At 39.5% G+C, this 72,089-nt stretch overlaps 2 protein-coding genes across 2 annotated transcripts; one reads left to right on the top strand and one right to left on the bottom strand.

The window, feature by feature from the left end:
* The first annotated feature begins 7,641 nt into the window (after positions 1-7,641).
* Positions 7,642-10,881, top strand: LOC139726560 (uncharacterized). The gene is made up of 3 exons (XM_071637552.1): positions 7,642-7,900; positions 8,357-8,769; positions 9,313-10,881. The coding sequence occupies exons 1-3, from the start codon at positions 7,642-7,644 to the stop codon at positions 10,822-10,824; spliced, it is 2,184 nt and encodes a 727-aa protein (XP_071493653.1). The 3' UTR covers positions 10,825-10,881.
* Positions 10,882-21,463: 10,582 nt separating this feature from the next.
* LOC139726533 (nuclear pore complex protein Nup205-like) lies at positions 21,464-59,420 on the bottom strand. Its single transcript, XM_071637516.1, has 37 exons — positions 59,384-59,420; positions 57,333-57,475; positions 56,191-56,362; positions 55,225-55,532; positions 54,252-54,489; positions 53,501-53,671; positions 52,223-52,335; positions 51,576-51,638; positions 50,824-50,940; positions 50,062-50,202; positions 48,901-49,051; positions 47,634-47,848; positions 46,449-46,631; positions 45,443-45,700; positions 44,078-44,260; positions 42,567-42,814; positions 41,565-41,685; positions 40,785-40,878; positions 39,875-40,036; positions 38,843-39,088; positions 38,196-38,354; positions 36,715-36,822; positions 35,945-36,195; positions 35,352-35,543; positions 33,718-33,991; positions 32,989-33,224; positions 32,090-32,281; positions 31,578-31,693; positions 30,442-30,598; positions 29,685-29,817; positions 28,687-28,989; positions 27,980-28,060; positions 26,994-27,160; positions 24,871-24,991; positions 23,490-23,624; positions 22,243-22,346; positions 21,464-21,694 (listed from the first exon to the last, which is right to left on the bottom strand). The coding sequence occupies exons 1-37, from the start codon at positions 59,409-59,411 to the stop codon at positions 21,533-21,535; spliced, it is 6,246 nt and encodes a 2,081-aa protein (XP_071493617.1). The 5' UTR covers positions 59,412-59,420; the 3' UTR covers positions 21,464-21,532.
* Between the last annotated feature and the right edge of the window lie 12,669 nt (positions 59,421-72,089).

Raw genomic sequence — 72,089 nt, 5'->3', positions numbered from 1 at the left:
AGAATGCAGTTTTTATCGGTGTCTTGTCATGTGAAAGTGTTCAGGAACGTCAGGGAGATCCACCATGAAAGAGGGAATCCAGAGAGAGACTGAGAAAAAAAAAATGCAGCGATAGTCAGAAAAACAGCAACAGACAGAGAAGAGAAGATACGAGTATAGAGAGAAAAAAAGAGATGGGAGTATAGGTGAAGATAGTAAGAGAGCAGAAGACATGAGAGAGAGAGAGAGAGAGAGAGAGATAGAGGGAGAAACATAGTGAGAGAGACAAAGGGAGTGAGGGTAAAAAGGTATTGGCACACCGGGGAAGAAAACTGGGGGAAAAAAAATGCAGCGCTCACGTCACATAGCGACGTAAATTGTGACGTGACTTAGAGAAATGCCAGTAATTGTTCTCCTCAGTCCGCCCGAGGATTACAACTTTTTTTTTTATGACTTTCTCTCAACTTACGCTCTTTCGCGTTCCGTCTGCTTCTCCATCCCTCTTGCTGGGTGTTTACCTCGCTACGCTGCCACCGACGAGGTTGCTACACTAGTGAGAAATTCATTCCCTGTGTTGCCGTGGAGAGAGAGAGAGCATGCCCCTGTGTATGGCTTCTTGCACTTTTTTGCATCTTGGAAAGTGTACTTTCGCGAGTATCTCTCACAGCAAGATTTGGGAAGGCAGAGAGAAGATGTGTGTTTACTCTTAGGCTTGCTCTCTGATGTGGAATTAAACTTCTCGCGACAATAGTTTGGCCATTATCTCCCCAGTGTATCCATCAACTTGTTTTGATTTGATTACTGATGGTAAGTGATGCTTTCTTCAAACATCTTTTTTCTTCCTTTTTTTGATGGTGGTGGTGATGGTGGTTTTCCAGAGACTCTGTCACCCATTTTACAGTTGCGGATATTTTGCTCTTTTAATTGTTAGAGTTTATATTCTATACACATTGTTCTAAGCAATCAACGGTGGACTGTGAAGTCAAAGTTTCCATTGCTGCTCACTGCATTGCCAAGGGGTTCATCTCGAGCCCTGTACATACTGTGCGGACATCTTAAAATCATGCTAGGGGAACAGGCTTTATGTGTTATCAATTTGTTGTTTATTTTGTTGCATACCATCTTTCTCTTTGCTCCCTCATGGAATTCTCATCTGTTGCCTTCTGGCTTTATCATTTTTGTATGCGGTCCTCATCCCTCTTCAGAGAAACACTAAACTCTTTAACATTTGCCTTTGACATTACAGCAGTTTCATACCAAACCACAGGGATGTACATCACCCACTATGTACATGCGCAAGAGTTGTGGCTTTTGGCTGGGACACACATCTCATCAAATACTATGAGTCAGTATGGCAAGACTCCGCACAGAGTTAGGGAAGAAGAGAGAGAGTGTCCACCACGCGAGTGCCTGATCGCCATCAATCAATGTGGCAAACTGGATATTGATTAAAAGTGGCAAAATTCATTCCCCAAGGGAAATTTGCTTGTATGTCGCGGTTTTCTAGTACACCATGGCTGCATATTATCCTCGAGAGTTCTTTTTCCAAAATATTGCACAAAATGCACTATTATTGCCAAGATCCATCAGAATCCTGTCTTGTTCGTGAGGATGAAGTTTTCAAGTTGTTGTTTGCTTCAGAACACTGGGTTAATCATAATACTTTCATTTTAACCATTACAGTATTTTGAGTTATCTTTTAACAGTTTCTTCGGTCGTATCATTTGAAGTATGTCATATTAGGTTTTTGAATCACTTTTGTTGTACTTGAATGTAAAATTGGTGTTGCCATTTTACCTCATAGCGCTGTAAATGTTGCATGTTTATTTGAGCGAAGACTGTTAATTATTCTTGTAATGCACGTACCCATCAATATCCCATGTATGTACAGTGCACAGAGAGAGAGAGAAGGAGAGAGAGAGGGAGGGAGGGAGAGAGACCAACAGAGAGATGGACAAGGAGATGTTGAATTCTTTAACCCGTTGAGGACGAGTCCCGAGTATACTCGGTAAATGCGTGTTGTAGCAAAATCAAACCATCCTCAACGGGTTAAGCAGCCTGACCTCACAGTGCTATCAGCAGTAGATTTGAATGTACCCAGCAGATTTGGTCCAAGTGGCAAAGGGATGTTTGTGTCCCTGTGTTGAAGGCTCCTTTTCATCTGTAATATCTAGAACTCTTTGTAGCTGACCCATGTAAAAACTTTTAAAAGCTATTTATGTCCATGTATGTCTTATATACTGATTTTCTACAGGTTTTACAGCATATTTGATAAAGATATGCTGTCCATTTTTGCTAGATGTGGAATATGGAAACTATATATAATCTCTGTTCCTCCATGATTTTCACAGACAACATGTGTCCGTATTTTGAGTCAAATTGCTCAGCCACTTACCCCGCTAGCTCACTGTAAACACTGCCGCGTTACTGTTGTTTGCTTTATGAACCACAAAACCACTCAAACTGTGGTGATCCACAGGCTTAGAAAACAATAAGATGATAGAAGTATGCTCCCAGAATCAACATTGTCCTGCTCAGTGACCAACAGGAGGACTGATTGACTGAAGAGATGGAATAAATTTCTGTTGCTATCTTCTTCTTTTTTTGGCCATCTGTATATGATAATTTTTCTCCTACTCTCCCTATTTTTTTTAATCAAGGGAGATGCAGATAGCTAATGTTGTTAAGTAGTTCATGAGATATCCTGATATCTTTCACCTGCAGTCAGTATTCTATAATCAAATTTCTGCTGATGCTCATTGATAGCAGGAATGAAGAATAATATCAAGGTCAAATAGAAACAGACTGACAAAGAGAGACAAAGGGAAACATATAAGGGGAGACATAGATAGATAGAAAGATAGATAGATAGAGAGATAGATATAAAGATGGACAGATGAATAGATATATAGATGGATAGATAGATAGGTGGATAGATGGATGGATAGATAGATAGATAGATAGATAGATGGATTAATATATAGATACATGGATAGATGGGAAAGACAAAAAGAGACAGATATAAGAGATAGATGGCGAGAGAAAGATATATATATATATATATATATATATATATATATATATATATATATATATAGAGAGAGAGAGAGAGAGAGAGAGAGAGAGAGAGAGAGAGAGAGAGATGAAATAGGGAGACCGTAGAGAGAGATAATAAGATTAGTGGGTTTTGCCTCTCATCTCCTGACTACTGGGGAACATTACATGGCTTAGTGTAGTTAAGCCGTCCTGCCTGCAGCAATCATTTCAGATTCAGCAAGACTCATAGGAGCACTAATCTCATTTGGCAGGTGTGTGCCTTCTCCAGAAAACTATACATTACTAATTTTTTGCACCGGGCAGAGAAGGGGGTGGGGGTGGGGAAGGGGGTTACAAAGTGTTGCCAATAAATAACACCTGTTTTCAATACTCGCCAATGGTAGTGTAATCACAACATTGATATCCCTGGGCATACCTTTCCTTTAATCCATGTGGATGGATCAGACCTATACCCCTTCCACTTTATGCGTAGGCACCAATCCAATTAGTCTGAATCAGGGTGACTTACAGTGTAATTATGATAAAGTTGTTTACACCTGTGCAGATGTGTATGCTTGTGATAATATTCATAAATAATGTTTGATTTAAAAAAAAAAGATCCTTAAAAGTTCAGGTTCGCCATCTTTTTCACTTCTCTCTGTTGTTAACTACATATCGATAAGAATGAAAAAACAATGACACAGCTATTGGATTTCAAGTACGCATGTTAACAGCTTCCCTTGCAATCCTGCATGCTGATAACAAGATGAACAGACGGTTATTTCTGCCTTATCAAATGTGTTAATCTCTGTCTCTACTCTGCTTGAATGTGCAAGGAGCTGAAATGCAGGGCGGGTCAAGACATAGAAAAAGGAAATGAATGAAAAGTGAAAAAAAAGAAGAAGACAAAAACAAACAAACAAAACAAAGCAAAACAAAACAGAAAGATAAAGCTATAAGCAATGGAAACTGAAAAATGTAGTCAATATCAATCTTTTTGTTTATCGAAATTCAGTGCTTTTCTATGTATTGTATCAGTGCCTCCAGTATGTGTTTCCATCCTAGCAAGTACACATTGGTTGAAAAACACCTGGTCTGCTATCATACTTCCCTGGACAAATGCCTCTGAAGAGGAATAAGAGTAAGCTACGAGAGGGGGGGGGGGGGGGGGGAGGGGAAAGACTGAGAGGGAGAAGTAAGAAAGGGAGGAAAGAAGAAAATGATTTAGGATTTGGCATATATTATATATCAAAGCCAGAGCATCTGTTGCACGGGGGACCTGGAATCTAAAGATGTCATCAACAAGGAATAGTTGATGACAAGCTCTCACTAACAGGCTCTCAAGAGTGATACTTTTTTCTTTCTCCTCTTTCCCCTCCCCCTCCCCTACACCCCCCCCCTTCTTCTCTCTTGCTCTTTCCCTCACTCTAGAGAGGCTTTAGGAGTCTTAGGATCCAGGCTTTTAGTTTTTCTCCTGTCATCCTCGTTTTCTGCTCCCTGTCATTTTCCCTGCATCTCTCAGATGCTCTCGATGCTTCTCGTACCACAACACAAAAAGACGCGGTGCCTGGATCAATTCTCAGGCATGATGAACTCATTCTCATCTTTTAGTCCAGGCTTGGCGGTAGCTTGACTAAATTCTCATTCTCACGAGTACAACTTATTTTTAGTACGCATGGAAGTGACATTGCAATGCATTTGAAAGATTTGAATGTCCGGCTACAAGTGGCATTACGATATTTCCATCTGACATAGCCAACTGATCGAAGGAGACTGGTTTTCCTGTATCGATAGAATAACTTGATATAGCATACACCAGTAAGCTAGGGTTGAAATGCATCTCGCCCATCAGCCGCTCCGGGCGAAAGGGAGGTGGAGAATTAGCGGCGCACTTCCCTCATCAACTCGAGAAACACGCCCCCTTCTTTAGTGATGCAGCAGTGCTTGAAGGGCTGCCCTGGCGAGATATTTGATGTGATAAAGAGGCTAAATTGTATCACTTTTGGTCAGACTGTCGTTTTCAAATAGGGCAAGTCGGCTTTCCACACGGAGATGTAGAACTAGGGTGCTGCAGACCCTCTCAATAGCAAAGTGCCTCTTTCCCTCAGAGCAATTTTCATTTTTCCCCTTTTCTTTCTATCCTCATTGAAAAGCACATGATGCATTGTATATTAAGGTCACAGCGAGTCAAAGTGAGGATATTAAATTTGAATGTCAGGTTTTTAAAGCCCTTTTCTCATGAAGATAGCCCACCCTTTTGTGTTGTAGCCAGATTTACTCGACCGTTTGCCAGGAATTGTTGTGTGTCAGAGATGTGCATGGCAGAGGTAAAAGACGCCAGAGCTGTGATTTCTCTCAGTTAAGTGATGGAAGTGGTTTGGACTGATGGCCTGATAAAACTGCATGTTGCCTGCAAAACACTTCCACATGCTCTGCCACAAGTGGCGATATCTTTAACTCAAAAAGTCAGTAACTGCAAATGGCATTTTGCACATGAAATGTGAGTCAACTGTTGACTTTACTTGCTGATGCTGCTTGTCTGTACTCAGTAATGGCTTCACTACTGGTGTGTAGGAAGATTGAAAAAAAAGTGTTCTATTTGTTGCATCATTTGTTTTTCTTTTATATCATGATGCAGAAAGATACAATTTAGTACTACATAGCCTATCTACACTTTCTGTCTTGACACAATTCTCCTTTCAATGTATTGTTGAGGCTGCTCTCACAATACCTTAATGCCAATGAGCAAGTGCAACAACAACAAGCACTATTCCAAGAACCTTTTGTTTTCAGCGATTTCTTGATATTGTCGGTCTATTTAGAGCTTAGACGTCACTCCGCCGAGAAGTTTGAGTTCATGTTTTTCACCGCCGTTTACGTTGCTGCAAAATTTGAGAAGAGAGGAGAAGGAGAAGGCACAGGAAATGGCGTACTTAGCGGCTTGATTGCAAAACACAAACAAGTTTGCCGTGGCTTGTGGTAAACAGCTCAGCATTTATGTACGCCATCAGTCCCCTGTAGTATTCAATATGCAGCGGTGTGAAGTGTTAGCTGACTCAAGCACAGCTGAGCGTTGAATCTCTACAGGGCAGAGGTACTTAACTGACCCATGCTCGTATGGCCTTCATTGTAGTCTAACTAATACTTCACACACTCACAATAACTGCTGCCTGCCCTGGGGAAAGGGCAAACGTGATTGTAGGGGGTTAGGCTTTGCTCGCCGGCCTGTCAGTATGACTCTCCGCAGATTAATTTAGCAGAACCCGAGCCCTGAGAAACGTCGGGGATATTGAGCGCTGCGAGCTTGTATCCAGGCAATGAGCCACATGGAGGGACAGGGTAGCGGAGCATGAGCAGACTGCACGCAGGTGCTATTTATAGACATTAATACTTGGCTGTACAATTCCATTACCATGGGAAAATGCTGGGTGATTATATGTGCATGCGTGTCTCTGTGTGTATGTGTGTAGGTGTGTCTACTGGTGTGTGTAGGTGCGCATGTGTTTGGTTGTTGGTTGTATAATATTGTGTGGGTGCACATACCTGTTTAAATTTGTGCCCGTTTACAAAATGTCTTTAAAGTGTACCCGTGTTCACCCGTCTGTATGTCAGTATTCCGCCTCTGCCTCCCCCCCCCCCCCAAAAAAAAAAAAAAATGGTAGGAAGAAAATAAAGTAATGTCTGTACTTTTTTCTTTTACATATATTCACTTCTTCATGGTTCTTTGATATTGTTCTTTTCAATGGACAGTTTGTAGCGTGCATAAAAAATAATATGGAAAGGATTGATGTATTTACATCTACCTAAGATGTAAATAATTATTTGATATGAAATGCTAAAGCAGTGTAAATCTAAAATGTGTATCACATTAGTCAAATTGATTGTTTTTTTTTATGTATATAATTGTCTAGTGTGTGAGCTATACAACACTGCACAGAGCTGTACTACTGGGGATGATGTGATGAGTCAAGGCAACATTGTGCAAATTGTCATCAGATTGTTTTGAATCAAATTTCCTGTCACACCCACTTATGGAAAGCAATTTAGTGAGTATTTTCAAAGGAACACCACTCCGAGAACCCCTGATTGTGACTCAGGATGACAAGAGAGGAAGCATTATAGTGCCAAATGTCGCTCAAGTTGTGTGTACATGAATTTTCATTGTATCTGAGTGCACTGAGCCTGTCCAGTATCAGCGAATCTTACAACCAGTGTACTACGCACATTACCAGTTGCCTCTCATCAGTGTAGTACTCAAAACAAACTTATCTTTTCACTCTAATTGGTGAAGCATATTGCAAATATTTTAGGAAACACTCTTTCGTCTTTACTGCATGAAGGTACAACACTTTCATACGAATAAAGAAAAATGGGCCTGTGCCCAGTGTATTCTAATGTAAAGTCTGATCAATATTTGCTCTGTGAATACATAACAAGGCAAATGTTTGTATGTTGTCGTTTTTCATCACTCTTGTGTCTGTATGGCATATCAGGAGTTTCCTTTGCACAGTGTCTAAATCACACAAAACTTTATATCCTCTTTCATGCTATTGTACAGATTCACATGAATGATTGACAACTGTCAGTGACCGAGCCTATGCCCCAGCACCACACTACTCGGTTACCATGGGCAACAAGCTTCAGTGCGTCCGCCCGTCTCCGGAGAAACCCTCCAGGACTATGCCCAACCGGTTCAAGGTACACAATGTCAACGAGTCGGGGCAAGTGGTCAAGAAGGGTCAGCTGGAGGTGACCAATGTGGACCTCATCCTGCACGTGATCAATTCTGAGCCGGTCAAGTGGCCACTTCGTTGCCTCCGTCGCTATGGTTACGATGCCAAAATCTTCTCCTTCGAGAGTGGCAGAAGATGTGCAACTGGACCAGGTAAAGATTATGAAATAGACATTGCACATTCCATAGCAAAGTTTGGTGAAGTAAGAAAAGGTAGAGTGTAAAATACAAGAAAACAACCCAAATTATGTAGGTTATATTTATATTTCTTTAAATGTCGTAAGAGTGCAAATTTTTCTAAGAAATAAATTGTTTTTTTAACAGTATGAAGGCTTTATAAAATGCTATATTTTTGTTGCCAGGTCACCATATCTTGAAGGGGACCTTCTAGATTAACCATTCCAAGCAGAAATTGGAAAACTTTATACTTGGACAAAAATGAAAACATTCTTGTTGCTGAAATTGATTAGGGGCTGGAAGAAGCTAGCCACCAATTTTAATGAATTAATTTCATGTAGTGTTTCTGATATGACAAGTTGTTGTCTTGCCTATTGTGAACCACTAGCTTGAATGATATCCATGCATTAATTTTTGTTGTTGTTTCTCCAGGAATATATGCCTTCAAGAGCAAACATGCAAGTCAGATCTTCCAACTTGTACAAGAAAATGCCCAGCGCACCCAGGAAAACGGAGCTGCAGCCATCAGTGCCAATGGGACTAGCGCAATGAGACAGCGAAGTCTGAGCAGCGATGCTGCCCCAACTTCCTTCTCGCCCACCTCGGCCGGTGCAGTGGTCAGCCGGTCGAGCTCCCATGCATCCGGGATCAACGGTAACCTCTCAGCGCACCCGAGCATGTCCTCGAATGTTTCCTACCCACCAACGAGCCCGAGCCCGCTCTACTTCAACCAGAGCAGCGGTAGCCTTGGCAATGGAAGTCTACGTCTTTCTCCTGTCTCACCCACCATTCAGTATGTGAATGCCAGCGCCTTTGGTGACATTCCAGAGTCTCCTCTAGAAGATGTGAGTATTTTTAGTGAAGAACCTGTTGCTAATATCGAAATGATTGCTAGTAGGAAGTTTCAGGTAGGTTTAAACCATCATGCTGTGCTGGTTTTTTTTTCCACTGGCCCACAATGACAAACATTACAGACAGTGCTAGATACTGTATCTATCTATCCACATCTCTCAATCTATTCATCCATGTAGCTATCTATCTATGTGTCTATCAGCCTATCTATCTATCTGTCTGTCTGTCTACAATGTTTTATAAGCCACTTTGCTGTACCTGTTGCAATAGGATGTGGGCATTTGCACTGCCAGCTTCCCTCCTTTGTCCTCTTCATAACATTTCCAACAGCTTATTCATACTAACTCATCACAATATTATCCCCCCCCCCCCACAGCTCACTTTGATCTAGCGATTGAATTAGCATTAAGAAAAATGACTTTGCTTCTGTTTCTATGAGGCATTCTTGAAAATGACATAGCATATAGAAGACCAGGTCTTGTCAGTTAGAGCATGGATATTTGATGGTGTGCATGTCTTCTACTTCTTTGATTCAGGTTGCATTCTCAACCGGAGATGTAACGGAGGAAGTCGGCTCTCACGATGCCAGTCGAGACAGTTTTGGCGATCCTGCGCTGAACTATGCCCGCCTCAAACTTCCCTCCGATGAGGACAATAACACTGAGGAGGAGGAAGGTAGAGGGAATGCTCACACCTCCACCAGAGATGATGAGGACAGTAACCATGGTGATGGAGATGATGATGGTGATGCTAAGGATGATGGACAAATGGATGTGGAAGAAGAGGATGAAGGGGAGGAAGGCAATGAAAGAAAGAGTGAGAAAGAGGAAGGAAGCTCTGATAATGGTGAGAATGAGTCGAGTGATCGCGGGAATGTTGATCTGAAAGACAGCGAGGATCAAGTGAAGGAAGGAAAAAAGGAAGATGGAGGAAAAGAGGCATGTGAAGAGGACAGCCAGGGGTCAGGTTCTGTTCTGACCGACAAGGAATCTGATGGACCGGAGCAAGATGGGGATACCTCGGATCACAGTGATACAAATGGGTCCAAAAAAACACTGTCTGAGGAAAGTGACTCCAATCTCGATGCAGCCAGAAGAGAATTGTTTGAGGATTCATCACTCATCAGCGATAAGGCTGCTCATGATATGGCAGCAGCTGTAGGAGGACAGAGAGAGGTCAAAGTCAAGCCAAAGGACAGCAAAAAGAAAAGAGGTAAAGTGAGCGATGTTGAACGGACAGCTTTGTTACAGGATGTTGTGAATGGGAACATCAAACCAGACAAGCTGAAGGAGCGGAACAGTGAGATGGACTCCAAGTACAATATTCTGATGAGTTATGCAAACCTTACTGAACAGCAGGTCCAAGACGTGCTGCAAAAACTGGAGTCCAATCGCAACGACAACATGTCGCCATGCACTGTGTGTTCAACCTCCTCCAGCAATGCTAGCCAGCGTGTGTCGCCGCTCTCATACTATGCAAATCTGGACACAGCGGGGGAACTCCCACCAAACTGGCAAGCTAACGGCTTCCAGTTTTACCCGGAGCTGCGGACACCTCGCAGCACCTCGAGCAAAGGCAGCAGCACCTCGGAGTTCACCTTTGATGTCAACAGAGGGAGCTGTTCCCCCGTTGACCACAATTATGCCAATCTGGACACCCTTCCCGAGGTGCAGCCGCTGCGCCATAGTCTTTCAAGCAGTGCCAATAGTGGGATGAACGGCTGGATGATCCTCCAGCCACCACCAAAGGGCAAGATGAACTACATCCAGCTGGACTTTGATGAGAATGACCAGCCGGCGGTGAGCAGTGTCAAGCCACTCCGGCGCTCGCTGAGTTCGAGCGCCAGCAGCACCCCGCCCAAGACCCCAGTCTCACCGCAGCAGGAGTTCTGCCTCGGCACTTCGGCATCAAAAGGTGATATCTACGCCAGAATTGATATTGAGAAGACGGTTGCCTTGGCGAACTCACACCGTCAGGTAGATGGGGACACTGACATTTCAACTCGCAGGACTCGACATGACGTGTGGACCAGTAACAAGTCCCGGTAATCCTCTCCTCGCTGGTTGCTAAAGTCCCTGCATTCACATGTCACAGTTTTTACAACTTTTTGCACATATTCTTGTCAACAACAAAAAAATCAGTTATTATTTGACACTTTACATAATGCAACAGTATGGTTACCATTGATGCAGCAGTACATGTAGAACAAACACGTTGAAATATGAAATGACTGTAATGTGTGTGTGTGTTAGAAAATGCTACTAACTGGTCACTGAGCGGTCTTGCTTGGAAACATCGGGATTGGTCTTGCTTGATTAGATACATAATTTGTGGGAAAAAAATCATTAATTTTCTATCTCTTCAATATTCCATTATGAAAGCAACTGTTTAAAAGTGCACAACAAATCAAAATAAAACTTTGAATTTAATAGTCATTGATGCCTTTGCTGATGTACACAACCTTATCAAATGAATTTGCCAGCATGTATAAACATGAGAATTATAGGATGAAGAAGGTACAGTCTTGCTGTATTGAAGCATTCTTATCCCACAGACCTGTGGATCAGAAACCATAAATCAAAGAAACACATGTTATTTTGAAGTGACTACAGGCCATCATGTGAACATTTCTTCTTACAACTCAGCTGGTTTTTGAACTTCATTAATGTCCATATAGTCACAGACTGTGTGCCCTTTGGATACCTCTGATTTGAAATATACTTCATATCATCGGGTACACTCTTCCTTTAGTATTAAAAGGTATTTGAACTTCATTCTCAACAGAGAGAAAAACAACTCTAACAAAGGAAAAAGCCATTTTTATTTTATCACATTCCATTAAATGCCATTCGTAGGATCTTTGAGATCCATTGGTTGTAATTTGACGTAGAAAATTTGAGGTGGAAAAGTTTTGAACTACTATATGTTTTAAAGTGTCCTCTGCTTTTTGTATGGCTGATTTGTAAAATCACATGACAATTGAATTAGAAAAAAAAACATTGAGTGAAAAATTGATGTGGAGATATCAATATCAAAAGTCATAGTATATCACATGAACTTGTCATGAATATTCATAGCATGATGTAGAATGTTTTATGATGCTGCTGTTTGCTATTCCTAATCATAAGGGACCACTTCATGGACCATTGTTTGTTTGTCAAATTGTTGTAATATCACAGTTGAATGTCCTCTCTGTGAAATGTGTACTGGCTATTACTGGAAAGAAACAATTCACCAACTTTACACAACAATTGTACATTCACTGACCTCAATGTCAAAGCTGGCAAATTGCCACCGCATACCAGAAAACATTGTGTATATGAAAGTAATGAAAACTATTTAGTGACATAATCATTGTCCTGGTGCATTGAGTGGGAAGGTCAGTTTCTAGAGAAGGAAAGCAATCGGTGGTATAGGTATTCATGTCACTCACTGTGCAAACGTCTTACTTTGAGCTCACACTTTCTGCCATGTGTGGGACCTTGCATTGTGTAACTGAGACTTGCAATGAAATTTAATTTCCTACCTGTAGTCCTTGGTGGGCCATCTACGTTTTAGCTGGGCCAAGCATTGCTTCGGGAAAGAAATGATATGAATATTCAATGAGAATGGAAAGCTCAGTGCAGGAGATAAAGCAGCCTCATTGCGTGAGATGTGACTTGTTTCCAGTCGACATGGGAATGTGTGTGCCATTGGGAGTGTATTATGGGACCAACAAGTTGTTGATGTTTACTCAGCAATGCAAAGACGAAAGATCAGCAAGGAAACTTTTTATTTGCGGGGATGGGGGGGGGGGGGGGGATGGGGGAGGGAGGTTAGGTCAATCGTTCTATTACCTTCAGAAAAGATGTAAGGGCACACCTGATGTGTGTGCATTTACATTTCTTGTCTGTACAGGTTGATTTGCACTATACAGTATCTATATTTCTCTGGACATATTACAATGATAACATTTTGATCCTGGTATTGCCTCTGCAAAAGCAGTGAATGAATATATCGGGTTACTACTTTCTATGAATTTGAATCATGTGATACAATTCTAGTGACTTGATGTCTATTTTGTATATTATGTCATCGTCTTGTCAGTATGTGGCTATATACATGTATGTAAGTTTGAAACAAATTTTGTAAGAGTTTGTGGACATGCTGTGTGGTGGGCTGGTACCACCAGTATTTTGTGGAATGAACTTTTTTGTAACTGATACCTCAAATGTGAAGTTAGCATCCAAAATGGAGAGAAGAGTGGTGTGTGTGTGTGTGTGTGTCTTGCCAATCACTGGCTTTTTGTACTCCTATATTCCTCACTGTGTCTGGGTATATGTATCTAGCTGTCACCTATTGCAATTTTGGGTATACATCATTCTGAGCTCTTGATATGCAGAGTTGTACCATTTAGTGAGTGATATCTTTACCTATGATAGGAAGCTGTAGTGTTATCAAGGTGGTTTGTTTTGCTCTATTTGGATTTTTCTGATGCATAATCATGCCAGAAAGTGGTAGTAGAACATTGTGTGTAATGCTTGGTCACTCCTCGTTTGGTAAACATACTATACACATAAGATTGTTACAACATATTTTGACAGATTTATGTTGGTTATAACTATGTAAAGTTTGTAGACTTGTTCCAGGTAGGAAGCAGTGGAATGTGCATTGTGATTTGTGTCTGTGTATTTTAGGGGGTTCCTCAATTATCTCTTGATAGATTTTTACCCATATAACACACCCCCAAAAAAGTAATTTCTTGACTTATTTTTCTTTCTTTTTTCCAGAACAGCTTTCCTGGAATTGCTCTGGTTTTGCTCATGTGTACTTCTTCTGCATGTTAACGTCCTATGCAGTTCACTCAAGTTCCCAGATAAAGGTCACATCCTGTATGGATACACACATATTGTTTTGACTATCAAGTTCAAAATTTGCAACACAATCATTATCATGACTATTCAATTTATTTTGATAAAGATGTCAAAGACATAATGCAAACTTTTGTTATTTGTGCACAGATTTTCTTTATGTATGTATGTGTTTGAATGGATGCCGTTTGTTATGTTGTTAGGTCCTACATGAAAACTCAAGGTTAACCCTTTGAGGACGAGCTGATTTTTGCTATGACATGCATTTCTTATAGAAACCTGCCGGAGTATACTTGCAGCTAGTCTTCTACGGGTTAAGATACTGCAGTATCACCTGGAATACTGAAGGGGATTTTGTGACAAACTAGATCATCACTTGTCACTTACTGTGCCCTCTAAATGACAAGGAGGGTGCAATGATGTGATACATGTGAAAGGTAACAGGCTACATCCAGAGCAGAGGCATATATTACAGGTTTAGTGTGTGATATAATTTTTAACAACATGTAGTCATGATAAAATTTTATTTATGATTATGTCTGAAGATTTTTTGGTGGTAGGGGAGCATTTTTTGCCCCTATCCCCCATTATTTGTTAATCTTGCAGTGGGGTAATTGTCTAGCGAGTAGGATCATTTTTCACGGCACTAAGTGATTTCTACCCCTTTCATGGACAAAAGCTGACATTGGCAGTTGACACAGTTGTTACCTTATCAATTTAGACAGTGGGTGCTGTACACACGGTATAGAGCGAAGTGCATGTTTGATTAGATTTGGTCTTTAAGTGTTTGTTTATTGGTTTTTTCTTGTCTTTTGGTGCAAGATTTCATTAAGGAGTGGGATATGATTTCTAGTGATCCATCAAATTTTTAATGGCAGTTTGGGGCTTGCAATAGATTGTCATTACAAGTGTTCTGGATTCAATTCAATTCAATTCAATTCAATTTAATTCAATTCAATTCAATCTATTTCACATCTTTCAAAAAACCCACAAAAAAAGAACTATGTAAAAAATGTACAGAACAGAACACAGAAATATACACAAAACAAAGCACAAGCAGTACAAGGACAGCTACAGTGAAGTATAAACACAGTAAAAACAGTAAGAGCTGCAGCAGATGTGTGGGAATGACAAAAGGCCATTGGCCTGTCAAAGGTCAAACCCTATGGATGTGGCTGATATCACACCGGTCTTCATGCACCTAAGTTGTCACTAGTCTAATATGATTTTAATTCATGTTCCATTAGATCTCCGTCTGTTTGAGGATTAGCTGTTGTCCAACTCAGATTCATTTTAGTCCCACTGAAATGAATTTCAGTTCAATTAAAGTTAGTTTTAGTCAAATTTTAATTGATACTAATGAATTTTAATGGTTTTAGTTAATTTTACATGTATTATTATTTTAAGTAAATTTGATTTGATGACGGTATTAAAGTTCAACTTGAATTTTTGATAGTGAAGTTGCAATTCATGTTTTAGTCAAGACTACATTTATGTCATCCCACTTTCAATTTGTTTTAACCCATCAAGGACAAGCTGATGTTGCTATAACAAGGATTCCTGATCATACATAAGTGTAGACCCCTGCCCAAGTATACTCAGTACTACAATATTTGTAGTCTTCATCAGGTTACATGTCAAACTATGGTTTTGATACCTGCTAGATGTGTTGACATTTGCTATATGTCCTTCCCGCGTCAAAGGTGGTTTCGCTGTGAAAATTGTGATTTTTGACATTCAGCCTAATTCATTCCAGTTTTTGTTTTAAGATGATGTGTCCAATCAGAAAGGCTTGTGATTCCAGGTCTGTACTATTTGTAATACATCAATAATGATTTGAATGTTACTTCATAATGATTATGAACATGAAGCCTAGAGGCAGCACTGTAAATTAATTGCTAGGTTATTTTGTTTCAATGCATTTCTTTTCGTGGGTGTATGTGTGTGCGTGCATGTGTGTATCATGTTTATAATGGCCAGGTTACTGATGTTATACAGGGATCTATCACCATTTGATTTTCTATAGAGACTTGTAGATATCAGTATTAGATTACTGATTTATTTATTTATTGTAAAAAAATATATATATTAATAGTATTGTAATATGCAATGAGGGCCAATCCCATAATTCAATGCAAGAAGTGTTTGCAATTTGATATTTTTAGAGTAGAGCTAAATTGTTGAGAGGAAAATGATAGAGAAGAAATGATATTGGTCATCAACCCTCTTATGTTGCCACAAGAAATACAAAGTGAATGTATAATTGCCAGCTCTTGATATGTGTATCGTGAATATCTCTTGCTTGTATTTCCTTTACAAATACCATGTCTTTTCAAAATATTTGCGTAGACATTGAGATTCATGCATGCAAGTTGGATGACATTATTACATATCATAGTGGGTAAAATTTGATGCCTTGGAATGGCACTGTTCCCTCCCATACTCTGAAATCTCCATAGACTGTGTACAGGACTAGCCAGGTTCACATAGTTGTAAAAGGGTTAACCTATTTTTACAGTGGTAGGATTAATCTGTTCCACATTCTCCCATGTCAGATTTAATTGTGACAAAAATGAAGAGGTGATGATCAAGATTGCAGTGATATATTTGCCTTCTGTTTTGATAATCATGTGTGACAGATTTGAGACTTTAATCCAGTTTTGTGTAGATTCATTTTTTTTTTTAATCACAGAGAAAGAGTATTAAAGTGAAGATATACAATGAAAGTACACTGCCCATTCTGTTACATTCACTGTATGGGAAGCCACCTTTTTTAGAGCAGCTGTGTATTTAGTGGTCACAAAAGAAAATGTCCCTTACCTGCTAAAACCAATGTGATTAACACTTAGTCTGCAGTGGTCACTTGTGTACTGTTTGCTCCGAGTGACCGGTGTGGAAATGATTGAGCACAAATTAACAAAAATTAACTCCCTGTCATACTTGTGTATATTCAAGAGGAGTGTTTTGTGAAATTGTGCGGGAAAAGTCCCTAATTAATGTAAATTATATCATTGACATACACTGTATTACACATTTCTCCGGGAGTTTTCCTGGTAGTGTGCAAATGTTGGATTGCCCGACAGTGGATTTACAACTCCTGAAACTTTCTCTGACCCTTTAAAAAAAGTCCAACATGATTTTCCATCCGATTACAAGATGTATCTGAATGGTGTTTTCTTCACCACTGCTATCAAAGTACCATACCCCATGCTGCCCAACAATTGTTCATACACTTTATGTAGGGAGATGTTGGGTATTTGTATGGGTTAAACATATTTTTCATACTTGTATTGGGTGCTATCAAAACTGGGTCTGGTGGATTGATCTTGCTCATACTAATGGGGGCGTGGAGATGAAGAAAGGGTGAAGATTTCCAACAGCTGCTCCCTTCCACGTGCCTCAACCTCTGTGAATAGCAAGATACAAAACTAAATTGATGTAGTGCCCTCGCTTGGTGCGAATTAGCACCTTGAGACCTTCGGAGAATGGGCCCATCTCCAGACCTGAATTCCTCCCCTTCGAATGTGAAATTCCATGCATGCATTGTCTCTGGCAAGTTTCTCTGCTGTCATCCAGTAGGCTGCTTGATTGCACTTGCAGCAACAACTGTACTGTTATACACGTACTGTTATACACGTACTGGCATTTCTAGTACAATTTGTAAATGCAGATCGTAATGTTTATTATTTAATGGTCATGTTCTTTACTTTTTTGGTATTAAATTGTAACATGCACTGGACCAAATATCCATTTGCTCTTTCCTGTCATACTATACATTCATTACAAAAAAAAAGAGATGTTCTATATATTTCGTTACATACTAATTATTGCTCTTGTGTCCTGTAAGGATACTGCCATTCAAACATTAATTGTGATGAGTTCATGTTTCATGAACACTTTTCATTACATTTTTGTGTCAGTTGGTACAGGTGTAAGTACTTAGACATCAAGTTGCTTGAGTAATGTCATTTTTACATCTCTACACCAAGGGTGCCAGGGGCATTGTGATTTGTCTTGTATTAAAGAATTGTGATTATTTGTGCATAGATTCACAGTGTACCTGTTACAGGACAGTGATGTGTGTGGTTATAAAAAAAAGAAAAAAAAAGAAAAAAAAAAGGTACAAAACAGATGTACAGAATTGTAAATCTTTCCTCACGAGAGTGGCACAGTCAACTTATACGGGGTAAATAAATTGTGGAATTTGTACCAAAGCTAATCTACTTCCATCCTCTGTGTGATTTTTTTTTTTTTAATCCACTGATAAATGTCTGGAATTCCATTTTCTGTATGCAGGGTGAGTTGCACAAAGGCAGAATGGAGGTGTGTGAAATATTGATGTGTAGTGTTTCAGATTTGCCAGTGCCAGTGGATTGCAAAAAAAAGGTGAAAAATAAGTCAACATCAGGAAGAGACAACACTGCCACCAAATTGCCAGTAAACAATCTAAATGTGATACACACCCCTGGAGTATTGCTGGACCAAACAGCAGTCAACTCTCTTTACAATCATTATTATACACTTGAAATGGAAATGAAACATTCAAGTAGCTTCCTATGAAGGACATTTGGCATTATCACTTCTCAAAATTCAAACCCCAAGAGCTTCAGTCAGGAAATGAGAATTTGTTTTACGTAGTTATGTATTTATTATCTACATCTCTATCTATCTATTTATCTATTTTATGTATATATAATATATATATATACTAGTATAGATATTGATTAAAAACAGCCGTGTATCACATTTTGATGTAAACTACATTGTAGTATATATAAATATACAGTGCACTCCCGTTATAACGAAATGCTCGGGACCGGCAGTATTCTTTCGTTATAACAAAATTTCGTCACAACCGAACAAATACAATATATAACGAAAACAAGGAAACCACGCATATATATTATCAATTCTGTTTGCTGAATACTCATCATACACTGGAAAGATATGTGAAATAGGATGGGATTATTGTACTACAATATCAAACGCAAGTTCCCCTCAGAAACTGTGCGTGACACACGGCGCGAACACAAGGTGATGTGAAGCGTTCGCCCATGCAGAAACGCTATAAATGCTTGTTCCGCTACGTATTTTCGAAAGCAATTCGCATTTCGTTATAACGGAGCACATTTCTTTTGTTTTTCTTTGTCAGTGGCGCTCGAAAAAGACTTCGCTATAACCGTGTTCGTTATAAGCGAATTTTGTATCATAGACTTTAATGGTGATAATTTTGGGACCAGAAGTTCTACTTCGTTATAACGAAATTTCGTTATAACCCTGTTCGTTGTAACGGGAGTGCACTGTTTATGTACATTATATATATAAGAGATAGGGAAAGAGAGAGAAAGGGAGGGAGAGTGTGTGACAGAATTAGAAGTAGAACAAACAATAAAAGAGAGAATTCTACAAATGCTAAACAAATACTCGGCTGAATGCAATGCATTTTCTTATAGACAACTGTATGTGACCATGCTGGGTCAGTTTTACATTTTATTCAAGGCACATACATGTATAAACCTTTAGAATCATTTACAACTTTTTGTCAAAAAATGGGAAAAGAAATCCAAAATAATTCATCTTCCACATTAGATATGGGTGACGTATTACCATGAGTAAAGCTGAAACACGATTCTTAGTCAGACCTCGGCATTGAGGTAATTTTGTCACAAATATGCAAGCACTTCGTGATGTGACTCATGTCTCCATATTTGGCTGCATTGCGAGGAGCATATTACATACAATACAAAAAAAAATAATAATTCTTCGCCACCAATATATAGAGAGATCTACAGGTGTCATGAAATCTTGCCCTTTTCCAACATTTGACTAGTTTTTCTGCTCTACAAATATGTGACACAGTCACTCACAAATGTTGTTTTATGGCTGAATTAGTGATCAAGACTTTTTTAATGACACTAGGTCTTTATCCAACTGCCACCCATCTCCCACCCCCAACACAAAACAAAACACCTGACAAACAATACATATACACACAACATCTAACCATGATGAACAGCTTGAATTTTGCAAACTGCAATTTTTCAAAATGCATGGAATTAAATGTCACTGCATTATTGTCTCTGTGTCTTAGCTGGTTTTCATACTCCACATGAGCTGAGCTTGAAATGTATCATTAAAGACATTCCAGTTATACACGCATTTGATCACGATTCCAAAGGACATCTGGGGGGCATTTCATGAAGCATTTTGTCCGACAAAGTTATCAGACATATTTGCTCTCAGCCAATCAGATGAAAGGATTTCAGTAGCTTGTAAGTTTGTCAGGAAAATATCTGATCAAAACGTTTCATGACATGTCCCCCTGAGACACACATCACAAATCCAAGTTCTCCCCCCATTAAACCCTGTTACTGGAGCAGGATTCTTCATAGTGAAAAAACTTTTATCCCTGGCATGCCTAGCATAAATGGGGTAACTGAGTATCTTGGACTGAACTCTTCAGCAAGGCAATTCCTCCGAGGGTAATATACATCTAACAAGAAAAAGAGTAGCACACCTATCTTGCTTTGACTCTTACGCACCCTACTTTAATACAAGGAAACATCACATGACACCGTACCAAATTTGATCAAGAGTGATGGCTAATGGCACAGTTTCATTTCCCAGGTTGCTACGGAATATTTTTCGACAATCAACTGAATGACATTTTATCAGGAAATATTAAAGTCAAAGAAGGGAATATTGGAATAATGGAAGAGCAATGTTTGCACCTTTTTAAACCTTGGAAGACTAGTACCGGGTATACTCGGGCAGGTGTCTATGGGAAATGCATGTTGTAGCAGAATCAGCTCGTCCTCCAGAGGTTAAATCTTCACTCAGCAAATAATAAAAAGGGAGCAACCATTATAACTGAATTCTGCCATTTATTAATTCAGTGTCCATTGTAGGTATGTTGGCACTTTCTAGCTACATCAGTGTGGGATAATTATAATTTCCAGTAATGGTGTGCCATCTTTTCTGACACCACCACGAACAACTGTTATTACGGACTATATCATTCCTTGTAAGATTAAATCTTTGCTGCTGGGAAATGCATTAGGTCAGACGAGGGTACTGGTAATAAGTTAGATTTTCACATGGACAGGCAACCTATTACAATACTGTTGTACAGGATTTAACATCAAATATAGGCTTTCAGATGTATAAGTCATCATTTTGGTCATTTCATTTCAACCATGAAGATAAACGTAGATAATATTGGCTCAAAATACTTTCTAGTTGATGATACTGTCAGTTTTATGCCTGCTGCTGCATTTTCAAAATGGCTAAACGTTACAAACAATTGTTATGATTGATAATAGGCAGGTATTAATCATGATTCAAATGGATATGAGTGGTACAAATACGAAATGTCAAACACTTGGAATGCCTTGATGTCTTTCACATGGTATTAATATTGGCAACTATCACATCTATCACAGTAGTGAGTTATATTCTTGCTGATATTTTTCATTAAGTAGTGCAAATACCTGCAATGATTTAGCCTAACATTTCACCCACTAGTACATGAGCTCTATGTCGGATGGTAGTGTCTTGCATTAACTTTTACCATTGATTTCTATGTAATCTCGAAGGAGACTGTACAAACATGACGCACACATCTGGCTCTGGGCTTCACTTGAGTCTTCTGAAGACTACAGAATGACAACACTGAATCACATTCTCCTCTAGCACATCATTATCAACAAGTTATCTTGCTATAAACAGCATTCTTGTGCACATATATGTTGACTCACAGACACTGAACTTAACACAAAACAGAACTAAGCAGGCATCAAACTGATGCGATAATGTTGATTCGCCGACACTTGTCAATTGATGAGAAAACCTGCATTAAAGGCAGTCATTTACTGTCTTTTTTTGGAGACGCGCACACATCACGTGATCATCTGGGTGCATCCAGCGTTATCAGGCGCCTGATGCGGCGGGCCAGGGCGGCCACAAACGAGTGTCGAGTTGAGCGTCGCTGGGCTCCAAACAGGGCCTCAATCTCCTGAGTCTTCTTCAGTAGGGATTCACTCAGGCACTTGGTGGCATCCACACGCAACTTTCGGTAAAAAGACAGTTAAAGCAGACGAGGAAAGATTTTCTTCTATGAAGCTTTGATATTCCCCTTTTGTTTGTTGTTGTTTTAATTATGTTTGGAACAAAGCAGAGAGAAATGATCATGTTCCGCTGTTGGAAGGATGTGTGCAATCTCATAAAGGGACTAGTCTGTCCAACATGCAAATTACTATGTGCTAAAAGCAAACCAATCAAGTGGTATGTGTCTCTATAATATAAGTAAAATTTTAAATTGGGTGAGAACTCATGCCTTGAGCAACTATCATTAGCCTTCAATTCCTCCAATCGAAGAATGACAATGCTACTGCTTAACATCTTATATGACTTCAAAATTTATCCAACATGCATGGAAATATCTTGGAACAGCTCTGAAAGGTTTTATTTCACTTATATCCAACCCAATGAATTCTGTGGAGACTCCATTGGCTTGAGAGAAAGGCTTGCAAGCATTGACCGGTACATAGTCTATCTCTGACAAAGTTTACCACAGTGAAATGCTAATTGAGTGAGAGAAGAGAGAGAGAGTTTTACCTGCTTGAGATCCTCCTGGGTGATGCCCAGTGCCTCTGGGCTGGTGGCAGGAAAGAGGGACTGGCGGTATAGATCAGACTCATTCAGAGCTGGGCTTGACATGTCTGAATGGAATTACCGAGAATGAGCAAATAAGACATATTATTAGAGTCAACATACTTACACCAACCTACACAATAAAGGCAAGTGGGAATGTGACTGTGGTGTACCTATCAATAGAGTTTCCCTCTGATAACACACTATATTTCAGCACATGGATGATAACAGTATAACTATAAGGCATATGGTGGTCCTATGTTAGTGTGCAAAACTTATTACTAATACCACCCATATACAAGGCTGTGGTCTGATGGTCCCTGACCAGTAAAAATCGCTGTTGAACCAGTAACTTTTTCAGGAATGGACCAGTAAAACATAGACAAACTGGGTAGCTACTGGTCCGACAGACAGGTTTGACCAGTGGAAAAATGTGTTAGTGTGCAGCCCAGCATATGGATAATACCAACACATTAAGTGTATGACTACAAAAGTAGTGGACAATTTAGCACTATGATCTTGTTGGTACGCTATGAAACTATTATATCTTTGATAACTTTTGTGCTACTCTATAACATATTTGTTTGTCTCATTCATTCAAAACCCACACTGTGATGAAAAGCATGTCTGGTCTTAACCTTTAAAGGGCATTCAGTATAAATACCATGGCTTGAATTCATGAAGGTGGTTGAAGTTTAGATTGTGATTTTTGCAAATTTCTTCTACGTAAATACATGTGACAGATTGCATACATCAACAACGTCTAGTAACAAATGCGTGTTGATACGGGAAGTCAAAGGTAGACCTATGGACTAAATTTAAACCATGGTTTAAATTTAGACCACCTTCGTGAATTCGGGCCCATGTGTTATACATGACAGATTTCTCTGATCTCCCTTGATTCCTTCAGAGCAAAGTGAGCAGTTATCCTTGTATTCATTCCCTGAAGTGTGACTTATCTGCATTCATACTGTATAAGTGGTTATTTTCGCGAGGGTTTAATTTTTGCGAATTTCGCAAATCACAGTTGGATCACGAATTTAAGAACACGCGAAAATGTCGCCATACACTAGAGTAACAATGCATGCAAGATATCATTGGTGTCAAATCGCGAAAACAACATCTCGCGAAAATGTCTGTGACCTTCTAATTCACGAAAATAACAGCTTATACAGTACTACAACATCCTATCACTGGATGTAGAGGCTCACCTGCAAGGTTTCTGGGAGGTTGGCGGAGTGCAAAGGAAGCTGAAAAGGGGGTAGAGCCACCCCTACTTGGCCGACAGTGCAAGAAGTAGTACTCCAGATGGCGCCAGACTAAAAACATGTCACACTCGACTGCATCTGATGAACGACTAATTCAGGAATACATCACATTGACAAGATATCCTTTCTTTCCCTTTTGTGACTCATTCAAAATAGGACCATCAAGACAAAAATGCAAAATGCCATTATGTCCCTTCTAGAAACTCCAGAATACTCTTCCCATGAAGCATTTGCTATGTGCACCAAACATAAACTATAGGGGGCACTCTAAGAACTGATACTCTTTATGGCATACTAATTTGCAATAACATAATTCATAAGCATATCAAATTGATCTATTGATTTACAATCTTATCAACTCTGTCTAATGGAATTAATACAATATAACACAACCCTCATACTCCGCATTCGCAGAAAAATCATCATGTTGATACAAAATTAAATGAAAAACTATTTGAAATTCAATTTGTATATTATGAGTAATGGAAGTTCACAGAACTCAGCCACCGGCTGCACAGAGCCCTTGGCTAAATTTGTGTAATATGAGACGCTGTCCGCATGCAATTGGCATATTTGAAAGCTGATGACTACTGTGGGGAAAGTACCACTGAGATAGAATAATAATTCAACGCTATCATGAGTAAGGGAGGGAGCGCAGAGTGATGAGTTCTCTAACCTCCTGTTATTTTTAAAACATACATTTGATTTCATCTATTTTTCATTTCGCTTTCTATTTCATCCCATAATGTATTGGTATGAAAATTCAGCCATTGGCTGCGCTTGGCTACTGGTTGACAGTAGTCATTATTCACAAAGGAACAAAACAAGCAGTGTTTTTATTCAGGGACAACTGTTAAAGAGTTCTGCTTGTAAGGCTGGAGGTAACTGATGATTTGGAGTTTACAAATTGTACTATCCCATCACTGCCTGCCGGAATGAAGCCCTTTGGACGCTGGATTTTTCCACCTGGCATGGTGAAGTATGTCTGCTAAGTGGAGTTTATTCCTCTTGTCAGAGGAGGTGATTGCAGATCTAGCCATGAAAAGCCCTGACTTGATACCAGATGCTTTTATAATCATACACGCCCTGACATTATGCACATTCAACCAATGGTGCTACGAGCAACTTTTTGTACCATACATTACAAGATAAAATGTAACAATAAAGTGTGCACAAATTTGAATCCATTCAGATACATATTACATTGGCCTATAGACACAAGTTTGTGGAGAGGATAAGTAATATCATTTCCAGCATTTATATAGTGGCTACAGCCTACACATAGTGGCTGATTCAGTGGTGGGCTGGTGATTGTCAAGGATACAAAAGAGAAGAGACAGCTCCTGTACTCTGTTCCTGACCTCGTGTGTGAGCTGTCTGGTTGCTAGGTGGAGCCGCTGTTGTGAGGAGAGCTTGGTGCCTGGCCCCGCCCAAAGCTTGGAGAGCTGAGCCAGAGAAATTTAAACACCACAAACCAAGAGCGTCATTTTGCATGTTTGCCGATTCCATGCATACTGCTTTTATCACAGGAATAACAAGTTTAACCCTAACCAGGCCGGGCTTTTTTGGGTGTTCTGTGGCCGGGGAGGGGTTGATTCAACCCCCCCCCCCCACACCCCCCCCCACCCCCGAGATCTCGGCCGTCGCTTGCGCAATCACCATGAAAATTGGCACATACATTACCTGTCGCATAATCTACCAAACTATAAAAAAATAATGGAAATTTTCATCATAATGATTAATTATGTTAATATATGCATAAAATCATACATTTTGCTCTAAATCAGAAATTAAAGCTCCTAGAATCCTAATTTTGGTGATAACATTCTTTGTAGCATTCCTAACAATGTACAAGAAAAAAAAATCTGGTATCAAAATCAATTTCTTATGTATTTTATTGTTTTATGAATTTCTTATGTATTTCCTTGTTTTTCGACCTTTTGTTTTATCATTTTTTTTTGCTCAAAATTTATGACAGAACCTATTTCAAGCATAATTATGCTAAAATTAATTAGTTTCAGCCTATGAAAGTGAAAATAATCATATCTTTATGAATAAGAAGAGAAAACTCCATTTGCATAAACTTTATACACAAAATCACGTTTTTGAGCCATTTTCGGTCTGACAGGCATGTACAAAAGGTCACGCAGCGTCGTAACTGTATGCGCGATTTTTGCGAAAATGGTGTCAAAAGATGCGCAAGACTTGAAAGTAAAAAGTCAGCGCACAGCGCGGTCAAAAAATTTCGGGCGGCGGAGTAGTCGCGAAAAATGTCGAGGGGGGGGGGTTGATTCAACCCCCCGGCCTTTTTAGGGTTAAGGGTAACTCAACTGAAAACTTCTAACAAACAAGGCAGATCTTTACAGACCCCACAAACTTTGCCTCTGCCTTTTGCTCTTCTTCTTGAACATGAGCTTAGCACGATCATTTGCAATATAAATGAAATAGTTCGAAAGAAAATCCCTATGAAGTAAGAGGCACTTCAGAATTTTCTGTGTAAACATGGAGAGATTCAGAACAAATTAAAATCTACCGCGTTAATAGAAATACATTTCTATTACACAAATTGCAATTGTGTGATAAGCTGAAGAATACTGCAGCTCTAGGACAGCTATTTCCCCACCCCCTCCTCAGGCTACAAGGAATTATGTACAAAAACAATGAACAGTCTAAATCACCAGAAGTCAATACAGCAATTCAGAAGCACCCCATTTCCATGTAAAAATACATGAGAGATTCAGAACAAAATCTGCCTAGTTTCTCCTCTAAGAATGCTTTCTATCACACAGTATGCATTAACTTTCAGAATGCTACAGCTCCAGGATAGCCGCATGAAATTATGTAGAGAAACAGTAAAGCATAAATATCACTCGAAGTCAACATATCAATTGAAATAAAGCAGTGAGTGCCCCAAAGTGCTGGTGATTACAGTAATATATCGTCACACTTGCTGTAAACACACCACACACAGAGACTTCACAAAATAAGGTCACTAACAGACACTACTTAAAGGGGAAGGCTAGTAACTGATCAGTGGGAATCAGTGGAAATGCTGGGAGATGATTGTTCCAATCCTTATGGGATTCATTCAAGAGTTCATTGTATATCTACTGTTGTGTGAAAATGATTTGCTTCAGAATGGTCTCATATTCAAGTAATGTGCAGTTTAATGCTTCCATGTTAGCATCCCTGGTCAGTGACGGAGCATAAATCTGCACATTACTTGCATATGAGACCGTTCTGAAGCAAATCATTTTCACACAACAATAGATATACAATGAACTCTTGAATGAATCCCATAAGGATTGGAACAATCATCTCCCAGCATTTCCAGTGATTCCCACTGATCAGTTACTAGCCTTCCCCTTTAAAACACAAAACAGACATTCAAGATACTTTTTTATGACTACATCTCAAAAAGACATTATTTTTTTCCCCCCAACTGACCTCTTTCAGTTCCTCTGCTGGAAGATCTGCCACATTCTGGAGTTTGTGGAGGGACTGCTGATGAGTCTCCATGGCAACTAGAAATTCAGCTGAAGCCTGGCGGAGATGGCGTACAATCAGCCCTAGGCTCGGAGGCCTTGAAAGGTCCCGGGAAGCCATCGAGGAAGCTGGGAAGATAGAAGAGAAGTGCATGAGAACCCTGAAGCTGTGATGGGTATCAGCTTTTTATAACAACAATTAGACCTTCTATAGACTAGATTCCAATGACATCAGCAAGGCTGAGGGGCAAAAAGTGCGTATGTAGGCCCTCATATGCAATGGCAAGCATGTAAATGTTACAAACTACGTCCCATGACAGGCAGACGGGTACGTATGTGGCACATGTACTGCTCACTAGAGCTACGCGCTTATTATACAGTGTACATTTGGGTTTGCCCCTCTGGCAACGCGTCATTTGACATCACAGAACCTCGTCTATAGACAACCCTACTCATTAGTGCTCTGATTAGTAAGAGGACATGATAGCAAAAGCAATGCATTTCTTTTTTCCCGTCTTATGAAGTCACAGCGAGTTTGCATGGTCTCTACTGCTGATGCCACAACAGTGAGGAATATGACGAGAATCAAAGTTACGTGGATCAAAAAGTGTGTTGTCACATTTATATAACGCAAATACCACATTATATCACATTCCATCACTTTTGGTTTGAACACAGAGTACAGGTACCCTGAACTATGAGGATCAGTTAGAAAATATCTCCAATGAATGCCATATTAGACAAGTCCTATTTTGTGTCTGACTGACAGTGTTGATGTTTCTACTGATAAAGTAGTCAATTTCACTGACCCCACTGAAGATATTGTTCAGGTTATATCTTTCCATAGGAGCAACAAAATGAACTAAACATCTAATAAAGTAAAGCCATGCCAAACCACACAGACACACAGAAAGAAATGCCAAAAGCTTTCAAGCACTGGCTTCCTACCTTCTAATCTTTGATAGTCTCTTGCAACAGCCTCCTGGAGAGATGGTGTGAAGAGAATCTGGCATTCATCAGCAGTGTTTCCTAAAGTGTGAAAAACCAATATTTGGAGAAACATAGATATTGCAATACAACATAGCTTTGGCCAATCATTGTCCATACAAAGTCTGTTCGAACACAGACTCATGCATATTCCCCTCCCCCAATGAACAAACTGAGCTAATCACACATAAACTCAGTTTTATAAACTGCCAACTGTATGACGCTCCTGACACCACAAATGTTTTTTAATCACCCATCTGAAGTATGTCACAGATCCAAAGAACCTTTTTGCTCAGGCAAGTAAGCATCACTGAAGTGGTTGTACTGAATAAATGGAATCATTCATTTTCAGAAAGCAAAGGTCACTTTTTTTTTAGTTACTTACCAACACCATCAGATATTTGAAAAAACAAACAACAAATAACTTGTGGGCATGTAAGTTGTTGCCATGGTAACTGCAATATTTTTGAAGTTATAATGATGGCAAAGCTCTGAAGCCCTACATATGATGTTAGTCAAAATGAGTTTATATCTGTTCCACACCCCCACAATACTTCCCAAATGAGGGCTATCACTCATGTTCTCTGTCTAGTAAATCACAGCATGATATATGGTGGGTAAGGAGATAGCATGACCATGCCCTGCAAAGGCAAGAATGCTCTACCAACCTGATCTCACCACGACCGTCCGGCAGTAGCCGATGACGTGACTGATGATCTCCAGCAGCGCTGACCGTCCACTCTGCCCTCTGCCGCCTTCATCACCTCCCGCCACCCCTCCCCTGTCCTCTGACTGCCCCGCCCTGCCGTGGTGCCGTGCCTCGCTGGTGCCCAGCTCCTTGAGGCACTGGTCCAAGGAGCTGAAGCGGGGCACCAGGGCCACCACCTGCCTGTGGAGACGGGTGAGGTGGGTCTGGAGGGGAACGTTGGAGGGACCCGAGAGCTCCAAGAGGGTTGGATCAAAGTAGTCCACTGATAAATAAACATAATGAAGGACAGAGTAAGCATGCTTAACAATATCACAATCAACCAACCAATTAACCACCACCAGACAACAGCACAAAAAAACATGGGTCATTTCTCAGGAACACCATTTATTCATACAAAGAAAATTAAATCCACAATCAAATTATAGTACTCCAACGGAAGGGGGGGGGGGGGGGGGGGGGGAGTAAAAAGACAAAAGCAGAACAGTAAAGGGAAAGTGTACAAGAAACAGATGACTAGGAGCACAAGGAAATAAAAAGAGGAAAAGGAAAAGGAAGTTAAGAGATGTTTGTTTTGTTCTGTTTTTATTCTTCCTTAAATGATTATGGCAAAAGTGCAGTATAGAGCTGACACAATGCATACGGCTGAAGTATATGGCAGAATAAAATTAACAGTGTATCATCCTTGCAATCAACAATTGGTTTAGCTACAAAATGGGCATACTGCTAGTACACTAAACATACTGTGTACAAAATGTCACATATTGTATGCTTACGCTTCTGATTGTTTTACGAGTAGATTCAAACGTAAATGCAGACAATTTTGATCTTTGTAAGAAGCAGTCAGGGGATGGACGAGGCCAAGAGTCTACAATCTTGTGGTTACCAACATCACTCTCCTGAGCAACAGATTTTAATTTGGTAAGCAATCGTAATGCCCATCCATGTACAGTACTTTACCTTCTCCCATTACGGAGCACACAACCCCCGTCACCAGTGCCAACTCTTCCAGTGATTCCTTGTGAGGGCGCTGGTGCTGTTCCCTCAGAATGAGTGTGAATGTGTCGGAGTGAGAGACGATGAAGTGGAGAACCTATTGCAAGGTAAGCAGACATACTTAAACTGATGATACATGTTCATCTCACAAATATAACTCACATATCAATCTCGCAAATGTAACTGACATATCAATCTCACAAAATAACTCACATATCAATCAAACAAATAGAACTCACATATCATGCCAATGCACAGAAACCTACTTCAATATTTCATTCGTCTCTGTATTTCAACAGATTTATTTCATTGACTGAAATTATTCACTGGCATCTGCATGACACTAGGATACTACAATAATATTTATCTTTCACAAACATATTGAAGTTTGAAGGGAATGCTGAGGGGGAGACCCTTTGTGATGAGACTACCACGTACAGTATATCAAGGTCTTTCATTATTGTGGCTACAAGAGATCGTGATTTCAGACTGTGATTGTAACTGTGCATAGCCTATCATGTCATTTCAGACCATTTCTCCTGAAGGGCTGCTGCCCATATACTAGTACATGTGTATCACCTTTGTGAATTTGAGACTTTTTCCAGATCACAGCAAGGAACAAGAACATACCTCTCACTTTGTACTGAAACATTCATACTTATCGGTTTTGCAGACATCAATTTTTGCTTCACTAGGCAGTCAAGCCATTGAAGAGACTCACCTGACTGGTTGCCTCCTTGTGCTGACAGCCTAGGGAGGTGAGAATTGCCATGCTGAGCCGGAGAACAGGGAAGAGGAGTTGCCGATAGCGACTCATCACATCGGGCAAGAAGGAATCGACAGAGACAGCTTCAATACCATCTGTCATGATGGGATGACTGCAGGCCAAAAAAGGTGTCATTGAAACATGTCTAATCACTATAACAAAGTTATATTCTTATGCTTAAAGTTAGGCTCCATCTGTAATCACTTCATAATGATTTTTTTGTTGCAATTGTAATGATCGGAAACAAAAGCAGAGACTTTCAATGTTGGTTCTAGCAAGGAGAGTGGCTTCATCTACAAAATACCAAAGGTTTAGATAGATGAGATCGTTATGCGATTATTGTGACTTTCAAATTACTGAAATGGATAGAAATGTTTAGGACTGGTGAATTTAAGCCTTTATTTGCACACGTGCATGACAAGGGAGAGAAATGCAGTAGTAAGATATCTGACTGACATTCTGTTTCTGTGGAAAGCAAAGTGTTCTTGAACAGGTGATTTTCACTGAGGTAATTGCACAATAGCCCCATGCCAGTAAAAGTAATTTGAGTATTTTTTTTACATTCTCATATTAAAGAAATTCTGATGATCAGATGCAGAACAGATGAAAATAATAAACTAAAAAGGGACAACGGAAGGATATCATTGAAGGAAACCATATAGTCATTAATACAGCGAGTGAAGCACTCAGCACATGGTAAAACATACACTCCCACCAATGCTGCTTCTACTAGATGTATCATACACCTCTAGATAGAGATTTCCCCAACACATTTGAAGCTTCTCCACCCTAACTATATCAATATGACACTATTCAATGCACTGATAATGTCACTGTTGCAATGTTCAAGTAAAGTGCTAATACCAATGTTCAGGTAAAAAGGTAAACCTTGATTTGTCATGACTTAGCACAAACTAAATCCCATCCCTCTTTTTGCAAGCACTGGAAGTTCAAATCAATAATTCGTTCTTTATACAATAACATGTGTTGTCCTTAAAAGTTACCCAAGATCACTTATGTCCAGAGTTCCTTGCAATACCTTTCATGACAGGAGGTTCGGAAACAGTTGCATGAGGTCACACAGCACTTACCTGCTTTGATCAGGTCGAAGGTCAAGGAACCTGCACTGGGCTAGTCTCGCCATCAGACCCATTTGTAGAAGGGCTTGGGCTCCTGACACACTCTCTGCTACCCTTGTCAGAAGTGACTAGGAAAGAACCAAACAAAATGTCAATGCCATTTTAAATGCCATCCTACAGGACACTTGAGGCACTCCTTTGACTTTGGAAAATTTAAAGAAAGGCAGAGAGAATGGAAACAAACAAGCAAACAAACAAGCAAATACACGAACAAACAAACAATCGAAAAGTAAGGGTGTCCTGTCTGCTATATGTATGAACTTGATATCCGGAATGGGAATGTACAATGTATCCGATCATAGTTTCACAGCTACCACCACATACTTGTGTAGCTAGCTTGACCACAAGTGAAGGAAGTCTAATAAAAAGTAAAACCATATCTGCACTGTCTTTAAAACAGATAATCCATGCACCAGAATCACATTCTTCCACTGCATCTGAGTAGATATGGCATACACACTCACCATGGTAGACTCATAGATGTAGAGGGCCTTCATGGGTTCAGGGGTTGGCTGCAAGCACTGCTGGAGGGCGGCATCCATGTGTAGGAGGCCCTCCACAAAATTCCTCAGGTACCCCTTGGCAGCCAGGAAGGTCAGCCAATGACCCCGGTGGTCAATGGTGTTAACAGCATCAATCACAGAGAGGGCCAAAGTCTGGAATATCATCGGGCAATGGGTGAGTAGGAACATCAAGTAATGTAAAAGCTTTGGCAGCTCTGATCTATATCTCAAATGGTTGTTAAGCTCATACTAAACTGTGAGTTGTTTGGAAATGTACTACAACGTAGTTGAAATCATTTGGACACTGTGACCACTCTTATACAAACTAAATGCATGTAGAACAACATTTCATTACAAAAGTTGATAGATAGCTTACAAACATTCATGCAGACAAGTTCATGAAACTCATATTCTAATCACATCTCTGACAATTTTAGGCTCTGACATCTCCGTAAGTATTTTGATTTGTGATATGTGGGAATCTTGCTCCATCCTTTCTGCCCTCTGTTCACTGATTTTCACATTCATACTTGCAGATGAGCTTATATACATGGTATGTTGCCACAACTGATTGATATTTAGGAAGGATTTAAGGTAATCCTCGCATTCCTATCATTCCAAAGTAGCTTTTGTGTAGGTCTGGCGCACTGTAACCTCTTCAGTGGGTTAATGTAACTTATACAACAGCAACGTTTTTTTTTGGTCTTGTTTTTGCTCTTTTTTTATAATTCAACTTGATAGTGAAAGAAAAAAATAGCATAGCTACAGCTAAGAGCTCAGACATACATGGGTTTAAATATCATGTGAGACAGACACACACACACAGACACACAATTATACATGCAATAATAGCATCCTACCCTGCCAAGCTCATGGCCATCACACGCATCCCTGCACACCAGGTCACAGAAAGCCTCGCCAAACTCCTGAATGACGGCCATGTTGGCCGAGGTCACCCTCTCGTACTCCTCGAGGAGCGCGGAGTTGAGGGCGGGGGCCCCCTGCAGGGTGGGGATTTCCCTGGGCCTCTGAGGGATCTGGAGGTAGTTCAGCAGGGAGCCGTACAGGTTGGTCCGCACTCGCTGCTGCACCCCACCTGAACCACACAAGAGACATCATTAACAGGTGCGTGCTTAAAGTTTCATAAGAAAAATCTCAGCTAATTTGCATACATGGATACTATGACAAAAATCAAAGTGGACGTACAGATCTTAAACATGTTTGGAGACTACTCTATGGCTTTAATAGTATCACAATAGTTAAAACAGTGCGCAAATACATGCTTATTCTAAAAAGAGGATAAACTGATATTTTGAATATATTAGTCTGCAGCAAGAAAATGTAGTGGACCCAAGACTGTCTTAATCATGCATTTCCCTTGCTCTACCACTAATTTCTTCAAGAGTGCATACAGAATGGAACTACAGATTTATAAGTGATGCCTTCAAGAAATTACACATTTTAAGAAATTGCTCATGACAGCTAAGCTTGACTTTTGCAAAATATACTTCATCACTTTATGATTACTGAAGGTTGATAGCAGACAGCCTAACACCACTAAAAAGAAAAGAATGAAGAGAGAATATTACTGGTTGACAAAATGAAGGCGATGAGTTCTTTCAAGATGGCCGTAAGAGAAACGACAGGAATCTTGACACCGCTTCCTCCCTGGACCGACGAGGCATCACTCGCCCACGTCTGAATCATGGAGCCGTCCAGCACACGGACGTACTGCGATGACATCAGACTGGAGACCGATTGCGATTGGTCGGACAGAGTGCACTGACGTAGGGTCATGGTCAGTAGGAGGAAGGCGCCGGCAGCCTGGGAGGTCAGTTCAGCCACAGAGTCCTCATCGTTCACCTGTATGAGTAATGTCAGAGGTCAATTATCTGTAACTCGTATGAGCCTGCCTACGGTCATTGAAAGTTATCATAACCCTCACCTGGCTTATTCCTTCAGCTATGAGTGACAGCCAGGGAAATTATTGAGTGACAGGGTGATGTAATGCAGGGCTCAACATAAGCAGTGGCCCGATGCCCCAGGGCCACTAAAATTTTTTGTCAGGCCACCAAATTTTTATTAAAGAAGGATATCTTTTGGTGGCTTGATCAAGAAGCTGAAATTCAAAATGAATGTTTTAGGTGTTTCTTTCATTTCCAGCTATTACATTTCTTTTTTGGGGACACCAAAATGTCAAATTCAAAGATTTTAGTGGCCTGAACAGGCCATTGGAGAGAAAAGTTAGTGTTGAGCCCTGTGTAACATGCAATACCTCAGCAATAGAGGTATTAGCATTGCCCCTTTATCCAACCACTGTCAAAGTCCTCAGGCCAGTAGAAGTGCTTTGGCATCATGAAACTGTTCCCTCTATGTTTTTTTACTTGTTAAATCTAGTGACCAGGTTGAGTTGAGTTGTCTAACAAACTAAAGGGTACTACCCGCAATATTTTGATGCAGGTTATATGTGCTCAGTGATTCGAGTTCAATTATTTCTGTTATTTTTTTTCCCTTTGATATGGGAGTAACACATTAGTATCTACAAGTGAAGTTGATCAATAATACCACAGAGTAAATCCAACTCCAGAAACATTACAAATATTGTGGCCTACTTTACATTTACAATGAAACCCTTTCCAACGAAGTCAAGCAGCTCATTTCCACTGCTGATCTTGTTGTTCCATAGAGATCGGTGATTCCTACCCATACATATGCGTGCTGAAAAATCACCTGATTTCCCAATATAGAGCACTTCTGTTACGTTATCAAATTCCAGCTGTGTAGCGTGCCTCACCCTAGTAGAAACTAGAGCAGGCGCTTTGGTGCACGTATGGAAACCTCAAAAAATGTGCAGCTTGAACTCTCAAGTTCAGTGACCCTACCTGCCAAAATATCGAAAATTCTTCACAAAACTCATAAAAAATTCCCAATCACTAACAAAATTTAATCATTCCTTCCTTGTGCCATTCTAAACCTTTTATGTAAGTTTCATCCAAATCTGTTCACAACTTTTTGAGTTATTTGGCACACAGACAAACAGACACACAAACAAACCAACGCCAACGAAAACATAACTTCTACCCTTGGCGGAGGTAATAAACAATAAACATATCCCAATTGTAGCAGAGGAAGCTCTATCACTTGTAAAATCCTCTTACAATAAGTATAGCCTTCAAGATTACTGTGCAATTGCCTATCTGCTTCTTCTTGGGTCACTACTAACCTTTGCCAGGAGCTCTTGGAGAAGCTCTACAGTGACTTTCTGTCTCGTTTCCAGGGGCAACGATTCCTGAGGGGAGGACGTCAGCAGAACCTCAAGGACTTGCCTCCAGGCATCAAAGGCGTGACGTTTGGCCGCCATCACTTGACGCACGCTGTTCCTCGTCACAACAGTTCGCAGAATTTCACGGATTTCCTACATGAAGGTAGGCAGTAAACACCACTGAACTTACAGAGCATCCGTGTGGGACCAAAACAAGTCCACCCAGGTATTTTCATGACTGTGTGTACTCAGATTTAGATAAAATTTTCCCCTTCTAAATCTTGATCAATCTTGAAATGCGAGACAACCTGGTTCATCACAAGTCTTCCCTGTCATATTCATAAAAAAAAAAAATTGAATTCCATTGAATCTGGTCAAAGCTGGAGAAAGGAAAATGAATACATTAGAAAATCATATTTGTATTAAACTTGCAAACTACAATTCATTTAAAGCACCAAGCAGCATATTACAAGCACAGCAGGCAACCATTATGATCAGCAAGTCATTAATGAAACATATTCCAGTCAAAGCATCCTTCATAAAAGTGTCAATACCTGCTCGACCCTTGACCTTTGGCCCACAACCGATCCCGAGCTGCCGTGCCGATTGAGCTGGTCCATGAGGATGGAGTGTAGGAGGCGGAGGTTGCAGAGCACCACCCCGTACTCGTTTTTCTGCTGGCAGTGGACGATGGTCTCCTCCACGCCCGCTGGCTCAAAGGTGTCCAGGCGAAGCGGGGCTGGCACCTCTTGGGAGAAGTGGACGGAGTCTAGCAGCTGGAGGATCTTGCGCCTCATCTGGACAACTGAACATAAAGGGGGGGGGGGACAAGAAGCTTATGTCAGGGAGCTGACCAATGTCAGACAGTGCATCACAAGTAAGGATGAAAGCCAGCTGATTGTTTCCTTCTTGTAAAACTGTTACTCAGTACAGCGACTGAGGAGAGTGTAACAAATTAACCAATTCCCTGTATTCCTAGGAATGAGAGATTAGAAAGTTGGATAACTCTCTATGTGGATATGGATCTTCAGTGCTTCTTCCCCACTGCACCATGACACAATGGGCAAAACAAAGTAAAAACTTAATCTAAGCCTCATGAAGACCTCACAAAGTTACAGAGTAATGTTACCATATTTCCATTCTTAACAAAACAGAGTGACCAGTGTCCACATCCAAACATGTAATAGGTTACTCTGATTTATGCAAAGCCATGTCACATGCAGGACAACCAGGAATAGCAAATGGTATCTACAGATGAGCAGGACACATTAAAAGGTATGATGAGTCGTGATGTGCAAGACAGATAGATCTGATATTATCTTACTTGTGATTCCTGCTTCATTCTGTGAATGCAGCAAGGTTGAACCCAGGGCACTAGCCTCCTCTGCAAACGTTGTTTCCCCAAGTCTGTCGCCCTCTACTGACACATCTCCTGATCATTGTAACAAAACCAGATGGAACAAATGTCAAGCGTCAGGTCCATTCACACTGTGCGCCTTTCATGGCTTCACCTTCATAAACAGAGCATGATGGCAAACCCCCACACTGTCACTTAACTACTTGTCAGTAGCAATGGCAAAATCCCTCTAGCAGGCCAATCAAACTTTTAAGCTGAGTGGAGAGCAGTCTTTGTCAAAAATACTCTTATTCTACTGATTGCATGAGGAGCAAGCAGAAGGTCTTTACACAAGACTAGTCAAGACCCAGCTCGAGGGCCTCTCAAGATCTGTTTGACATTTGTAACTTTCGCCCTTGAATTACTGAATTTCACTACAGCCAGTTGGTAGCAAAAATCACGACTACTCAACAGTGTTGTCCCAAGAAGCTGCAGGAATAGAAGTTAAACACTGATGGCCAACGGGCGAATTGTGCAATGCCATTGGTCAAAGTGACTAACTGGATTAGTCAGTAGGAGTGGTGGGCAGGTTAGGCTCTCTCTTAATCGTGACTAATGACAAAAAAATCTCAAAATGTCCTCACCCTAAAGTGCTTCACTTCGTTCCTCAAGCTCTTTGCTCACAACTGTCAGTGCTAGCAACAGCATGATAGCTAAAATTTGGTGATGTCTGGGAATTTACTGACCACTGCATAAGGCCCAGTTATAATTCATATCAACCAAATACCTACTTGGCCAAAAGTAATACCACACTAATCTGGCACAATATAGTCACAATGATGGCATTACAGTGACAATTACTGCTCTACTGCTATGTCTGACTCGACATATTTACCATCAAATGCAAATCAAAATTCTGAAACACCATTCATAATAAATGCTTCACTAACTGAACAGTATGGATAAAGTCTAAAAATATTAATCCTGACACAGTTCTAAAGCATACTTGTAGGTGATGTCTGTGGAGATTTGTATCTGTGTCATATGAATAAGTATGATCCGGAAATTCTGTAGGTTTTCTTTTCTTTTCTGCTTCAAACTATGGTTAGAAAATGACTTTCATTTTTCATCCCTGAGTGCACTAATTGTAATCAGAGGCCATTTGTTCACTGCTTGCCAACCTAAGGTTTTCCTGTACTTTCATAATGACTCCCAAGAATAGCCATTGTACATTACTGGCCACTACACATTGAAAGGTCATTAAAATAATGTCAATGGCAACACTTCATGGCTGAGGCACAATAATGGTGAAAACACTTTAACATGAAATGAGCAACTTCACTGGAGTTCTTTAAATGGTTGGAGACTCAAAACCTTGAGAGTATTCACAAGGCCAGTTTGGAAGCAGAAAAGCGCCGGAGAAGCATTGACTTTGTAAGCCTGAATGGGGTAACGATGGACCGTCATACCGTCATCATTGACCACAGCTGGTGTGTCCTCCAAAAGGAGCCTTAGTAGCCGCTGGCTGTGGGAACGTTGACGATTGACCGTGGTCAGTCTCAGCTCTATGGCAACAGCTTTCAGCAGCCACGCCTCCTGGTTGAGGAGGAGTCGCTCATCAGTGTTTTCTGGCAGAGCGAGAACAAACAACAAAATGGAAGTATCAAATCTTTTGTTACTGCTTGAGCATGGTAAAGGAGGCAGCTTTAATGAGAGTCAGGGTGTGCTCTCAACTTATATTTGAAAGAGACTTTTGTGTGTGTGTGTGTGTGTGTAATATGAAAAGGCTTGTTAGATACAATTGTATATATCTGAACAGCTCTTAACTGAACGAGAAACAGCAGCTTGTTTGGTCTCTAGAGCAGGATTTGTCGGGAGTGCTTTTCCTCCAGGCCCTGTGAAAGACAAATTTCTCATAGGAAATCCAGCATTGCCAAACATTAACTTGCCTTCACACATAATTAAGATTGCACAGGTGTTTGTTTCATGCATTAAACCCAAAGTACCTTTCAACTTTTCATTAGATACCTTCTCTTCCTTCTTTTTCTTAGTCACAAGAAAATGATATACGGAATGCAACTGGGAAGCACTTTACTCGATTTTGATAGATCCTCACCTCCTGGCCTATTCACAAATGGAGCATGTCGGAGGTGTTTGAAGAAGAAATCTTGGGTGGTTCTGAGATATCTCATCACAGGCGCACTGGTTTCTCGGTTGGCGCACAGTCTGTAGATGAGTTCGTACGCCAGCTCAGCGAGTTGGGGGGTGTTGTGGATGGCTGAGGGACCGGTGCGCATGGTGAGACCTCGCTCCAAGACAGCCAGGACGGAGTGAAGACAGGTGCGGGGTGAACCAAGCACGCCTGTTTGGATCAAGAATGCATTCGCTGTCACTCTGGCATCACGCTGGGACCTCCAGCAGTCAAAAGACTACAAAGGTTTCTTAACTATCTCTGATCACACATAAATCACGAAATACCACAATTCCATAATGGTCAACGTGATGTTCAAAATCATTGAATTGCAAATCCTTCATGTATCCACCTAACTTGCTATGCATTTACTTACCCCATCCCCTCATTTACTGTATACGCCGAATATTACGTGAGGTTTTTACTTTCGCGAATTTCGCGAGTCAGCTGCTATTCGCGAAATTTAAGACGCGCGAAAATATTGACTCTGATCCCGATATGAATGTGACGCACGTGTAAACATTGCTCCGTTCAGTACAGGACTCCACGATCGCCAATTTAACCACTTGCGAAATCGTCGGGAGGTCTCGTCCCGCGAAAATTTAGACTCGCTAAATATATGGCATATACAGTACCTTTCTTTCAATTACAAAAACCTACCAACAACTACCAATGTGAAGGTCTTACAAAAAGGTGACAAACATAGGAAAAGGCTAAGAGGAATATCATTGGTATCCACTGAAAATTAGTTTCAAAACAACCATGCAAACTTGTAAATAAAGCATGTAAAAGGGTAAAGATATTGGTGAATAAAGGACAGTAACTTGTAAAGCATGAGTCTACTTGAATTCCACTGTAACATCTCTTCTTCTGTTTCCCCAAGGACATGCCACATCAGCATGAAAGCATACACAAATAAGGTGTGGAACAAGGCACGTGGATGAACAATATACATACCTGGATCCTGCAGCTCAGTCTTGCTGACAGGTTTCCTGAGGTTGAATCCCAGGAGGTAGTGGGCCAGATTGGGTCCCGTCTGAGAGAGGGAGAACAGCAGCAGTCGCATCACGTAGAGACGGGTCTGGCTGTGAATTCGGCTGTTTTCGTCTGATCCATCATCTGGAAAGGAAAGATGATGAATTTGTCATTACACACATCTTTGCTCTTGAGGATATATATGCCCAATATCTAGATTCAAATACTTAATGAACTACCTTTTAATCATATCTTGTCTCCATTAAAAAAAAAAATCCATACTTTCACAGCGACCACATTGAGGAAATGATTTCAGTGTTTCTATGACTTCATGCGATGGTATTCTCATTCTCAAGTATACAATAACATTCAAATGAAAATGAACATTTATTTCACACACTTCTTTACACAACCAAACCCCTCCAATTACTGACATTTTGATTGGAGCTTATGTCCAGCATGCAACAAGCTAGAATACAATGGATAGCCTTATGTTACCAATACCATAACAAAGAATGTTGAGAAAAACAACAAGCAAAGAGTTTGGGGCACACATCAACGGAATGGATAGACAGCTCAGACAGATAAATAGACGAGGAGAATATAACATATCCTGTACCAGTTCAGGGCAGGGTGACACAACATTTGCTCCTGTGACAATAGCTCCAGTCTTATTATCTCTAAGAACTTAGGGTTAGGGTAAGGATTAGGATTAGGGTTAGGATTATGTTTGTGGATAGAATTTATGTTTGGCTTAGCATGCAGATATTTCATGGGAACAATTGCTTCAGGAGCAAATGTCATTGAACCACATGGCAGACCCCTACAAGCATAAATATTGCAAAAACATCAACAAAACAGTGACAGATTAGATGTAGGAACCATTACCTACCAATCTCTTCATCCTGGAAGCCTCCTTGGTCCACTTCCTCCAGATCCTCAACCTCCAGGCATTCCACAAAGCCATGCAGGAGATGCCTAGACTCCTAGAAGGGAGAGAATTTCACAGAGGTACAATCGAAATTTGTCAGTCTTTAAAGGGAGTACTGTTTCCATATGCACCATGGAAACCAGGTAAAACACTGCCTCTCTAGCTAACATGTTTTTTTCCCTCTCTTTTCTTCTTTGCAATAAGGATAACATGTTCAGTAGCACATGAGCTATCAAGTGTTGTTGAAGAAGAAGCCTCTGTCTTTGTTTATTTTATATATACACTTGCAGCACTGCACACTGGCACTGGTCGACAATCGAGGACCAGTAAGAATCTCTGATGGTCCAGTAATTTTTTTCAGGGAATGGAGCAGTTAAAAACAAACAAAAATGGGTATCTACTGGTACAACAGACAAACTCACAAATAAAACATATTCTACAGTAAATATACGTGAGCACAGACAGATAGACAAACAACATACTCCTTTCCTTCAATGAATTGTTTGGAACATTTGATATTAGAACTGCAACACAAACGAAATACAGATATCATTTCTTGCGAAACAATTCAGGTAACAAATAAGGAACATGAAAGGGCAATGCCCATGTGATAGTGCAGTACAATCTTGAGTCAACACCCTGTAACAAATCGCAAGGTATGTATTCTAGCAAAGAAAAGGGTTTGCTGCAAATCAGCTAAAACGATTGCTTCAAGCCACTTTGATAAAATACCAGCTTTACCTTGTTGATGGAAAAGAGGTTGACGATTTCAGGCTGGACATTTGATGACCGGACCATCCTGTATAGCACCTTGACAGCAGCCAGGGCATGCTTTGGTAGAGCCACATTGAAGCTGACAAACCTTTAGGCCAAGAGGTACAACATAATACATAGTACAAACAAGGTTTTGATACACTATTGTCCTGTTTTCCTAACCTTACACTAGAAGGCTTGATTAACCACACCTGTTCACTATTGTATGTTTGGATGAATACTTAAAATTAGTGAAAGAACAGGGCAAGTGATAAATCGAAGTTAATTGTGTCTGCCAGATACATTGTACAACAATACATGTAAGTGCTACAGTCAAGACAATACAAAGACATATTGGAAAAATCACGAAAGTGGCTACTATTCAGAAATTCAGATTAGACACTGCATAGCTAGCTACATTTGTTTAGGAGAAAAAAAATAAAACCATGTTAGTGTTAGCAGTCATTGTATACAAGTATTGAAATCTATATCAGCTATCCCTCATGGAGGTTATATGAGAATAATTCCATTTTTGTATTTAAACTAAGAATAGTGCTGCCAGTATGAGGCCCAAAACAAAACAGTGCATTGTGGGAAAATGTTGGAACTAAAGTTCAAGTTCCAAGTCTATTATCCACTTCTCATTAAAAAAAAAAATTGAAATAAAAGTAAGATGTCATCATAGAAATCATGTAAGATAGACATCAATGTAATATTTTCATCATAAAACTGAAATCCACTGTATGATCTATTCATCACGAAGTGACTTCTTTGATAGTTTGAAGTCATGAAAATGAAAATCATACCTACAGTTTTGTGGCATTGCTCTTCTAAGAGTTCATTCGCCAAATCAATGGATAACATAGTTTGTCCTGGCAAAAACTTCCATGCCACTCACCACGAACTAATCTGGCTAAATGCAAAGTGCATACATTTAATACGCACTTAGTGAGACTACAATGTGCGGGGGGGGGGGACATTGGAACGTACTTGGCCACACGACAAAGGTGGTCTGCCTGCCCTGTCCGGGGGTTGATCCCCATCAGGAACTGGTCCAGTGGTGTCACCATCAGACCAGAGCCCTGGTTTCTCAGCAGGTCCAGGAACCCGTCTTGCTTCTCCAAGGACAGATCCAGCATCGTCAGACAAGCGAGGGCGCAGTCCTCCATGGCCTCTTTACCAGGGAAAGTTTTGTACTTGGACAGGAGCTTGGTTGACTGGTCCAGAATACTCAGAATCTGACAACACAAATGACAAGATGAATTTGATTTAAAACTGTGTGCAGGATACGTGACCATGCATCACAAACCCAACAAAAAAACTGCACACCCTGATTTTATGTGAAGACTCAAACAAGGTGAAATGGGTCGACCAAGTCAATCTTTAATTCCTTTGTAATTTTTTGAAAGAGCAACTCTTCTACTATTCATTCTAAAGTTTAAGATAATAATATGGATGGGAAACTGTGTTTTTGCAGTTTTTCTAGAACACTGGTCTTGTTTTGTAGAGTAGTGTGATTAGGTACGGCTCAGAGGCCCCTTTTCATTTCCTCAAAAACCCTTGTAATTCACACTCTCCACCTTCAATGCTAAGAAATTTTGAAAGGATTATGCTACTGCTTTGAAAGGTTGGTATTAGGCATGAAATGTAATAGAGTATGCACAATTTCAGCTTATTCTACTGTATAACAAGGAATGTTCGTGTGAAGTTTAATTTTGTGAATTTCGTGAGAGTCAAGATTCGCGAAATTACAATGCACGCGAAAAAGACCGGCACCACTTTGTGAAAATTTTATGCTGCAAGTACATCGTGTTTTGCAGTAATTATTCCTTCATTGTGATTGCTACAGGGATTTACATCCTGGTGTTTGTCCCATTCATTGCATAGAGCACGGCTTGGTCAGATTAAACATTTGAATATATCCTAAACTTCACAGCCTCTTTTCTCTCAAAAAAACACTTTTCAAGAGTGTGTACTTTCTTTTCATTTATTTCGACAGGTTATGAAAGAGCATTCATATTGAGTTATACATCATTATAAAACTTGGAGTCTTCTCTTTCAGAATCTGCCCTTCACTTAAAATCCATGTCTGGCAACTTTTTGGGGGTTTTGTAATGCAGGGTCACTCTTGTCAGGACATGAAGAGACAACGGAAGTTAAAGCAAGAGACTATTAAGCAGAGGGGTGAAGGTTGAGGTGTGAGTTTTCTTCAATTTCTCCCTTTCGGAGCTAAGGTATTTGTTCCAAGTTCATTGTGTCACTGCCAGCAACCAGGGATAGCCTGGTGGTAGTATCGCTGCTCAGAAAGTAGTAGATGACAGTCCCGTGGTTCTGTTTTTCCAACATGTTTGTTAACATTATAGATCAGCAGTTGCGATCTTGCAAATTTCATTTGTAGAGGGAGACAAATTAAAGAAAACTCCCAACTCGACCTCAACATTGGAAATTGTTTTCAGGAGCCACCTGCAGAATCAGGGAAACTCGGCAACAATGCATCTTACCAGCTGCAGCATGGAGCTGTCGTTCAGCATGTGGACCAAGAGGTGGTGTCCCGGAGACTTGTTGGCCACGGCCGTCCCACCACCCTGGAGCTCCACAAGCTGGTCCAGGAAGTCCTCGGGCTGTGGCTCATGCTTGGCCAGGAGCTTGGCCAAGATCTTGGTTACCATGGCGGCAACCTCCCACTGAGTTTGCATAAAAATGTGCACAGTTCAAGATGACTTGATACTAGCAAGGACCTTAAAGTATTTTATGCCTCCAACATAACATATCGATGCAAACACTTTGGAACAATAACTTTTTTTTTTCCTTTTAAGAAAATAGATGCTGCAGGAACTTCGCAGTCATACTCAGCTTCCTTTTTAAAATTAAGAATCATCACACATGAGACTTCTACAACAACTTTCAGGACAGTTTATCACACTTAAAGACCTTCAAGGGGATACTATGAAAAGGGAAGACTGGCTCAGCTCAGATGTACATTTCTTTGAGAATTGTCAATTCCTGTATCGAACTGTGTACAGCTTTATCACTGCAGATCTCTATGTAATACAAACACAGTTTAAGAATCTTGACCAGAGTAGACCGTTACCAGTGAGTTTATATTCCAATGCACTTAAGTCACTGATGTGCGCTATGAGAAGTATTTAAGTGTACCCCAGTGGATAGCGAATGAAGGTCAATTCAATCAGCCATCAATGTCTCCCCACGCTACAGGATCTTAAGGAAATATACTAGATTTATAATGTGCCATTGGTACGAGTCATGAAAGACATAATCATCTGTATTCAGTGAACCTGATGGAAGTTGCATTCCAAAGCTAGAGAGTATGTTGCTTATTCCTGAAATATTCATCTGATGAAGACACAGCGGGGCAAGTCTTTATAATTTCTTTTTTTGGTGAAGTCAAATGGAAATCTCTTAATGATGAGGAAAATCACAAACTTAAGAAGACCGCATGAACAGATTTGAATTCACTGCATCTAACCTCAGTAACATGTATTCTACATGCCAAGAACAATGATCACGCAATTTCTATGCTATTATAAGATAAGTTATAAACACAGCCCTGGACAAGCACAGGAAATGAACATGCCTGAATGAAGAAGATGCAAATCGAAAATAGTTAAATACCTCAGCATAGTATAGTCTCTGCTGCCAATACATAGGTCAAATTGTGATTTGAGAATCAATATATCTCACAATGTTGAGACAAAGTGTCTATGCAGAGAAATATACTTACACTTGTAAACTACTGTTATGCATGAGAAGTTTGGCTGGTCCATAAGTCTGCATTCTAAAGTCATATATGCCAAGTTTTACTCTGACTTGAAAAAGATATGATACAGAAGGGGATGCCTGCTCACTTTTTCTGCTGGGTCTCTGTATGCTCTCGACTGGAACTTGAGGAAGACAGAATCCCTGAGGAATGCCAGGTAGGGGTCAAATCCTGGGGGCCGATATCCCACTCCAAGCATGATGGGGACCGGGATGTCTGTCAGGGCATCCAGAAGAGTGAGGAAGCCCCGAGTCAGGGGGTACTCCTCATTGTTGGACTCAATCTCCTCTAGCTCCAGGAGAATGCCGGCTGGCGGGTTGCCAGCCTGATGGACTGTGGGTATCACCTGGCAAGATTCCAATCAATTAATGTATCAATCAATCAATGTCAGGTGTAATCATAAAGAAGCAGTCTTTTTAAGTCTAGGACCCTGCTTTAATGAAAGTATCAATACCTGATTACAAAAATAATGGCCAAATTCTTTTGAGAACAATGCATAGGAAATGAAAAATCTTATGAATATTCAAAAAGCCACTCTTATGTTTATTACCAGGTACTTTCTTTGCACAAGAAAAGTGGATACTTTTATATCACCACAGAAACTATACAACAAAGAATTAAAAGTAGTAATCTGCATCTCACATGACATGTGTTTTCTACTGTTGAAAATCATGGCACCGCAAACACAAGAAGACTGCTGGATACAGCATATATTACTATATACAGATTTGTTTTCACAACAATCTAAGCATGCAACTGGTTGACAAATTGCCCCTAATTGATGAAAATAAATACCAATTATATAGTGTTTTAGTAGTAGTAATGATGTAAAAAATCACACACACTTAGGTTGGATTCCGGATGAATAGATGGTGCTTATTTAGGTCAATAAAGTGCAGTTTGTTACCAAGTTCCAACAAAAACCACTTGACGCAACAATTCAATCATTTGGAACCGAGTATGGTCAACTTAGTTCTTGCCATCATTTGAGTATGGCTCACATGGCACCATGCCACCATGAGTACGTTGGCACAAAAAAAGCTGACAGCTACATGTATCAAATAAAAATCGATGAATATCAATCAATAGAATACCTGAGACACCTCCAAAGACTGCCAGAGGGTGGCGGCAATCTCGGGAGACTGGGAAAAGACAGCCAGCGTCTTGAGGCACTCTCCCTTCAGGACTGGAGGGATGCTACAGGTTATGAGGCCAAATAGGAGGACAGAGGGTAACCAGGACTGGTTCTCAACCATGGCAAGCCTCGCTTCCTCATCCTGGGTAAAGGGGGGAGGTCACACGCAGAGAATGTTTTGTAATGCTTGTGAAATAAGTAAAGAATAAATTTGAAATTGGGCAAAGGGGTAGATGGAAGAAAGTAGACTGGGAAAAACGATATCTAATAATAACAATAATAATTACAATAATAACAATAATAATAATAACAATAACATGGTTATCTACATAGCACTAAATACTTAATAAAAAGTTTCATAGAGCTTTAAAATTAGTAGTTAAAATTACATAACTTGACTATGAATACTTAACTACAAATATACCTACATCAACAGACACAATAATACCTGCAACATTACTGACATGCACATATAAATTGCTATTTTGAGCACAAATAAACTAAATCTATGACATTAATGAAATAGGTCTTTGAAACTTTCTTAAATGGTAGAATGATATATAAAGTATGAATCAAAAACAAAATGTCACATAGCCCTTCTTCAAAGAGTATAGAAATGGTAAAAATATCTAAACATATATCAAGGTACATGGTATGCACCATAACTATCCTTCAGTCCTTTGACTTGTTCAGCATACAAAAAATCATTCTATTCATTGCTTGTAACATATTGTTCCCTCTTTTGGTATTATTTGACACCACACATATTTTCTTCAAAGGGAGCTTAACAGAAAAACACACAAATAAACTTGATATTCCAATATCACATGATCAAGTTTATTGCTGAGTAGTACATTAAACTTATACATATATTCCAATGTCCCTGCAAAGTCTATCGTTGCTATACGAATATGTCCAGGTTGCACTTCACATTCTACACAAGATTATAGACATACATGTTCGATTAAGAGTGGTGTCAACAGGCAGTTTAGAGGAAGTTTACAATACTCTGAAATGCAATTCACATAGCAGCTGAATTCATTTTGCTGCTGCATTTTGATGAATTTTGACAATCAAAAAAGCAGCTAATGGAGTCATGTCATCATCCCTTCAGAAATTGCTACACTGTGAAGGGAATTCCAACCTTTCTGGCCACTGCTTGCACCAGCTTAAGAACATTGATCAACCCCTCCAGCTCATGTGGAGTGATCCCTTTGGAGCCCAGTCTGTAGGCCTGGGCGGTCTGGCCCAATTCCTGGAATGGGGAGGGCAACCTGACCTCCTGTCTGAGGGACGAGTAGTAGCGATTGAGGGAGAGAAAGAAGTGATCCCAAGACACACTGCCCACACTGCCTCCTGCTGAGAGGGAAAACAAAGTCACAGATCACACATTGGTTACTCATGATTAAAGGCAAAACATAGTTCTAAGAAGTGCTCAAAATTCATCTTCCACCATCTGCAATTTGCTTGCAATACATGGAAAGGGTCTACCAAGAAACTTGTCCGGCTGATAGATTTGCCAAGATAATGACTTGATTTGGAGCGTTTTGAGATCAAGAGAGTGAAATCATTTTGATTGCATGCACACAACTTTTCTTCCTGAAGAGCTCTCCCAATTTAGAAGTGGACAGGCAGAATATTATGTGATGATTGATTGTGCCTCAGCAACTGTATTTCTGGACAAGTTGATTGTGATTCACTCTAGTGCGGAAGAACAACTGCTACTGCTATGGTCTGATTTGTCGACTATCGATGATCGATTACAAAACCTTGCCTAGGAACCACAATCAGAAATGTTATCAAGGGGGCATTTCATGAAGGAACTTGTCGGATAAAATGTCCGACAAGTCAATTATATCTGACAAGTTCAGAGAAATCAGCCAATCAGACTAAAGAATTTCTCAAAACTTGTCGCATACAATTGACTTGTCAGATATTCTATCCGACAAGTTCCGTCATGAAATGCCCCCCTGATTGCAATATTGTCTGCGTGCTAATATTTTGATTTTTTATTTATTTTTTTATCCAAGTGAAATCACCTTATCACAGTGTTATTGCACACATCTCTTATGCATATGTGTCAATTTTAGAGCAAAAATTAACAGTTTCTGCTGGTATACAGAAAGTATGTTTTACCTTTACCTTTACAACTTCTGACATGGATCACACCAGAAACGTAGAGTAAATCCAGCAACTGGAAAACTCTGAGCACTGCAGACAGATATAAGGTGGTCACCACATTAATGTATTTACAGCACCACCACAAGCTTGCATCTTTACAATCACTTTCACTCCTTGAATTGACCGTAATATGCTACAGTATTGGGCCAAGATCAGCATCAAGAACCAATTAAATTCTGAGCTGTACAACCCTTCATGTTATGTCAAGTTGGAGCTGAGATAGGACCTACCTGCACCCATCCCATTGGCCTTGAGCAGGTTAAAGCACTGATGAGCACTCTGTGGACCGTTGGCTAGGCCAGTCAGTAGGTGGAGGTAGGGGATGTAGAGGGAGGGTGGGAGGAGATCACCTGCCATCCTGACAAACTTGAAAAGACTCACCTGGTGGTAGAAGTAAGACAAAGGACAAAATAATAATTGATAATAGAGTGATATATAATTTAAATAACATAGCAACATAATAATTCAAATAACAATAACATTTGAGCCGCTTATAATATCGCTTTATTTTAATCTCAAAATTGTCTGGGGCAAATTATTTCTTAGTAGGGCCCCATTTATTTTTTTTTCCACAAACAACATCAATAACACCATGTACCACATCATCAAACAAATAAACATGATGAAACAATCAAAGTACAGCAGCAATCAATGGATGAAACGCGTTCTGCATATGATTTCCTTAGGGCATTCCATGAATGGAGGCATACATAACAACATGATTAGAAAATATTGCCAAGACACAAATTTCTTTTTCATTTCACTTCCCAACCTGATAGAACTATACATGCACAGCTTGACATTAGCAGTGGCCCAAAGATCCAGGCCACTAAAATATGATGTCGGGCCACCAAGTATCCAAAAACGTTATCCTTTGGTGGCCTGATTGGGCAACTAAAATTCAAAATGAAATTATATACTGTAAAACATGATATATTCGCGGCATGAATTTTTCGCAAATTGGAGCCGACAGCCTTTTTCGTGGTATGAAATTTTTGCGAAGTGCCACTGGCATTCAATGCATATAGTGTAAACAAGGACTTTCGTGTGCATTTTAATTTCGCAAATCTTGGCGCTTGCAAAATTCGCGAAATTACAGTGCTCGCGAAAATTCCTCGCTTTACAGTACTTCATTTCATTTCGAGCCACTTCATTTCTTTTTGAAGCCACCTATATTTCAAATTCAAAGATTTTAGTGACCAAAACAAGCCACGAAGAAAAATGTTTATTGTGTCAAGCCCTGATATATGTTCAAATATTCATCGAAATACATAATACATCTTCACAGAAGGCGCTCTGATTCTAATCTTTGACACACTTACACAAACATACAAACACACACACTATCTATCAGTCTTCCCACCAACCTGGCTTTAAGTGGAAATACTCACTTGTCTCTGGGATTGTTTGTGATAATAGACACTCAGATAGGAGGCGCCTCCAATCCCGGGGCTGCCCGTTCTCTCTGGTGGATTCCAGAAGTCTAGAGACAGCTCCAGCTGCAAAGGGTCATTCTCATAGAGCACTCCAAGCTAGACAACACAGAAAAGGACATAATATTAAACATCCACTCGACAGACATTCTACACTACCAAAGAATGAACAAGATATTCATCCAACAGTTATGCTTACACTGTTATACTTCAAAACAGTGATGAAAATAAGTTGGTCTATAGTTTATATCTAGGCTTCGTGACAGAATTGATTCATGAATAAAGAAACATTCCAATTCAAAAGTGTGGTAAAATTGGCTCTGGATGACAACTAAATAACCCTTATTGAATTGAGATAATTACAAGACCAATATCTTGCAAGCTTGGAATTTAATACATACTATACATTCTATAAACAATAAAGAAGAGACCAAGTCACCAATAAAGTCAGGTTCAAGTCCTTTGCATTGACGCTTTGTTAACGGAAAGGGTCTTTTATCTCAAATGACCTAACTTTTTTTTCTTCAAGTTTTTGCTTTGTTACCCTCCTCTTATACCATCAGATGGCAAACACTCTAAATCCTTGGTTCAAATTTGAACCATACAGCGTGTACCTACATCTCATAGCAGATATATCACATGGAGGCAGAGTCATCCATACTAAAGCTTTTTATAATACTGATGGTGGTTATAAAGACAATGGCAACATCATGAAAATACCAGATGCATGAAGTCTTCAAAGTGGCGAGGCAGGTCAGCTGAAACCTCCAGTCCCTCCCTCTCGTAAGACATGATGAGCCTCCCTGCTTCATCACCACGGTTACGGATCTCTTTCACCTGAGCAGAAATTCACAAAAATGAAGAGACTATTCAAAGCGATCAAAGATAGTAAGGCCAAAATTGGCCGTCCTGGCTAAAGGGCACAGAATGATACATACCTACTTTTCATGAATTCTACTAAAAAACTACTAAAATTCTACTAAATTTTTCTTATATTGTACACAGATTTGACTGATATGGAAATTCATAAAATTATCTCACACTGGCAGGACAATTGAAGATACATCTGACATTGGCATGCATTATTATCATTATTTATTCGGCTTTCAGTCACAAATATCAATATTACATTTTTCAAAATCAAAACACAGAATGGAGAGTTACGGGTGCACCAGGTTGGGCAGCCCGGGTCTGGAAAGAGCCAACTAAATGTATTACAAATCAGTAACTGAATTATGTAAGAATCAACTGCCAAGTAATTTTTTCTGCATTTGATGATGAACAAACTGATGCCACATAGAATACTCAAACTTCCAATCATTTACTTCATTCAGCACAACCAATATCCAAGTACTGTTAGTCTTAGTTTATTTCATAAGTCATAGAATAGGAGGAAAACTCTTGAACTTAAGCAGATTAATGCTGATTGATAGAAGAAGACATTAGAAAAAAAAAGTTTTGAATGTTCTTACTTTGAGAGGCATTTGGACGATGAAGTCGGTGAGTAAGCCATGGATCCTCCTTACGTAGAATTCCTGTGAGGAGATTGAGAGAAATATTGTCCTAGCATTACAATATTAGCATCATCTGAGCATCACATTATATGATCATATGTTGCAGAATAAGGAAGACATACGCTCTTTTTGGTCACAGGTTACATTTTGTGGGAATCACATTTAGACACCATGACTGACATCCTCTCAAAGACAAGGTGATCACTTTCTCTTATACATGTAGTTTACCAAATCCCCCCCCCAAAAAAAAAAAAAAAACCTTGCAGCCACCTCAACTGATGTGGAATGTAGATCAATCACTTGAGAAGTTCAATGACTCCACCTAAGAGGCAAGTGGATACCACCCTGTAAATTACTCTCAGTCTAATGTATTTGTAGATGATGTTAAGTGTGACATCATGTACACAGAATGAAATAGACGGTGTGAGCAAAATAGACGCACTGACAACCTCACTATGAAAGTTGAAAGAACGGCACTGCAGAGCCTCCGCCAAAATGTCCATACTGTCGTATAGTCAGCCGACAAGGGATAAGGGATTAGAAATAGTTGCATGTTAATGAAGACAAAAACAATCTACAAAAGCCACAATATTTGCCACACTCACATTTTGATGGAAGACCTTGTTAGAGACGACTGATCTGAGGAGGAAGGAGAAGGCGTTGGCCTGCATCGCTCTGTCCACTAAGATCTCATCCTCCTCCACTAGGTCTTGGAATCCTGCCGTAAGAGAAAACATACAACCATGCCAACTTACACAATGCAGTCAAACCTGCCTTTCAATAGCGACTACCTGTCTATAGCGGCCACCTGCCATATATGGACACTAAAAAATCCCCCCCCCCCGCCCCCAAGAGAAAAGCCACGTTAAAGACCCTGTGCATAGCAGCCACCAATTTGTTTTCTGCGGTAGATTTTAACCAGTATATAGCCCCCATAGACTGACATGGAGCCTCAGGACAGTCAACAATTCAGCATGTTTTGCTTTGCAGCGGTGTTGGTCATGTATTCAGGAATAGTAATGAACTCATGAAAAGCTTGCTTGCTGTATATGCACGCTCATTTGGATTAAAATGGAGCTAGTAAAGCTCCATGGAACAATTTGATCAACAATGGCATTGTTCAATGTATGAAACATGAGTATACGTTTATGCATACAAGTGCATTCAAGCACTTGTATACAATGACAATACATACATGTGTATGCAATACATAGAAATGTGGGAAAACCCTGTCTAGTGGTCACTTGTCTATAACAGCCACTTTTTTCTTCATCTTCCTTGAGTGGCCACTATAGACAGGTTTGACTGTACATCCAAACCTTATTACAAAATAGCTTGCCTCCATAATGGTAGATGCCACATATTCCTCTTTCTCCTCATTCAGGGATAATGTGTCTTTCATTTTACCTCACACAAAATCAAATGTGAGCCATTCTGCTGAATTCTGATAAGGTGAAGGGCAAGCTGTTTTACTTTTTTCTCTTATACCACATGAAACTGGACGACTAGAGAGATTGCCCATGCAAGTAGAATACACTCAACTAAGAACACTGAAAAATTAAATGTACATTTATCATGACAGCTAGTTACATCACATCAAAGAAATGTGAGTTTCTTCATTACTTTGATCAAGTGAATCAACAAAAAGATTTCGTAGAACATAAGTTGATACTTGTGCTTTGATGATGGTTAACTTCATCTATTCTCATGCCCAACAATTTGACATATTTTGAGGGAACAAGGTCTATTTCCCAAACATCAAACAACACTGTGCATTTGTCTCTACAGGGTGTAGGTGTTTTAAGACCCAGATTAGATTACAAGCACAAAGCAAATAACTTGTACTCTGTCCTACTCTGGTGTAAAATCCAGTATCAGCCTACCTGCCAGTTCTGGTATCTGTGCAGCACTGCGTAGCGTCAGGGCCCAAGCCAGCTGCAAGACTCCCTTGATCCCGCCCACTTTCCACTGATCCTCATCCAGTGAGGTCATGAGTCTGTGGATGTCTGGTAAGTACTGGTTGTCAGTCACAATGGGAAGCTTTCTCTCCAGGACTGAAATATTAATGAATGATTCAGACATGGTAAGCACAAAGACATTCATATGGGTGGTTGTCTAAGCTGTTTATTGGGTTGTTATCTATGAGCGTGTTTCTACTGAGCGATGAAAATTCTAGGTGATGCGAGGCGATGCGAGGTGTCCCCAGTAGAAACACGCTCTATGAATGAAAATTCTGCTCATAGCTGCAATAATTTCTCCTTGACTTCATTTTATTCCAAACCAATCTTTTCGTGCAAGGGGTGGGCTTGTCATATAATTTAGCTCTATTTCAGCATTTGTATGTGAACTACGTAAGAATTCTGAAAAAAAAAAATAGTTGAAAACTCTTCAGGCATTGAACAGTCAAGGGGTGCAGTTGATTTAATAGATGTGCTTTATTCACTATGAGAGTCTATCTCGTGTTTATGTATGAAATTCAGCCTAGGTCCTTACGCTCAGTACATGCTCCCTGAAGCAGAAAAATTAATGAGAGAGATATATCTTGGGACTAAATACTTGATCATCAGGAAGATACTATGATGTTTTGAAAGTGGGTGTTTTACTAGATTCCTGGTCACAAACTTTCAGGCTCACCGTCCCTGTCCTCTGGCCGCTGCTCGATGTTGCCGATGTCGATGCTGTAGAGGAAGGCCATGAGCAGTGCAATGGAAGCCTCGTCGAGGGTACCTTCAGCCGTTAGCTCAACATGTCCCATAAGGTGTTTCGCGAGGAGGATTGTGTCTCTGCGATTCAGCGGCGTCTGGCAGGCGAGACAGTACAGGCAGTCTGCCAACGACACACGCAGACCCCGAAGAAACTCTTGTATTTGCGACTATCCAGTGTGGGAAGGGGAGAAAAAAACAATTAGATTAAGACTGACAATGGGAAATCTCTGCAAAGCAGAGCAGATAACAAAACAAAAGCAAAAGCAAAATTATTATTTACATTTTGACTATCAAATTACAAGCTATTCAAAGAAAAAACATCTTAGCAAGGCTATCAATTGTCAGATACTTTTTCCAGAAATTGGAGGCCCTTCAGTTCGAGATAAAGTCTCCTTCAAACTCTTTTGTTTCATTTTACTAACAGAGGACAGTGCTCGTTCCTGTTTAGATGTAAAACATAGTTTCCATATGACTGCAGAAACTATTGATTTCTGATCTAAAATGAAGATCTATGAAAAAGAAATGTGTGAAATAACACCATGATAACACAACTTCATTTGGGTAATGACGATAATACGAAATATTACCACAAAAGGTACACCAGTAGTATTGCAATCTCAGAGCATTCCCGATCGTGGTTGCTATGTGATTTTTCAAAATTGATTACAATGATTTTCATTATTTCACTATTTTGATGTCAAAATGCTTCAAACTAACTCATCATTCTAGAAAATCGCGTCAGCCAGACAGGCTTTTAGGCAGAGCCTTTCGATATATTGCAAGCAAATTCCAAATGGTGGAAGATGAATCTGTGGCCCATCTGAGACTTATGTTTTAGATACAACAGGATATACTCGCAAAGATATTAGAATGGGACTTGGAATGTGTTACTATGAACTTACATCATGTTTGTGTGTGGAGTCACCTAGGGTCGTCCTCTCTTTGGCCAATTCATTCACCTCCTTGTTAATGTCCACCTCCTTCAGAAAGTCCAGCACCTTCCTAACTAGGCCCTCGGAAATAAGGTCATTGGTAAATGAGGTTGCCAGGGTAACCACTTCTGCTTCCAGGTCAAAGGTCCACGTCCGTCCCTGCCTGGCCTGGATCAGGAGCTGGAGAGCGTTGATCAAGCTGCATCGGCCGTCGTAGTAAAGCACAACAGCCACACGACCACGGGTCAGCCCTGGGAAATGGGGCTGCTGCTGGTCACCTGGTAAAATGGGGAAATTTGGCACAAACATGATTTGGTTTACATTTTGGTGGTCAATTTTTCAATGAAGCATAGCTACAAGGCATCATGAGGTGCTTTACATCTTGATTACAACTGTCTATTTCAACCCTGTGGCTTTGTTGGTACTATCTTGTTTTCTATTCCTGCTAAACATTGCATAGTTTGTGTTGAAAATTTATGATTTAGTTGAAGAACATGTGAAAATGAAATACGGCATCACATTAAGAACATAACCATTATTTTTACAATGAAAATTATTCTGGCATCATGTCATCACAGTACTATTTTACATTACACACAGTACACTGTACTAAATATCCAGCGAGTATTACGATTTTAGTATCTCATAATACACTTAGTGTAAAAACTATTCACACCATTAATCATTAGCTTACAAAGCTAGTAATATATGTTTTTCACGGAAATACACTAATCACATTGGTAAATGAATGAAAAATGGATGTGGCAACACTTTACTCATGAAACATATGAACAATCTGACAGCCGTCTTGTATATTTCTGGCTGGTTTGTGAATTTCTTTGTGTCATATATGCACAAAGGTAGTCTGTGACACGTATGATCAATAAAGGGCCGAAGAAGATCTGAAAACCATGCAGCATAATGTTGATGACTTACCGGCGAGAAGAAGTTCAACTGCAGCATATTCATTCAAGTCAAACAGGTCGCTCACAATGAGAGATTCCTTGATGAGTTGCCTGGGCAGGAGACGACTCGTGGCCTGACCCAATACCATGATGCCCTCCACATCTGCCTTCTTGACCTGTTCTCTGTGCTGGGCATTCTTGGCCTGAAGAGAACAATTGGAACATAAGATCTCACCCATCAAGTTCTGGTGGAAATTCACTGATCACCCTTACAGGTCCTGTTTACCATTGGGAACAGTGATTTAAAAAAAAAATGTTCAAGATATCACATTTGATATAGGTCAGTTGTATCACAAAACATCCTACCATATAAAAATTGTGCAATTAAACCTAAAATATAAGGAGATCAATTCCTATTCTTCTCCATAAACCATATAACTGTAGATGGTTTAGTCAGGAAACATTTTTATTATAACTATTGTTCACATTTTGTATATTTAACAATACATGTATCTATTACATTGATTATACTTATTCAAATTTGTACATTGGTTGTTTTTACCCCTAACTCACATTTAAGAACTACTTTGAAGCACTAATGCTGAGTTTTTATTTCATCTGCAAATGGTAAATTATGCCTTAGTTTAAAGGTTTTACGACTCAGCATAACTTGCATATTTCTGTGATATCAAAGCGACTAACGAAAGACATGATGAGGGAACATCCAAGTTATGCTCGGTCTCGGGGAGGGTGCATTCCAATGTCTTTTGTTAATCATATTAGTACTTTAGCAATGATTGACAGATGAGGTCACAACCAGAATCTTGGTTTGGAAGGTTTGTTTTGTGTGTGTGTTTTTTTTTTTTGGTTGGCGTATTCAAGTAATCTGAAGAAAAATAGAAGAAAAATTATTCAAAAATATATATGGATTGTTTGTAGATATTTGTGTCACCGCAAAAGTAATGTTGAAGTGAAGGTATCATGAATCAATACAAATCAACATGCATTTGTATGTCATAAAACATTTAAATTGGCACCTCTGAATTTGGCTGTGTATCTCATAACTAAGGAAAGATTAGATGGAACTAGATTAAGTTATAAAATCTGCACAAAAACAAAATGAAATGTTTTGAATATTGCCAATTTGAGGGAGAAATAGAGTCTTGGCCATACCGGATTCTTCAGGAGAGATACAAGATCTGGCTTATGTTTTCGGAGGACAGCCTCAAGCTCCTGGTACGGGTCTGGGCAGCGCTTTGAGACAATCAACGAGATGGTGTGATATAACTCCTTGTATGGTCCCCATAATCTAGAGCCTGCAAAACACAGAGAATCAGTAGTACTCACTAGTAGACATATCATATGTGACCGTGTATCACAAAACCACCAAAAAGTCGAACCCCTTGATTTTATGTGAGGACTCAAAAAGGGTGAAAAGGGTCAACCAAGTCAATCTTAAGTTTTTCATGTTTTCTGTAAGAGCTGTTCTTCTTCTACATTATTCCCAAGTTTGGAATCATAAAATGAATGGTAAAGTGTGTTTTCAGCAGTTCTTCTACAACCTTTTTTTTTTTTTTTTTTTTTTTTTTGGTAGTGTGGTCAGGTACTTCTTAGAGGCCCCTTTTCATTTCTTGAATATCCTTTGCACATTTTGGCACTATTATGGACAGAATGTGTTAATAGAGCATGCTTAATTTCAGTTTAATCTGACAATCCCTTCATTGTTGTTGCTCCAGTGGTTTACGTCCTGTGTTATGTCCTGTTCATCGCACAGCTCGCATGGCTTAGTAAAGATGAGGCGCTTGAATACACCCTGTACTTCAGAGCCTCTTTTCTCAGTTCACACCCTTCCAGAGTGTGTTCTGTCTTCCCAATATTCAGATAGGTTAGGAGAGTCCATTTGAATTGAGTTTTACACCATTTTAAAGCTTAAGAGTCTGTTCTTAGTCTTACAGAATCTTTCCGTAATCAAAAATCCATGTCTGGTGACTTTTCTTGGTTTTGTGATGCAGGGTCACATATACAATGTATAGATATGGTTTGCTCGATGGGAGCCGCAAGCCGGGAAGGCTGGAGAGCTACATGTATGTAGCACAACATAGACCTGATGCTAAGCCTGCGCCTGCAAGATCTCAACACGAACAGAGCTAGTAATCAATTCAGGTGTACACTTGCATGTCAGCCGCAAATTTGGTGGCAGCGCCCCAGGGTTAGGACAAAGGGGAGCTGTGCACTACAATACTATTAACGTTACAATGCATATATGCTCCATGTTGATGTATCGTACGTGCACAGTTCCCCGGACCCCGCCCCTTGTCCTAACCCCGCAGAACGTGCTGTTGGGGTGCAAGTGGCAGTCAGTCAGTTAGTAACCAGTAACAGCCACATCAACATCATGGAAATTATGTAGGCCCTAGGCTCCTGACATTTATCACATCACCACCATCAATCATTGACATTGTCATATTCATCAAGTGTTCATAAACCAAAAAAGTCACTGACTCTACATGTATGACCAAGCGTTGTGGGACCGGACAGCGACAGGTTGTGAGACCGGACGCGTATTGTAAGTGCGTCTGTAATGAAAATGATGCACCCAGGAATTCTCACGCCGTTTTTACAGTGTGTTGTCTAGTATATGAGGAGTCTATATCAAGTCTTTGAGGTAAAGAAGGGTGCATATTCTATGTAAAATAGATTAGTTTTCACGCGCGAACTTAAGAGTAGACGTTAAGTGTCCGGAAACACAACCCCCCATCATACATGTAACGTTAGTTTTTCTTCCATTCTAGTGGAAAAATCCTAGACAACTTCATCTTCTTAAAATGGTCTCGCACTCTCCACTTCATAAAACATTCTCATCGTTTTTTCTCCTTACATTGTATGCTACAGCGTACAGGTATGAGGTATTATATGAATGGTCAAGACACGGTATATTCCCCTCAACTCAATTAAGACACATGCGTATGGACTGTGTCCACTGGCACTGTGCTGTGGCTACCATCTCTCTAACCGCAGCAGCGACCCCAACACGTCTGGCTACAGCGCCCCGCGCCGGGGTTATCTCTCGTAATACCACATAGGAAATGCACATTCACTTCACCACACTCGATCATCAGCATTTGAATCAAAAGCTATTGTAAGTGTTATTCCCTCTCAAACATTGTAATTTCCGACTCATCATGCTCCACAAAACGACACCATATCAATTACTCACTGCTCACCTAAATTAACCGCCATGTGTTCCGCCATTTTCCTTTGACTTCCCACGACTGACATCGCATAGCGCCAGCTATTGGTTAGACAAAAAACAACATTAGGTAGGAATACCCCCATTGTCACTGGCGTCTACTCGGATACAGTGCATGTGATTACTATAAATTTTTCCAACGTATATTATACGTTCATCCTATCTGCATGAGACGTTTCAATTTAACTTCACGGAGGAAAACGACTATTTCAATTGTTTAGTAGACAAGTCTTTCAATGTTCCAATTGATGTGATCAAAGAAAAAGTTGTATTTTCTATTTATGAAATGCAAGGATTTTAAAGAGATGTTATCAAAAACCCAAGAGTATATAATACTGTTATTACAATACTCTATAGGTCAAAAACACATCTCAAAGTAAAAAGCGCTAACTAGAGAATTTATTTTGTTAGAGCTAAATAGGAACCACTGATTTACTATCTTGAGTATAAAACTATGAATATCCGTATGCGGTTACTAAAGGGTCCTATAACTGTGGCTGGAAAAAAAAAGAGGTGTTGTGCGAAAAAGAGAACTTGTCCTCGAAGGGGAGGTGGGTACAGACTTTTATACCTCCTCCCCGGCCCCTCTCATCCTGTCATATGATTTTGTACGACAAAATGATAATAGCTCAAAATAAATTAATCAATTGTCCCGTTCAGACGAACTTTGGCAAACATGTCTAAATAAACGATTAAAGCCTCGATTCCTTTATTTTACAAGTTTATTAATTTAAATGCAGTTTTCTTGGTATACCTGTTGAATATCATTTTCAAAATCTGCAGGAGCAGGGCCCTATTTCATAAAAAGTTGATATGATAGCAACTCTTGCTGGAATGGCAATTGTCATAGTAATGACAAGAATCCAGCTTCCTGATTGGCTGTTGCCATTGGAAGTTGCCATTCCAGCAAGAGTTGCCATCCTAACTTCTTTTATGAAATGGGGCCCAGGTCTTACTGAAGGCACAAAATATTTTACAATATTTGATATTAGTTACACGTAGGATGGGGGGGGGGGGGGGGGGCTGTTAGAATGGTGGGGGAAGGAAACAGCCGAAAACGGGTATCTTTTTATATATTGACAAATTGAACTAACGAGCAACTAAACAACAACAACAACAACGAATCAAACAAAATCAAGAGATGACATTAAAGTAACAAAGAATATGCATGTATTTTATCAATGTTCCTTGGGGGCAATATGTGTGGGCTCACGCAATGCCCATGCCTACATAAAATAGCAAAAACAATTATGTCTTTACTATTTTTTAATGTATGCCCTGACCCACACGTTGTCACCATCTCTCTATCATTCCCCATTGTGTTACATGTACTAACATGTATAGCATTTATACAACATATCCTTTTGTAATGTTCACTCTATTATATTTGTTTTATGTTTGTAATGTTTATCATAATATGCATTTTCTTTATCTGGTCAAATAAATGAATAAGTAAATAAATAGATAAATAAGTAAACAATAACAATAATAATGATAATAATAATAATAATAATGATAACAACAATAATAATAATACTATTAATAAATAAATGATAATAATAATGATAAAAGTAGTAACAATAACTTCAAGAATAAGGTCGAAGAAATGCATCGATAGTACACACACGTCTAGTCATATGATGAAGGGTCTACAGCCAATTTGTAAACAGCAAGCAAACGTATTGTAAACCAAACTCTGTAATAACGACGGAAACTTTGTCGACTCTTCCATAATAATTTTTGACTGATGAGAGGATACTTCATAATTCAATTTACGACTAATGACAAGGGAAAGAAGTCTAGCGACATAAATCATCAAAGGTCTTTCTTTTTTAAGAAAGATTCTAAATATCAATCAACTTATTTCAAGCAATAGAGAATGAAAATACGTAATGAAATTATTTTCAGCGTCATACGGTTCCCAAAGGACAACACTTGTCCACACGATTAAATCTTACCCTCCATTTATTGCATCCATACCAAGTCGTGCGAGTCAATACTCAGAACAAACAACAAACATTACAGGATAGTAATCTGTATACAATTAATTTATGATTATCATATACAGTCTTAACTTTCGTTAACACAGAATCATTGAAATCATAATTACGAACCGGGCCAATAAAACTAGCGCTTCACAGATTCTGTAAGCTTGAAAAAAAAAAAAACACAACCTTTTATTTGGTACAGTTGCGCTTCTCCTATACCATTTTATTGCCTACATTTAAGACTCAACATGTTTGTATCCCGACACTGTCATCTCATGACTGTGTCGAATTAGTTCTAGCACCAACAAGTTTTCGACAGTTTTGTATCATTTCATTTCATTTTTTTTTCTTATATCAATTTGGTGATCATAAGAGGGAGTTATAATTACCCTGAAAAGAAGGTAATTTTCTTTTCTTTTAGGAGAAGAAAACGATAAATCAGAGTAAACGTCTGAGGAATGGCAGACGGTTCCGAACAAGAACAAGAACAACAACAACAGATAATGATTATGTAAAGATTGAATGATAGTGAGTCATCTACATACTGTCGTTTAGGATCCGGACCTGGGAGGCATTTATCGCTCTGTATCCACGTAACCAAGACTGCGCTTGCATTCTTGCATTTTGTTTTTGTTTTGTTTTTTATCATCATTCTCTTCAAGTCACTGTGAATGTGAATATAGTTATGACTAGAAAGACTTACAACAATATATGTACATCATTGAATTTCTTTCTGTAATCACACTCTACTATATATAGTATTCTATTTATTTTCATACCCAAGACTAAGCTGAAGAATTTCCCTTTAAGTTTCAGTATAGAGTTGTATAATAAGTCTTCGTCCGTGTATATCCGATGGCTAATGACTATTATCAACCACTTCCAATCTTTGCGATTTATCTGTCTATCTACCTTAAAAAAAAGATGGAACAAAACTGGAGAGATTTCCGCATAATAGTCTAGAAATCGCAAAAGAATGAGTAAGAGTGGTCGTGCGTGGGTATATCCTGACGTTTAATTACAGGTCACCAGAGACTTTGAGGTAGGTTTGAGTCTGAGGTAGGTTGGTAATATTTCTCATACCTCTTTAAGGAGTTGCTTAATTTGCGTCGCCAAGGTGATAGCCCCGGTCGCATCCTTTGAATGGAAATGCGTCAATCCGCCATGTGATATGGTATCTTCCGGAGAGAAGATGGCAAGGGCTTGGCAGAAAGAGAAAGAGAGGGAGAGATGGGGGGGGGGGGGGAAGAAAAGTAGTGTTCAACTAGTGCTTACAACAAGAAAAGGGGAGAAAAGGAAAATGCTTACATGTAAATGGCGTTATCAGCTCCACAAAAAAACCATCTCGTTATCAACACGAGTATGTTTTCTTGCATATTTTCTTGTTAGCTTCACAAGCATTGACAAGGCGAGTAATAACTTCACAAAGAAAACATCAGCAGAATACCTTCTGTCTGGGGTTTTTTTTCTATCATAATGTTGCCTACAACGCATGTAGATTGTTGTGGGATCGTGACTACTGCAAGTTGCCCTCTTGATTGGCGATTTATCCTAAACATGTGAAGTGCATGCTCTTACATTTCTCATTATTACCCACGCCGATGAAAATCGGCAGGGGGTTATGTAAAGGGTTCCGTATGTTTGTTTGTTTGTTTGTTTGTTTGTTTGTTTGTTTTTTTTGTTTGTTTGTTTGTTTGTTTGTATGTTTGTTTGTTTGTTTGTTTGTTTGTTTGTTTGTGTACAAGATAACAAGAGAACGGGTAAACGGATTTGCACGAAATGTTCAGGGAATGTTTGGATAATGACAGGAAAGAATCGATTAGATTTTGGTGATAATCGGTTGACCCTTGCAAATTCTGTGTGACCTTGAAGTTTTGACCCCATGGTATAGTGACCATTCCGAAAATTTCCCGTTTCTCACTTTGCGATTTTCCGCTACCATACGAACACATAAACTCCCCAACGATCCGACTTCGCTGCTCAAATGTTCGTAAGAATTCCGAAATTTACGTTTAGGCCTATTTGAGGGACTATGTCCTTCTAGATTTATGAAAGTTCGTTCTCCGTCATCACAAACTGGCCCGTATTTTGATGATTTTTCAAACTAACATTGATTGTTTTTTTCGTTGGAGGAGCATTTTGCTCGGTCGCAGTCACACTGCACGATATGCGTGCTCAATGTCAATGCGTGTGCAAGGCCGCTGAAAATGCATCGCGCTCTATGGAACGCCATTAAGGAAACAATACAAAATTCATTTCACTCCAGCCAATATTCATTTCACTTTTAACAAATACATTTCACTCACAAACATTGATTTTACTTTTTATAAAAATACATTTCACTTTTCACAATAATACATTTCACTTTTAAATTAAAATTCATTTCACTTTTCACAAAAATACATTTCACTTTTGAATTAAACTTCATCTCACTTTTCACAAAAATACATTTCACTTTTGAATTAAAATTCATTTCACTTTTCACAAAAATACATTTCACTTTTACATAAAGATTCATTTCACTTTTCACAAAAATACATTTCACTTTTACATAAAGATTCATTTCACTTTTCACAAAAATACATTTCACTTTTAAATACAAATTCATTTCACTCTTCACAAAAATACATTTCACTTTGGCGTACCATATCACTCAGACGAAACCATTTCACTGCGCTAAAACCATTTCACTCTGATAAAACCATTTCACTCTGATAAAACCATTTCACTCTGATACAAAAAAAATACGTTCCTCTTTTTTCCCGGCCAAAAGGTGGCGCCAGTCTGAGAGGAGTCACAGTGCCATGGCACTTAGCACTGAGCTGAGGTGAGTGGCCGGCCGGCCAGCTGGCCGGCTGGCTATGCAGTACCTAGATTTAGCGCGCTACGCTGGCGCGGAAGCGACGCGAGGCGAGCTAGCAGTCGACGGTCCTCGCCTCGGCCTCACTCACATGCACGCTCGTGCCGTTACATGCATACTACATCGAGAATTGAATCTACGCCTGACTTGCTGAATGATTAACGTGTGTTTTACAACGCTTTTCAACAGCGATGTTGTGGGGTAAGTTTGATGTCTGACTTCTTGTGATCGACATGCTATTTTTTCCTGTTCAAAATGAGTATTTTTTTGCCGTTTACTAGTATCTCGAAGTTGACATAGTATTTTTCCTCTTTCAAAACATTCCCGTGTTTATAGCTGGCTGCTGACCCATCTAAAAAGGGGATTGATGTGACTTTTTGTTCATCAGGTCGGCAATACTTCGTGCTTTACGCAGTGATCGCATCTAGTGCGGACGGGGACTTTTTCGGACCGTAAATGCACCGTTGTTGACGATCTCTGCGGAGGTGCAGGGTCAGTCCCATATATTGAAATTAGCGTTGTTCATTCGCTCAATTGGAACTTCGTGATATCGTGTGTTGTGTACACTTCTACTTCTACGAAGATACTCAGCAGGATCCATAAGTCAGGATGTAGTGCTAAGGAGTTGAACTTAGGTGCTCATTTGCAGTGCATGCTTGTTGGTGCATTAAAAATATATGGTGCGAGTAAAAATCTTGTTCCTCAGTCTAGATGCTGAGTGGAAGAGCTCCCTTAAAGGCCTCCAATGAAGTGGCTTCAAGGGCGTTTTTAGGAAGCCCATTCCAAGCAGTTACTGTACGTGGAAAAAATGAGTTCCGATAGAATTGGGTTCGGGTAGGAATTGCCAGCAACTTGTTTGGATGGTACTGTCGTGTGTTGCTAACAATCATGGGTGATGTGTAGTGCTGTGCATTGATGGCTGCCATGTTGTGCTGAATCTTGTACATGAGGAAGAGGCTAGCAGCATTTCTTCTCCTCTCCAGACTTTCCCATTTAAGCTGTTCAATCATGGCAGAGACACTGTCTGGACAGTAATACCTCTGGAGGGTGAATCTTGCCGCTCGCCTTTGGATGGCTTCTATTTGGGAAATGTGTTTGTTTGTATGTGGGTTCCAGACTGAGCTGCAGTATTCTAGGTGTGGTCTCACTAGGGAGAAGTATGCTTGTTGGCGGATCCTTTGCGAGGTCTTTCGTAGGTTTCTGCTGACTAGTCCTAGCATCCGATTGGCCCGGGATGTGATGTTGTTGATGTGACTTTGCCAGGATAGGTTGGATGAAAAAGTTAACCTTAGATACCGGAGATCTGATACAGATGCAAGGGGAGTGTCTCCCAGGGTGTATGTATTTCTGATGGCTTTGTGTCCAGTGTACAGTGAGTCAGTGTAGGCCGGTGGCGGTAGGCCTACAATTGTATGTGGCGATGGCAATTTGTAAATTTGAATTTACAACTTATTCACAAAAATTGTACAGTGTACAATGTGTATGCTGTCTATAATAAACAGGGTCTTAGTCTTCATCTCTTAGCAGTTAATTATTATATGATGTAGGCACCTACTCATCACTTAATACAAACAAGAACAGTATAGATTCAATATTATTATTATTATTAGTTTTTTTCTTTCGCATGGAGAAAGAAGGCACAAGAGCGATTCTAGTATTTGATGTAAACATAATTTTCATGACATGTTTAAGAGTTGACCCGGCTGCAATGTTAACACTAATAGAGTACCAGGCTATTTGAATTTTTCAAGTTGGTATACAGGTTGTCGGTAAATATAGAGATGTATTATTAGTCTTCCGCATCTACAATTTGTAACAATAAAGTTTACGAGGATGTCTGAATGAATGCAATTATTCTCAGAATAATATGAAGAGTTTGTTCGCAAAAACCGATAAGTCCATATTTGCCAAATGGAGATATTTGCGATTAAAGGTCAGGAAAAATAAAGAGAATACTAAGAAAATTTTTGCTTCTTTTGACCATAATTTCAAAAATGCCCTTTTATATGTAGTGACCAATATCTCATTTAAAAGGTGTTATTTTGTACTTTATGACAGAGACCGTACTTGAAAATCTTCAAAAATGGACTTACCGGTTTTTGCGAACAGACTCTTCATATGTTTACCATAGTACAGTGCATGTCTGTAGTTTCTCTCTGCTTGAATTGGGGTTTACTCCAACATAATGTTTTCGGACATGTTATTGTGAATAATGGTTTATAATATCATCTATGATTAATTTTCTCTATTTGTGTCACATTGTATATGTAGGTATCCCCAGTACCTGACATCACACCGATGGAACATGCATATTTAAGGTGATTCTCTTCTCTGTGGCCTCCAGGAAAATCTGCATGACATAAACGAGGAGATCTACACTGTCAGTTCTATAGTGTATTTTGTTTTCTTGGATGCACACGTACCATTCAATCTCTGACAGATTTTTATCAAGGAGAGCACTGCTGTTTTGCAAGCGCTGAGTGACTTCCTCACAAGAATAGAAACAACTGATTAGTACACCTGTCAACTTTTTCATTTCATTGAAAAACCTAGTGCAGTATGTGATCATGATAACCTACCTCAGAAAGGTGCTAAATATGTGATATGATACAATAGGAAGAATGAAGTTGATATACAATTGTAACATATTACAGTATGTTACTGTATATCAACTTCACTCATCTTTACGGTAACATTTTTAGTAAAGAGGATGTACATGTATATTCTTTGAAAAGCACGGTTGTTGTAGTAAATGTGAAGTTCAACCATTACAGATACATCAATGTGTGGAACTATGCAAGATAGTATATGTTAAATTATGTGCATTTAAATTACTTTGGAGTTTGTACAGATGGCAGAATTATGAGCCCTGATTAAACTAAATATTATCCTTCATGATATTCTTGATAAATGTTATGGAAGCAAGTACATTGTACAGTATGAAGTAGTATCTGGACGTTGAAGGTATGAATTTAATTTGTACATCATCACTGAAGCACTATAAGAGGTTTAGTTAGTACATGTATGCATGTTTTATTGCTAATATTTTGGTTGTGACCCATTTCAGAAGAGGTTTCAAAGATGTAAGAATTCTGTTCGATCGGGAAGATACACAAGGTATGTCACCAAAAGGAATTGAACGGTCAAGAAGGGATAAGGAAGATGAAGATTTTGACACAACAGTTAGATAGATGATACATTACATTAGTACTTCTTCCAAATCAACCAAAATTTTGAACATGTTCGCATTGAACGGGCATGGTCTTATTAGATACCTATAAAGAAAAATTGTGGACCTTGTGAAAGGTAAGATGAGCAGATTTTTATAACACCTGGGGGGTTTCATGTTGGCCTGTAGTCTACCCCAGGGTTGTCGAGTGTTGTTACTGGTAAGGGGTTCGAATACACATTTGTATCATTCACTCAGTCATAACCATGAAGAGAGTGACACACGGATATTTTAAATGTGTATGATACTGCTTGTGTACATGTACTGATACATGTGTATTCAGTTGACAGAGATGTTGGGATGATTAGTTTGCCTTTCGACATTTCAGATAAGATTATATACAGTCAATGCTAAAGTTGGGAATGAAAGATTTCTTCACATAGATGTTTTGCAAGATGCTATAAGGCCAAATCTAATCTGTCTGCTTCGATTTCCAGTAATATTGATGTTTTAAAGTTACTTTAATTTTTTTATCTGTTTAGTTTCCAGTAAGTGTACTTCATACATTGGCGGATCCAGTTAGGACCGCAACTGGCACACGCCCCCCTTTATTTTTTGTTTAAACAAAAGAAATTAAAAGAAAAAAATGGGGGAGGGTGCTTGCACCCCCCTTTAATTTTGTAAACGCGTCCCCTCTTTACGGAATTCCTGGATCCGCCCCTGCTTCATATGTAGTATGTACACTTCTGAATTGTTGATGCAGCTGCCAGTTCATGTGTTTGAAACATTGGCAGTGTGACCAATAGATACATTGTACTTGCCTTCAAAGTATTTAAGGGCATATGGACACCTTCAAAACATTCTCTGCTGTTTGGACTGTCGATGAAGCTTATATATTTTGTACATGTTTCATTTTGTTTCCAGTAAGTACACTTCATATGTATACGTGTACACCTTCAAATTGCTCTTGCAGCTGCCAGTTTACTGTCACCCTCTGTTCATGTGTGTGAAACCTTGGCGATGTGAATACTATAGTAGATACATGTATGTGTACCTGCCTTCAGAGTACTCAAGGGCATTTGTACACCCTCAAACATTCATGCAGTTTGAACTATTAATGAAGTTATATCTGTACATGTATCATTTGAGTGAAACCTTGCCAAAAGTGTAGATGGCATGTAATTTACAGAGTATTGCCTCAAAACATTTGTGGTAGTCTTGCTTGATTTTATTCACTTACATAACATTCAAGCCATATTCACAACTGTTTCATGTTTGTGCAACATCGGTATCAGTGTAGTTTGTTCTTTCAACACTTACATGTAATAAATAAATAAATAAATAAATATATATATATATATATATATATGGAGATGTATATACATTTATAAAGAAAAAAACTTGTGGATTGTGCTCCTTTCTCTGTTGTTATTAATGGAAAAAAAGGTATTTTATTAATTGATGAGAATGGCACGTGCAATAATGTATGTAAATTTCTCTGCCTAGTTAGGTAGGCCTATAGTAATAGAGTGAAGTAATGTAGTGAAGTCCTTGGGATCAACAGCTTTCTTTTGTTATATCAAAATGTTAGGTAGGCCTATAGTAATAGAGTGAAGTAATGTAGTGAAGTCCTTGGGATCAACAGCTTTCTTTTGTTATATCAAAATGTTGTTATAACCAAGCATGTAAAAAAAAAGTGGATAATGTAAGCGGAATTTCGATATAATGTAACTGTGTTCACTTTAGCGGAGTGAACGGTATAAGTAGTGGTTATAATGTATTTGAGTGGATGCTTAGGATGCTTTGAATTGAGAGAGAGTGATGTGAATGATTGATGGCAGAATGAAACTGAGAATCAGACACTTCCTGTTGACGAAATCAGAAGGGTGGACAAAAGCAAACAAAACAAACATACATTGTATTATGAATAACAAGAACAAGACATATAATCAAAAAAGAGGGGGAGAGAGAGAGAGAGAGGCCCAGCAAGATGCTGTAGACTATTAATTAGTACGTAATGTCTAATGACAGACACAAGTACAGTATATCACAGCTAGACGCTCGAAACTGACCACTTGTATTTACGCTGGGGTCGCTCATACAGTTAGACACACACGTACAAAGGCATCGAGGACACACGTCAATTTCTATATGTGGGACAGTACAGTACTTCGCGATTTCGTGCCGAGAAAAAAAGGAATGGCATCCCTATGATATCAGCTGGCTGCTGACCCATCTACAAATCATCACATTACACTTTTAGGTATCATCTTAAAGCTGAATAAATTTCCTTTTACATGATATAACTTTTGTTGGTGCCCCACGATGAAAAAGAAGACTTTTAGGAGAATTTTAGAAGAATATCTGTATCCATTATTTCCGGAACATCTGCAATTAGTTAGCCACGAAGTTGATAATCTTTCATGTCGTTCTTGGAAAAATCAACAAGATAGCATCCAAGTTTTAACCTTTACCTATCAAATAAAAGAAAAATCATGTGAAAACGTCATTCAGTGACCAAGATATGAGCATTTCAAAACGATTCTCCAATCGCGCTCTCTATGACTTGCGGGGTCAACTCGCGTGCGAGGACTTGGATATTCTAGACGGGTTTTTTCGGGCTTGCCGACTGACTGGCTACTCAGTAAATCTAGGTACTGCATGCATAGCCAGCCGGCCAGCTGGCCGGCTATTCACCTCAGCTCAGCGCTAACAAAGTGCCATGGCACTGTGACTCCTCTCAGACTGGCGCCACCTTTTGGCCGGGAAAAAAGAGGAACGTATTTTTTTGTATCAGAGTGAAATGGTTTCATCAGAGTGAAATGGTTTTATCAGAGTGAAATGGTTTTAGCGCAGTGAAATGGTTTCGTCTGAGTGATATGGTACGCCAACGTGAAATGTATTTTTGTGAAGAGTGAAATGAATTTGTATCTAAAAGTGAAATGTATTTTTATGAAAAGTGAAATGAATCTTTATGTAAAAGTGAAATGTATTTTTGTGAAAAGTGAAATGAATTTTAATTCAAAAGTGAAATGTATTTTTGTGAAAAGTGAGATGAAGTTTAATGCAAAAGTGAAATGTATTTTTGTGAAAAGTGAAATGAATTTTAATTTAAAAGTGAAATGTATTATTGTGAAAAGTGAAATGTATTTTTATAAAAAGTAAAATCAATGTTTGTGAGTGAAATGTATTTGTTAAAAGTGAAATGAATATTGGCTGGAGTGAAATGAATTTTGTATTGTTTCCTTAATGGCGTTCCATAGCGCTCTACACTGTTGGTGCAAAATTGCACCAGGGACGTTGCGGCGCTCGTTGGTGGCCGAATACTGGTGCAGTAGACATTTGCATTCAACCCTTGCATTGAATAATTCCCGTAGACACTAATCATAGGGGTAATTGCCTAGGGGGTACGTAAATTTTGTTTTTCTTTTTTGCTTTTGTGGATACCATCAAAGATCGTACACTCATACGACCTTTGATATTTGATGATTTTTCAAATTAACATTGATTGTTTTTTTCGTTGGAGGAGCATTTTGCTCGGTCGCAGTCACACTGCACGATATGCGTGCTCAATGTCAATGCGTGTGCAAGGCCGCTGAAAATGCATCGCGCTCTACACTGTTGGTGCAAAATTGCACCGGGGACGTTGCGGCGCTCGTTGGTGGCCGAATACTGGTGCAGTAGACATTTGCATTCAACCCTTGCATTGAATAATTCCCGTAGACACTAATCATAGGGGTAATTGCCTAGTGGGTACGTAAATTTTGTTTTTCTTTTTTGCTTTTGTGGATACCATCAAAGATCGTACACTCATACGACCTTTGATATCATCACACTCTCGGCTTGCTATAATCAAAATATCCCGCAAGAAAACGGCGTATTTTTCGATTTTTAGCGCTTTTTTCCGCGACCCGTCGCGTAGACAATACTCTTAAAACTGGACTTAATTCGCGCGCGCTTGGAAAAGTTCCGATTCTGCACTTTTGACGGTGGAATTTGGGATTTTCGATGGATTTTTGGAGGAGACTTAAGGACTTTCCTGTACGTGAATGAGTGTTAATACCGTATGTGTAATGATGTGATTTGCGTGTGATGTGACTGTAGAACCAAAGATCGTACACTTCAGTGTACGATCTTTGGTAGAACTCACTGGCTGGTGATAAAGCACACTGGCAATTAAGTGGCCGAATTCTGGTAGATGACCGAATGCACATTATGTTTACCCCGACTTTGTACTTAGGCGTGGGTCTGCCGCCTTTGACGGCCCCTCTCTAGTTTTCTTATAGTTTTTATCAATTTTATACCAATAAACAGTGTACTGCTCTATCTTCATGTTTGATTTACTTGTGTTAAATCCATTTTCGTGGGTTGCATACCTGCATGTGTGTAATTATGCATGAGTAAAAAGGATGCTCAACATTCATTAAAAACGTTTTGTGAAGCTTTATGATAAACATTTCTCTTTTGAAACAGGGTTTTTACCTTTTTTCTCCCGAATTATTAATTAATTTTTCATATCCACGATCAAACAATTCTATCGCTCTGCTACTTTGTTCGAAGTTTATACGTTGGTTATCCTGTGCGTTGCATTTCCATGTGAATGGATAGCAAATCATACCTCGGAGTAACATATTAGTGTTGTTGGTGGTAGTGTTGGCCTCCA

This window comes from Diadema antillarum, unplaced genomic scaffold (genome assembly GCF_040938485.1).
Source record: "Diadema antillarum isolate AM-2024a unplaced genomic scaffold, OU_Dant_1.0 seq00000089_RagTag, whole genome shotgun sequence".
Taxonomy (NCBI): domain Eukaryota; kingdom Metazoa; phylum Echinodermata; class Echinoidea; order Diadematoida; family Diadematidae; genus Diadema; species Diadema antillarum.
This window is presented reverse-complemented; position numbering and strand designations above follow the sequence as displayed.

Coding starts and splice junctions, on each gene's coding strand:
- LOC139726560 (XM_071637552.1), top strand. CDS start 7,642: ATGGGCAACAAGCTTCAGTGCGTCCGCCCGTCTCCGGAGAAACCCTCC. Junction 7,901..8,356: donor AAGATGTGCAACTGGACCAG/GTAAAGATTATG, acceptor TTGTTTCTCCAG/GAATATATGCCTTCAAGAGC. Junction 8,770..9,312: donor CAGAGTCTCCTCTAGAAGAT/GTGAGTATTTTT, acceptor TCTTTGATTCAG/GTTGCATTCTCAACCGGAGA.
- LOC139726533 (XM_071637516.1), bottom strand. CDS start 59,411: ATGGCGGAACACATGGCGGTTAATTTAG. Junction 42,815..44,077: donor ACAGCTCCATGCTGCAGCTG/GTAAGATGCATT, acceptor TTGTGTTGTCAG/ATTCTGAGTATTCTGGACCA. Junction 40,037..40,784: donor CTTCCAGGATGAAGAGATTG/GTAGGTAATGGT, acceptor TTTCCTTTCCAG/ATGATGGATCAGACGAAAAC.